At 47.4% G+C, this 72089-nt stretch overlaps 1 protein-coding gene across 1 annotated transcript; it reads right to left on the bottom strand.

Annotated features, from left to right (window-relative positions):
- Window positions 1-26442: 26442 nt before the first annotated feature.
- Window positions 26443-64598, bottom strand: LRRC38 (leucine rich repeat containing 38). The gene is made up of 2 exons (XM_065936905.1): window positions 63835-64598; window positions 26443-27949 (listed from the first exon to the last, which is right to left on the bottom strand). The coding sequence occupies exons 1-2, from the start codon at window positions 64478-64480 to the stop codon at window positions 27696-27698; spliced, it is 900 nt and encodes a 299-aa protein (XP_065792977.1). The 5' UTR covers window positions 64481-64598; the 3' UTR covers window positions 26443-27695.
- Window positions 64599-72089: the final 7491 nt, after the last annotated feature.

Below are 72089 nucleotides of genomic sequence, written 5' to 3'. Positions count from 1 at the left end.
GAGGGGACAGGAGGCTCTACTTGGATCCACCTCTCTGAGAAAGTGCTCCTCAAGCTGATTGATGAGAAACCAGCCCTCTCAACACCTGGGAAGAGCAGTCCAGGCTGGGGGAAGAGCTTGTATAGAAACCCTGGGGCAGGAAAGAGGCGGCATATTCCAGGACCTGGTAGAAAGTTGCGGGGGCAGCTCCTGGCAAGAGAGAGGTGAGCTGGAGAGACAGCAGACTCACCAGCCTTCAGAGGCCATGGGACAGTGTTCAAATTTGCTGTAAGACTAATGGGAAAGCTTTGAAAGGTTTTGAGGTTTCTAAGTAGAAAGCAATGTGATCCGATTATTAAAATGACTCTGGCGCCTGGGTGGAAGATGGATTCAGGGGGAGTACAGTTAGTCTGTTCTGGAAGGCCAAGAGATGATGTTGGCACAGTTTAGGATGGGAGATGTTCTGGCTGTGGTTGTGTAGCACAATGAAACTCAGTTGTAAAATCAACTGCCATTTTCTTGGTGCTCATGGTTCAGGAATTCAGATGAGTGGTCAGGAAACACTGTCTCTGCTTCCCCAGGTCTCATCTGGGGAGCTTTGACCAGCTTAGCTGGGCCCATGTGTGTGGCCTGGGATCTCCATGAGCTGTCCATGGTGCTGGAATGTCGAGGTGGCTCCTGTTCTCCCTGTCTGGATCCTTGGTTCTCCTGACCTTTTCTCTCTTTCCATGTGACATCCCCCTCATGATTGGGCTTCCCACCACTTGGTGGCCTCAGGGGAGTTGAACTTCTATATAATGTTAGCTTCGAAGTGGCTAGAAGCAGAGCCTGCCAAAGCAGTTAAGTTCCTCTCTGGGAACGAGCCCAGCAGGACCTCCCTACAATCTATTCCTCACAGTTCTCCCAAGATCCCTCATGTTCAGAACAGACCCCACCCTTTGATGGAGGCTTGACAAAGTCACATTGCAGATGGCCATATAGGGTGAGGGATTGATAAGAGTGGTTTCTAACAACTGGAATGGGGACCAGATGAAATGGATGTAACCTTGCAAAGTGTCACCAGTGATGCTCCTGCAGGAACCCTGCCTCATCACCAGCCATCACTGGTCAAACCCCATAGGGAATACAAGGGCAAGGCCACATGTGGAGCAAAATACCAATGATTAGAAACACTTATTAGGTTGGTCCAAATTAATTGTGGTTTTGCATTGCTGAACTTTGCTTTTTGATATTGGAATATATTCTAAAATAAATGTGGTTGCTATACATGATTTTAATGCACATCTCTCTCTCTCTCTCTCTTTTTTTTTTTTTTTTTTTGGCTAGTTACTTATTTCTTGCAGTTTACTTTATATTAAGGAAATGATATTAGACAAAAAGTAAACTCGAGCGATTTTCTTATTGGGGTTCAAAATGGGTTGCAAAGCAGCCGAGACAACTCACAACATCAACACCAAATTTGGCCCAAGAACTTCTAATGAACATACAGTGCAATGGTGATTCAAGAAGTTTTGCAAAGGAGAGGAGAGCCTTGAGAGATGAGGAGGGCACTGAATGGCCATCCGAAGTTGACAATGACCAATTGACTAACTACAAAAGTTATCAAAGACCTCAACATCGACCATTCTACGGTCATTCAGCAGTTGAAGCAAAATGGAAAGGTGAAAAAGCTTGATAAGTGGGTGCTTCATGAGCCGATAGAAAAAAAAATAGTCATTGTGAAGTGTTGCCTTCTCTTATTCTACACCACGACAATGAACTATTTCTTGATCAGATTGTGTTGTTCAATGAAAACTGAATTTTATGTGACAACCAGGGATGACCAGCTCAGTGGATGGTCCAAGAGGAAGCTCCAAAGCATTTCTGAAAGCCAAAATTGCACCAAAAAAAAAAAAAAAAAAAAAAAGATTATGGTCACTGTTTGTTGATCTGCTGCCCATCTGATCCACTACAGCTTTCTGAATCCTGATGAAACCATTACATCTGAGAAGTATGCTCAAGCACATCAATGAGATGCACCGAAAACTGCAATGCCTGTAGGCTGCATTGCTCAACAGAAAGAGCCCAGTTCTCCATTATATTGCCAGACCACACTTTGCACAACCAATGCTTAAAAAATTGAACGAATTGGGTTACAATGTTTTCCCTCATCCACCATATTCACCTGACCTCACACCAACCAACTACCATTTCTTCAAGCATCTTGACATTTTGCAGGGAAAATGCTTCCACAACCAGCAGGAGACAGAAAATGCTTTCCAAGAGTTCATCAAATTCCAAGGCATGGATTTTATTCTACAGGAATAAACAAACTGATTTTTCATTGGCAAGAATGTGTTGATAGCAATGGTTCCTATTTTGATTAATAAAGATGTGTTTGAACCTAATTATAATTATTTAAAATTCACAGTCTGAAACCACAACACTTTTTCTAGAATCATTCAAAGTTATCATTTTCTACCTGCTGGCTTTGAGCATCCCACAGTTATGTTCATTTTGCTTCTAACTCAATGTTTTTTCCCAGTATTCTTTTCTCCATGAAACAACAGAAGCTTTTTCTGACTCCACTGTCTGCTCTTTTTATGTTTTTACAAAGGTAAATGTCTTCCTCTTCTTTCTACAACGCCCAACTTGCGAAGGTACGTGCTGACCAGCATCTGGGGCTGAGGGTAGTTGGGGGTGGGGAGTGGGGGGCTTCCAGATGTTGGATTTGTGTAAAGATGAAGTATGGCAGTCTTCAGTGAGGCAGATGGAGGGCAAGGAGACAGAAGCAATCAATCCTTAGTTCAGTTCAGTTGCTCAGTCATGTCCAACTCTTTGCAATGCCACGGACTGCAGCATGCCATGCTTCCCTGTCCATCATCAACTTCCGGAGCCTACTCAGACTCATGCCCATTGAGTTGGTGATGCCATTCAACCATCTCACCCTCTGTCCATTTCTACTCCCACCTTCAATCCTTCCCAGCAGCAGGGTCTTTTACAATGAGTCAGTTCTTCACATCAGGGGGCCAAAGTACTGGAGTTTCAGCTTCAATATCAGTCCTTGCAGTGAACATTCAGGATTGATTTCTTTTAGGATTGACTGGTTGAATATTCAAGGTTGAATACCCTTGAATATCCAAGAGACTCTTTTAAGAGTTTTCTCCAACACCACAGCTCAAAAGCATCAATTCCTCAGCACTCAGCTTTCTTTATAGTCCAACTCTCACATGCATACATTACTACTGGAAAACCATAGCTTTGATTAGATGGATCTTTGTTGGCAAAGTAATGTCTCTACTTTTTAATGTAATGTCTAGGTTGGTCATAGCTTTTCTTCCAAGGAGCAAGCATCTTTTAATTTCATGGCTGCAATCACCATCTGCAGTGGTGCCCACTGATGGGAGCCCAAGAAAATAAAGTCTCTCACTTTTGCCATTGTTTCCCCATCTATTTGCCATGAAGTGATGGGGCTGGATGCCATGATGTTAGTTTTCTGAATGTTGAGTTTTAAGCTAAGTTTTTCACTCTCCTCCTTCACTTTCATCAAGAGGCTCTTTAGTTCTTTGCTTTCTGTCATAAGAGTGGTGTCATCTGCATATTGAGGTTATTGATATTTCTCCCAGCAATCTTGACCCCAGCTTGTGTTTCATCCAATCTGGAATTTTGCATGATGTACTCTGCATATAAGTTAAATAAGCAGGGTGACAATATACAGCCTTGATGTACTCCTTTCTCGATTTGAAACCACTCTGCTATTCCATGACTGTTCCTAACTGTTGCTTCTTGACCTGCATACAGATTTCTCAGGAGGCAAGTAGGGTGGTCTGCTCTTCCCATCTCTTTAAAAATTTTCCATAGTTTTTTGTGATCCATACAGTCAAAGATTTTGGCATAGTCAATAAAGCAGAAATAGACGTTTTTCTGGAACTCTCTTGCTTTTTCGATGATCCAACAGATATTGGCAATTTGATCTCTGGTTCCTCTGCCTTTTCTAAATCCAGCTTGAACATCTGGAAGTTCATGGTTCACATACTGTTGAGGCCTGGCTTGGAGAATTTTGAGTGTTACTTTGCTAGTGTGTGAGATGAGTGCAATTGTGTGGCAGTTTGAGAATTCTTTGGCATTCCCTTTCTTAGGGATTGGAATGAAAGCTGACCTTTTCCAGTCCTGTGGCCACTGCTGAGTTTTCCAAATTTGCTGGCATATTAAATACAGCACTTTCATAGCATCATCTTTTAGGATTTGAAATAACTCAACTGTAATTCCACCATCTCCACTAGCTTTGTTCATCGTGATGCTTCCTAAGGCCCACTTGACTTCACATTCAAGGATGTCTGGTTCTAGGTGAATCATCACATCATCATGATTATCTGGGTCCTGAAGATCTTTTTTGTATAGTTTTTCTGTGTATTCTTGCCACCTCTTCTTAATATCTTCTGCTTCTGTTAGGTTCATAACATTTCTGTCCTTTATTGTGTCTATCTTTGTATGAAATGTTCTCTTGGTATCTCTAATTTTCTTGAAGAGATCTCTAGTCTTTCCCATTTTATTGTTTTCCTCTATTTCTTTGCATTGATCACTGAGGAAGGGTTTCTTATCTCTCCTTGCTATTCTTTGGAACTCTGCATTCATATGGATATATCTCTCCTTTTTTACTTTGCCTTTCACTTCTCTTCTTTTCTCAGCTATTTGTAAGGCTTCGTCAGACAACCATTTTGCCTTTTTGCATTTCTTTTTCTTGGGGATGGTCTTGATCCCTGCCTCCTGTACAATGTCAGGCACCTCTGTCCATAGTTCTTCAGGCACTCTGTCTATCAGATCTAATCCCTTGAATCTATTTGTCACTTCCACTGTATAATTGTAAGGGATTTGATTTAGATCAAACCTGAATAGTTTAGTGGTTTTCCCTACTTTCTTCAATTTAAGTCTGAATTTGGCAATAAGGAGTTCGTTATCTAAGCCACAGTCACTCTCTCGGTCTTGTTTTTGCTGGCTCCATAGAGCTTCTCCATCTTCGGCCACAAAGAATGTAATAAATCTGATTTTGGATTTGACCATCTGGTGATGTTCATATGTAGAGTCTTGTGCTGTTGGAAGGGGGTGTTTGCTATGACCAGTGCATCCTCTTGGCAAAACTGTTAGCCTTTGACCTGCTTCATTTTGTACTCCAAGGCCAAAGTTGCCTGTTACTCCAGGTATCTCTTGACTTCCTACTTTTGCATTCCAGTCCCCTATAATGAAAAGGAAATCTTTTGGGGGTATTAGTTCTAGAAGGTCTTGTAAGTCTTCATAGAACTGTTCAACTTCATCTTCTTTGACATTATTGGTCAGAGCATATACTTGGATTACTGTGATATGGAATGGTTTGCCTTGGAAATGAACAGATCATTCTGTCATTTTTGAGACTGCATCCAAGTACTGCATTTTGGACTCTTTTGTTGACTGTGAAGGCTACTCCATTTCTTCTAAGGGATTCTTGCCCACAGTAGTAGATATAATGGTTATCTGAGTTAAATTCACCCATTCTAATTATATATCATTATAAATAACTGTCCAATGGCAGAGCCAGCCTCACGCCAAATGCCCACCCCACAGATCAGCCCTGGAGGCCCCAGGTAGCAGGTCTGCTCACTTTTTCTGAGGCAGTGTCAGCAGACTCAGTGGCCAGAGAGGGTGGGAGGGGGATCTCTGGGCTCCTCTGCTCACTGAAGCTGGGTGTGTGACCTCTCTGAGCCTAATTGTCCACCCTGCCACCTCCATCCTGGCTTTTGCCTTTACTCCAATCCTATCAATTTGCTTAGACAGGGCAAGAAGGAGACATAGGGTTGAACAGAGGTGAATTCAAACCCACTGCTGGCTGTGCAGCTTTGGAGGAGCCCTTTAACCTCCCTGAGCTGATCTTTCCATGTCAAATGAGCTTAATGATCCCTCCTTCATTTGAATGTTGTGAGGATTGAATGAGGTCTGTGTAGTTATTTTCTGAAATTAATGTTCCATACAGCCACCCAAACCATTACTGTCCAATACTGAACCACTGGTCATTCCAGGGGAAAGGCAGGGTTGGGATTCTTGAGCCTCGGGTCACATTTTTGTTAATCAATCGCTATAAAACCTTGTTTTATGTATGTTTCTGCCTAAAGACACTGTATTGGTTATGCATTGTTGATTCATTAACATTGGACTCATGGCCTCCAGAACTATTTCTCATGCTTGAGCAAAGCTAGTCAGCACTTACATTTTTCCTGTCAGGCACTTCACAGTCTTTTCATACTTGTGAACACCAGACAGACTTTCAGAACCACACTATTTGAACAACAAAATCACCACTTTTAAACGGTCACTTTAAACAACAAAATCACAAACACAATGTACAAAAATGCAAAAAAAAAAAAAAAGCGGCACTAAGAGGCCATGCAAACTTCGTGTGCAGCATGGAAGGCCAGGGTGTCACCTTGTTTGGCCACAGCTGGGAACACAAACATCTGACAACTCGAAGTGTGCTCCGACATGCAAGACATGCAAGACATGTCTGTGAATGACAGCAAAAGCAAGGATGTTAGGGTTACAAATACATTTTAGCATGTAGGTGGATTAGAAAATACAGAAGCTTTCTGAACACTTGCATTCCCTGGTGAGTCCCAGTCCCAAGTCACATCTGAGACTGAGGCTGGTGGGAGAGGTGGAGGGATTTTCCAGGTATATAGATACGTAAACCTATATAGATGTCATATATATATATATATATATATATATATGTATATATATATATATATATAACTTATGTAGACTTCCAGGTACCTCTCAATATCCATTCTCCCTTTTCCTTTACTAAGAATAAAGCATTTTACCTGGAATGACCAAATGGTTTTGTTTTCCTTTAAAGTAGTATGGCCTGGGGACCATTTTCAAGCCACTAAGAAATAAGCAAAAGTGTTGTGTGGAACTTCTGGAAAATCTCCTTAAGAAGAAGTGGAGCGACCATCCCCTCTGTTCCTCCCTTCTTGTTGGCTAGGATGCTGAAGTGATGGCTGGACCTCAAGCAACATTTTGAACCATGAGGTGGAAGCCAAGTACTGTGAATCACAGACTGTAATAAGAAGGAGTCTGGTTTCCTGGAATTGTGAAGTAGCCAGAAATTTCTCAACAGACCGCCTGATCTGAGAGAGAAATAAGCTGATATCTAGTTCAAGCCATTGTTATCTGACTGTTGTTGTTTGCTTGTCTATATATATAGCCAAACCCAATCCTAAGTGATACAGGAGGGTTCTAATTCTGCTTTGCCATTAACCAGTTCTATATCTTTACTGTGGTCATTTCACCTCCTCTTTGTTCCTCAATATTCACATCAGCAAATTGGCAGGGGAATATATTTGTAGAAATTAAGTTATATTCACATTCTAAAATTATCTGATTCTAATTAGTCTGAAACATAAGCCTTCCATACCCACTCCAGTGTTCTTGCCTGGAGAATCCCAGGAACGGGGGAGCCTTGTGGGCTGCCATATATGGGGTCGCACAGAGTCGGACACAATTGAAGTGACTTAGCAGCAGTAGCAGTAGCATAAGCCTTCCATAGAATGCATTCATAGGGTCATTTTCCTAAAGTAGGCAGAAGGTGAGATGCGGTTGTCTTAGAGATGCCTTTTTAATGCTACCCTGTGTCAATGTGCCACAGAGAAGGCACTCAATGCATTTGTCTTGAGCAATTGACCAAAGGAACCCATGATAGGAGGGAGTGCCAGATTGCAGTCAGAAAGTCCAATCCATCAGAATGATGGCAGGCTTTTCCTGGCTGAAGGAAGTCAGTCTCAGAAGCCAGAGATAGAAAAGAGCAAGTGTTGAAGCAAAGATTTTTTTTTTTTCCATTTATTTTTATTAGTTGGAGGCTAATTATTCTACAATATTGTAGTGGTTTTTGTCATACATTGACATGAATCAGCCATGGATTTACATGTATTCCCCATTCCGATCCCCCCTCCCACCTCCCTCTCTACCTGATCCGTCTGCATGAGACAAGTGCTCGGGCCTGGTGCACTGGGAAGACCCAGAGGGGTTGGGCAAAGGTTTCTTAAGCAAGAAAACCAGAGATGGCTCCAACTGGACCACAGAAAGAGATGTCCAGGTAGTCTGGGGTACCTGGAAAAATGGACCAGTCAACCATAAAAGAAATCAATCCTGAATGTTCACTGCAAGGACTGTTGCTGAAGCTGAAACCCCAATACTTTGCCCCCCTGATGTGAAGAACTGACTCATTGGAAAAGACCCTGCTGCTGGGAAAGACTGAAGATGGGAGTAGATATGGATGACAGAGGGTGAGATGGTTGAATGGCATCACCAACTCAATGGGCATGAGTCTGAGTAGGCTCCGGAAGTTGGTGATGGACAGGGAAGCCTGGCACACTGCAGTCCGTGGCGTCGCAAAGAGTTGGACATCACTGAGCAACTGAACTGAACTAAGGATTGATTGCTTCTGTCTCCTTGCCCTCCATCTGCCTCACTGAAGACTGCCATACTTCATCTTTACACAAATCCAACATCTGGAAGCCCCCCTCCCCCACCCCCAACTGCCCTCAGCCCCAGATGCTGGTCAGCACGTACCTTCGCAAGTTGGGTGCTGTAGAAAGAAGAGGAAGACATTTACCTGTTCCCTGTTTTTGTTTGTTTCCCTCTTTTTCTTTCCTTTTTTTTTTTTTTTTTTCCCAGCCATATTTCATTTCTTTTCTAGGGCAAGGGCTATATCCTGCTGCTTCTCTGCCCCCAGTCCTAACCACCCACTGCACTCTTTATATTCTTCATCCAGGATCCCAACAGAAAGGAGAACAGTGTGTGTGTGTATTGTCTGTGTGTGTGCCCGCGTCTGTGTGTGGGCTCAGTAGTTCAGTCATACCTGACTTTTTGCGGCCCCATGAACTATAGCCCACCAGGCTCCTCTGTGTGTGGAATTATCCAGGCAAGAATACTATAGTGGATTGCCATTTTCCTACTCCAAGAGATCTTCCTGACCCAGGAATCGAAACTGTCTCTTGCATCTCCTGCATTGGCAGGCATACCTTTACCACTAGCATCACCTGGGGTAGGGGAGGGGCTGATGACAAATTGACCCTTGGATTTCTATTGATCCTCTGTATTCTGCAGCAATGATGCTGAATTCTCTTTTCGGAGCCCATGTTCTCAGGGTGATCAGAATGCCAGCCAGTCCTCCAGCAAGGCCTGCCTTCTTGGAGATCACTCAACATCTCAGAGGCTCCCCAGAATCTTGGCATCCCAAAAGTTCTTTCACCCCACAATTTAAGAGCTAAGAGAGACATATTTCTCAGACTCAGAGGCAGTAGTCACACAGGAAGAAACCCCAGGCAGCTAGAACACAGAGGAGAAGTTACTGGAAAAAGATGTGCCATGTCCTGAATCCCAGAAGGCAAGAATGGAGTTAGCCATATAGTAGCTCCCAGGGGACCTGGTGTTTGCATGCTGAAGACGCTGAGGTCCTGAGGCACTGAGCAACCTGCTTAAGATCAAAGGACATTCAGGACAACTCAGCAATAAATGAAAAGAAAGATCTGCTGATACCTGCAACAACATGGATGAATCTCAAAATTGTGCTGAGTGAAAAAAGCCAGACCAAGGAGAACTCATACTCTATAGTTCCATTGATAAAACCTTTAGAAAATGAAAATTAATCTCTAGTGACAAGATGATCAGTTGTTGCCTAGGGAGAGGGAAGGGAAGGGAGAGGGATGGTGGAGGGGAGAGGAATGGCAAAGGGGAGGAGGAAACCTTTAGGTCGAAGGTCATGATTTCATGGGGATACATTGATAGATAACTGATAGATAGATACATAAATACATAGATAATGATAGACACATAGATGACAGGGGGGATTAAAAGGTAGAAAGATAAATAGATAAAAACTTGTGAAATAACATCCTTTAAATATATACAATTTATTGCATGTCAATTATATCTCACCAGTTCAGTTGCTCAGTCGTGTCCCATTCTTTGCAACCCCATGAACTGCAGCATGCCAAGCTTCCCTGCTCACCAATTTCCAGAGCTTGCTCAAATTCATGTCCATCAAGTTGGTGATGCTAACCAAACCATCTCATCCTCTGCCATCCCCTTCTTCTGCCTTCAATCCTTCCCAGCATCAGGGTCTTTTCAAAGGAGCAGTTCTTCACATCAGGTGGCCAAAGTATTGGAATTACAGCTTCAGCATCAGTCCTTCCAATGAATATTCAGGATTGATTTCATTTAGGATTGACTGGTTGAATCTCCTTCCAGTCCAAGGGATTCTCGAGAGTCTTCTCCAACACCACAGTTCAAAAGCATCAATTCTTCAGCACTCAGCTTTCTTAATAGTCCAACCCTCACATCCATACATGACTACTGGAAAAACCATAGTCTTGACTAGATGGGCATTTGTTGGCAAAGTAGTGTCTCTGCTTTTTAATATGCTGGCTAGGTTGGTCATAGCTTTTCTTCCAAGGAGCAAACACCTTTTAATTTCATGGCTGCAGTCACCATCTGCAGTGATTTTGGAGCCCAAGAAAATAAAGTCTGTCACTGTTTCCACTGTTTCCCCATCTATTTGCCATGAAGTATTCATGCCTGGAGAATACCAAGGACAGAGGAGCCTGGTAGACTACAGTCCATAGGGTCACAAAGAGTTTAACACTAAAGCAATTTAGCACACATACACATAAGAAGCCATACGTACATGACTGTTCATAGTAGCATTACTCACAGTAACTAAAAAGCAGAAATAACCCAGATGTCCATCAACAGATGAATAGATAAACAAAATTTGGTATGCTCACACAATGGAATGTTAGCCATTAAAAGGAAGTACTGATACTGATCCATGATACCACATGAATCAGGGGTCCCCAACCCCCAGGCCATGGACAAGTATGGGTTCATGGCCTGTTAGGAACCAAACTGCACAGCAGGAGATGAGCGGTGGGTGAAACCAAACCCACCCCCCAATTCCAGTCCGTGGAAAAATTGTCTTCCATTAAACTGGCCCCTGGTGCCAAAAAATGTTGGAGACCAGCAATATGGATGAAACTTGAAAGCATTTTGCTAAGTGAAAGAAGCCAGACACCAAAGATCACATGTTGTATGATTCTACATATATGAAGTGTCAGACAAGGCAATTCCTCAGACACAGAAAGCAGATTAAAGGTTGCAGGGGCCAGAGGAAGGGGAAATGGAAGTGACTGCTAACAGGTATGGGGTTTCTCTCCCTGATAATGAAATGTTCTGCCACTAGACAGTAGTGATGGCTGTGTGTCCATGCTCAGTTGCTTCACTGGTGTCTGACTCTTTGCGACCCTGTGGACTGTAACCCACCAGGCTCCTCAGTCCATGGGGATTCTCCAGACAAGAATACTGGAGTAGGTTGCCATGCCCTCCTCAAGGGGATCCTCCCAACCCAGGAATTGAACCTGAGTCTCTTGAATCTCCTGCATTGCAGGTGGATTCTTTACTGCTGAACCGCCAGGAAAATACCAGCTATGGTTGTACCACCTTGTAAATATACTAAAACCACTGTGCACTTTATAAACCTACACTTCATGGTATGTGAATTATATCTTGATTTTTTTCAAAGTTTTTTTAAAAAAATATTTATTCATTTGGCTGCACTGGGTCTTAGTTGCAGCACTTGAGATCTTCTATCTTTTTGGGCCATGCAGGATCTTTTACCACAGTTGGGGCATGTGAACTCTTAGTTGCAGCATGTGGGATTAAGTTCCCTGAACAGGGATCAAATGCGAGCCCCTGCTTTGGGAGCTGGAGTCTTAGCCACTGGACCACCAGAGAAGTCCCTCTTGATCTTTTTAATGGTGGGAAAAAAGAAGCCAAGAGGCAGCAGTATCCTCTCGGTCCCCAGAGAGGGCTGGGCAGCCCCGAACCAGCCCATCAGGGAGTTGACAGGGCAGGCTGAGTGCCAGCTCGGAAGAGCTGGCTGGGAAGAGGGAAGAAAGCTGAATGGATGTAGAAGAAACTTCAGCCAGTATCTGAGTCTCTCACCATGGATGGATGGCTAGGCTGAGCCCACAAAGGGCTTGGGTGGCTGTGTGCTGGCAAGAACCAAAGACCTCATGTCTCTTTCCACCTCCAGCCTCTCAATGTTCTTTTGGTTTCTCCCTTATTCTCTGCTTTATTCCTCCCCAACCCCCTACCTACCTCCTGGTCCCAGACCCACACACTTAGCCTGGCTAACTACTGCTCAACTTTCCAGCTTGAGAAAAAATGTCCCTCCAACAGTGTCAATGATAAACACATTGGCACTGGAAGTGGAAGTGAGTGAAAGTGGTGAAAACAGATTTTATTCAGTCACTACTGACAGTGAGCAAAGGGCAGAGCTCCATTTCCATTGTGCAGAGGTGGTGGGGCATGTTACAGGTGGATTGAAGGAGCAGCTGGGGGTGGGGTGGGTGGTGCAGGGACTCAGTACAGTCAGAGAAGCCAAGAGTCACAATGGGTCAGTGGGTTGGTCAGTGCCCATGCAGTTAAGGCAGCTGTGTCTACCAGCTGGGATGTGGAGGTCAGGGTTTCATCCTCCCACAGAGGCTGGGAGAGACGAGAAGGGAGAGGAGCCCTATCATTCTGATGATGACTTCTGGGAATGGTCCTCAGGCCCAAAGAAGCCACCCCTGAGATGTAGGAGATATGTATATATCTCAAGGGGACAGAGGAAGGATTCACAATGGTAAGTACTTTTTAATAGATCACTAAGAAACAGAAGTTTGGATCAATGTCAGGTGTTGGCGAGAACAGCAGTGAATTCTCTTGGCAGCCTGGAGGTGTCCAGGCAGGCATTTAATGGGGATTGAGATCTTCCTAAGGACAAGATCTTAAGCTCCTAGAAACCTGCTAGGGTTTGGTCCTCTCCCAGTTGCAGGGGTTTGGACAGAGTCTTTAGTTCTCACCAGGGCCTGTTGACTTTAAAAAAAAAAAAAGGTACATTGTGAAAGTTGCAAGATCAGTTTTATTTGGGGCAAAATGAGGACTGCAGCCTGGGAGACAGCACCTCAGATAGCTCTGAGAAACTGCTCCAAAGCGGGTGGTGGGGAGGTCAGTATATATGTGATTTTGATGAAAGGGGAATACATTAACTTGAGCGCACACATATTTTTTGCAAAAGGTTTTTGCTAGTCATGAGAAGGAGTGATCACCATGAAGGATTTCAGTGCTTTTCTAGATACGAGGAGATACAAGAATTGGGCTCATAAAGTCAGCTCCTGAAAATATCTAACTATCTGAAGACCCAGTCAGACCCAACCAGCACAGAATTTCTGCTCTCCACTCTGAATTCCTTTCAGAGAGGTTGAGAGTCAGAAGCTGCAGCAGCACATGATTTGATCTTTGTGAAGGTAAATAAAAAGTGAAAGTCACTCAGTCATGTTTGACTCTTTGTGGAGCCAGTCCATGGAATTCTCCAGGCCAGAACACTGGAATGGGTAGCCATTCCCTTCTCCAGGGGATCTTCCCAACCCAGGGATTGAACCCAGGTCTCCCACATTGCAGTCGAATTCTTTACCAGCTGAGCCACCAGGGAAGCCCATGGCAAGTGCCAATTTGTAGCTGACAGGACATTTTCCTGACTGCTCACCCTGAAATGGCCCTGCTCTGGGGCTCCCAGGCACCAGCATTCCCCAGCATAAGTCATCACATTATTGTGCATCACTTGTTTGACTTGTTTTCTCTGATGGAAAACTGCTGGTGATGAGAACCTGCTTGTCCTGTGTTATTATATGTGTGTGCCTGGCCCAGGGGATACATTTAACAAATGTTGAATAAATGAATGAGTGAGTGAATCTTAAGTAAGAAGCATCTAAGACAAGGAGGATTTGAGCAGAACAAATGGAGGGAAATGAGGGGAAAGTACAAAGCCAGGCAACCTGGGAGCTTGTTACACTCTCCCTAGAACTAATAGTGGGGATTGACAATGAGTCAGATGGTGGCTTGAGGGGCTTGGGAACTGCAGGTTTTTAATGCCCCACTTGGACTTCTGTCCCAACCTGGCCTTTCCCTGGTTGTGGGAGTAAGAATGGGGATCAGAAATCACTGAGCCAGTTAATTGCACATTGCATCAGCTCTCCCCTCCCTTCACACTTGTTTCCCTCCAACAAGCAATCAAGCACTTTAGAAGATGCAGGATTAGTGAGAGAAAAAGCTCTTAGAGGGAACTCTGATCAGAGTGACAGACTGACCTCCATTGACAGCAAATCTCCAGAAAATTAAATATCCTGAATGCCACATAGCCTCCTCCCTCTAGAGGCAGGTGGTGGACAAGGGCAGGTGAAGAGCATCCCCTTCTCCCTCCACCCCTGGGTTTAAGGCTTTTTTGCAGGGGAATCTGTCCAAGTAATTAATGGAAGTAATTAGGGTCAGATGGTCATGAAAGGAAATCTTTCTATACCAAGCTACCAATGTCAAGGCTAGTTATGCCAAGGAGAGGAGAACACGAGGGAGGGGGACCCAAAGTGAAAAAGAGTCAGTCGCTGCCCCCACCCACAGCACGTGGTGATCCAAAGAGGGCTTGTTCTGGCTCTCAGACGAAAGGCAGGGTGCAACGTCTAGGGGTTTGCGTCCGTAATCAGCAGCCCACAAAGAGCAGAGGGGAAGACTTCAAGCTGCGACAAAGATGGGCAACTGCTAAAGAAGGAAACACCACAAGTGGCTCCTGAGAGTACTGCAGCCCAAGGCTCAGAACTGTGCCCTCTGCAAGGTGAAAAAACACTTTCTTTTAATGTATTCAGTATATCTTACGAATCCTTCCTTGATTATATTCCTCACACGTTATGTGTGGCTTTCAAGTCTTTGAAAGGGCAGAAAATTTTCCATCCACTCATCTATCCATTCATCCATTCATCAATCCACCCACTCATCCAACCATCTGCTCACTTACTCACCCATCCATTCACCCACCCATTTATCTATCCATCCACCCACCCACCTTATCCATCTTCTTCGCAGATATTCATCAGATTTCTGCCAAGCCCTGGGCCTACAAGGCAAGCAAGGACCTTGCTCTTGCCATTAACAATTCGGGGAGGAGGAAGTGGTACACAAGTAAGCAAACAAAACCCGGGAAGCCCGCACATGAGTGCTGCGAAGAGAATGAAACAGGGTGTAGCCTTAAAAAATATTCACAACTTCAAAACTGAGAATTGTGTTTTATTTGCGGAGATCATTAGGACTTCAAGCCTGGGAAGCAGTCCATGTCCTATATGTAAAAAGCACTAAATTCCTTAACTTGAGATATCTGGTTTTCATTTACTTAGTAATCTTTTGATATTCAGACTACAGTTGTTGCAAAGCTTCTATAGAGCCTGGCTGTTCCCCTTGCCTCTTTGGAGTAATTCTCTCAGGGTTACTTGAGATGCAGCTTCCCAGGCTGGAGGTCCCAAAAATGGCCACCAAATAAAATGTAATTTTCAACTTTGAGGTTGTGCATATTTTTTAAGGCTATACCCTGTTTCATTCGCTTCACGGCAATCATGTGTGGGCTTATCAGTTTTGTTTGCTTGCTTGTGCACCCTTTCCTCCTCTCTGAATTGTTAATGGCAAGAGAAAGGTCCTTGCTTGCCTTGTAGGCCCAGGATTTGGCAGAATCTGATAAATATCTGTGAAGGACATGGATAAGTTGGGTGGGTGCGAAGAACTGACTCATTGGAAAAGACCCTGATGCTGGGAAAGATTGAAGGCAGGAGGAGAAGGGGATGACAGAGAATGAGATAGTTGGTTGGCATTACCGACTTAATGGACATGAGTTTGAGTAAACTCTGGGTGTTGGTGATGGACAGGGAAGCCTGGCTTGCTGCAGTCCATGGGGTCGCAAAGAATCAGACATGACTTAGTGACTAACTGCACTATGTATAGGAAGATGCAAGAGTCTAAACTCACTGAAACTGTTCCTTTGATATGCCCCACAGATATCTGGGACCTGTATCCTGCATTTCCACATCCTGAGTTTCCTCAGGGCTCACCTTAGGCTGCAGGGAATGACTGCAAGATGGCAAGCATTCTTTTCCTCCCCGAGTGTCCTCAGGGTTCACCAGTTCAACTGCTGATGATTTTGACATCTTTTATTTACTGATATAGCAGGAAATATTGCTTTTCTCAAGGGTGACAAGGCATCAGAGGGTGACAGGTAAGGTAGGCAAAAAAGACCTTTTTGAGATAGTGACCTTTGAGCTGAGGCTTAAATGCCAAGGAGAAACAGAGGTCTAGAGGAAGAGCATTCTGGGCTGCAGGGAGAGCCCTTGATTGAAGGAGTGCCCAGAGGCTGAAAGGAGTGAGTGATGAGGATGGGGGGGGGGGAGGGGGGGAGGGGAGTAGTCAGCAAAGTCCAGGACCACTCACTGCAGCATAATACAACAGCAGGTTACCCTCCCAGTACTCAGACAGAGTGTGAACACCCTGGTACTCATACACCAGTGTTTTATTACTCTGCTATTTCAGTGCTCCAACAATACTTCTTCCAAATACTCTGTTAGGACCATTTCAGTAGTTGTAGGTCAAGTGCAATAAGCTGGCATGAACCCCAGCCTGCTCCTGCCTACTCCCTCACTTGGACTCCCTTAAGGTAGACCACATGGTGTGACCCTCTTCAGATGGGCGAGCGTGCATTTTCTGCTGCTCATGTGACAACTGAGGTCTCCTGTCTGCCAAATTGGTCAAAGGCTGGTGCTTAGTGAAGGTGACCCACTGGCTCTGACTCTGTATGGAGCATCTCTGGGGACAGAGAATTCCATAGTGCCAACTCAGAGCCCCCTGGTAGGGATATCTTGTTCCTGTATTTCTTGCCTTCCCAAGCAGCTTTCAGGGTGTGGACAGTCCAGGACTCCCCTACCCCCACCCCTGCCCAGTCTCAGCAGAACCTGCAGCCTCCCTCATCAATTAGGAAGGATGTCTGTATCCATGTCCCACCTTAGCTACCTCTGGCTCAGAAGCTGGCTGATTGCCATGACTGCAAGTAGGGGCAGCCCTGCCCAGGGAATCTACTTGCTCTTGTTGATAAACTGGAGTGGAAACCTGAGGGAGGAAGCCAGAGAGATGGGGAAATTGGGAAGTTCTTAGGGGGTCTGGTTCTAAGCTTGGCCTAGGGTCTAATCTAACCTAACCTTATGGAGGGGGGTTGTCCCATCTGTGGGAAGCACCCCATGGATGTGAGTGAGGGAATGGTAGTCTGAGATCATACACCTGGACAGGGCAGGGATAGTGTAGGGAGATGAAAAGTGAAATATTTCCTGCCATATCAATAAACAAATGCCATATCACTAAATGACTATGACATCATCAGCTATCGAAGCCCTTCAGTGTGAGCCAGTGAGCCCTAGGGGCACTCAGAAAGAAGAAGAATGCCTGCAACCTAGCAAACATCAGATTACAGCCATTCCCTACTCTGAGCCCCAAGGGAGCTAAGGATGTGAAAAACACAGGATACTGTCCCCTTAGCTGAGATGCATATGAAGGGAATGATTTCAGTGAGCCCAGACTATTGCATCTTCCCATGCGTAGAAAAGCCTTAAACTCCTTAACTTGAGATATTTGATTTTCTTTAATTAGTAATCACCTTTTGATGTTCAATGGGCTTCCCTGATAGCTCAGTTGGTAAAGAATCTGTTTGCAATACAGAAGGCCCTGGTTCAATTCCTGGGTTGGGAAGATCCTTTGGAGAAGGAATAGGTTACCCACTCCAGTATTCTTGGGCTTCCTTTGTGGCTCAGTTAGAATCTGCCTGCAGTGTGGGAGGTTTTATCTCTATGTTGGGAAGATCCCCTGGAGAAGGAAAAGGCTACCCACTCCAGCATCCTAGCCTGGAGAATTTCATAGACTGTATGAATACAGTCCATGGAATCACAAAGAATCAGACATGACTGAGTGACTTTCCCTTCGATGTTCAGACTACCTCCCCTTTGTTGCAAAATTTCTATATAACCTGACTCCTCCCCTTACCTCTTTGGAGCAGTTCTCTCAGAGGTACTTGAGATGCTGCCTCCCAGACAAGAAGTCCTAAAAACTCCCACCAAATAAAGCATAACTCTTAAACTTTTAAGTTGTGACTATTTTTTAAGTCGACAGAGGGGTACCCCAAGGAGCCACAGTATGGCTGGTGGAGGCCATGCTGCCCAGGGCAAGTATGAACCCTCAGCAGAAATGATGGATGCTTGCTGGAAGCCAGTTCATGCTGGATTTCAAGCCTGAGAGAGACTCCCCATTCCCATAAATATGTAGTGTCTGTAGGGCGGGGGTGGGGTATTCTTGCTGACTTGCCATCAGGCAGGCAGGATCCACAAGGACAACACAGTCTGAGTATTGATGTGGCCTCATTTGTATTCCTGATGAGTGAACCCCAGGGAGATGCATGCAAAAGTGGCCTCTGACATTTATGCAGACTCGAGCCCCAGATGCAGCTGGGTTTGATGGGCCACTGGGAGCGGAACTGGGCACTGATTACAACATGTAGAAATGAGAACTGAGCTCCTATGATTACCCACTGGCGTTGTCAGACTGCTGGCTCTTGGGGCCTGTTATCTGATGCTGGGATGCAAGCTCTGGTCTTGATCTCTTGAAATGGCACCCTTTTCTTTGGATGCCCAAGGACTCTGGAGAAGGAGGGAAGGGACCACCTCTGGTTGGGGGGGCATCCCTCCCATTGTTTCATTGTGTTCTTTCTCATCAATTCTGCCAGGTCAGTGTTTCTCTGTTCACAGGGGAGGACTTGAGGTTCCCACAGGGTCCCTGGCACAGCCCAAGGCATGAGCTATGGGCACAGGCCTTCGCTCCACTGGAGGCTGACCCTCCACCCCTGAGGGGCTCCTTTTGAGGCCGATTGACATACGATTGCTTCATTCCGATTATAAATACATAATCAAAGGCTTGGATAGGGATGGTGGGTCTGTACTGGAAAAAATACTCCCAACTTAGGCACCAAAGGCTCTCCAGAGAGCAATTGAGCTCATGACTAACTGCCCTTTTGCATGGGTGTGAGGCTTCACCAGAAAAGCACATTGTATTTTTCCCAAGGCCAAAACATAATAACTCATGTACTCCCTGGAAAATTATGTTTTCAGAAAATGGATCACATTTGCAAACAGCAGAGAACCCTGTTTATTTTTATTTCTAAAAATTATTCAGTATGGAAAACAATGTAAAGTTTGGATGTGTGTTTATTAGTCTGGAGTCTTAAAGAATAAAGCTACCTTGTTGGTTGCCGAAAGATAAAATCCACAGACGTCTGCTTTGGGGCAATTTCAGTGAGAACAGACCACTTGCAAATAATAAATCATTAATCTTCAAGGCCACTAGAGATCACTTTAAAAAATTTAATGGCAGAGGTCCAAGGCTCAAGGTCTGAGGTTGGCTCAGTTGGTGGTGGTGGGATGTTAAGGAAACAGAGTCTTGATGTGTTCTGGGGTCCAGTTAAATGTAATAAAGGTGGAAAAACCACCTACCTCCAGTCACTGACATACCTAGAGTTTAGGTCTGTAACACTGGTGTGGGGAGGAGAAAGAAGAGGAGGAGGGGAAGTCAGAGGGGGAGGTTCAGGATGAAGAGGAAGAGGGGAAGCAAGGGAGAAGGGAAGGGAAAACATGAATACGCAACGCAAACCTCTGCATCACTGGTGATAGCAATCAGTGTGTGTGCCTTGTTTAGCCTTTCTGTATAAAGGCTCCTGTGGACCAGCCACATAAGGAAGCTGTGTGTGCTCACACACGTGTGCTGTGTGTGCTCCGTCACTCAGCTGTGTCCAACTCTTTGTGACCCCATGGACTCTAGCCTGCCAGGCTCCACTGTCCATGGCATTTTCCAGGCAAGAATACTGGAGTGGATTGCCATTTCCTACTCCAGGGGATCTTCCCAACTCAGGGATAGAACCCACATCTCTTGCATCTCCTGTATTGGCAGGCAGATTCTTTACCACTAATGCCACGTGGGAAGTCCTTGGGAAGAAGCGGTGTCCAGTCCTAGGGCCACGGCCAGGGTGCGTGTCTGTCCTTTTGTCTCTGCTGTGGTACCTCAGGCTTACCTGTAACATCTGTGAAGCCTGGACAAGAATACAAATATGCTCCACACACCCATACCTACACATTCATAAGTCATAAAGAAAGATAAACTGTTAAGGCAACATTCCACCCAACTATCTTGACAAAAATACCTTCTTAATGACTTGGAAGATGTTTAAATGATGATTCTTGAATTCTTGGAAATTTGGTCAGAGCACCTGTTGCCAAATCCTACTCCATCAGAATATGGGAATGTGGGGAGGGCTGAGCCATCTAAGACCTCTCCCTTTCTCTTTCCAGCCCCTACTCCATCCTGACCTCCTAGGGTCTTGTATACCTACACTGGATGCCCCAGTCTGCACATCCAGCCTCTGTTCACATGCCCTGCCAACATCCACTGCCTGGCCTTCAGTCCACCCTGTAGGAGGAATGCTTGGAAGCATCCACCGCCCCTTTCCCCCCACCCCTGCCCCTAAGCTTGGAGTTATTTGTCCAGGGAATTTTGGTGTCTTGAGAATGTGCTAGAAGAGGGCACTGATTCTGGGTGGATGTATGTATGCCCTTGGTCCTTCAGATTCTTTACCCTGGCTCCTCTGTCCATGGGATTTACCAGGCAAGAATACTGGAGTGGTTTTCATTTCCTTCTCCAGGGAATCTTCCCGATACAGGGATCAAAACTGCCTCTCCTGCATTGGTAGGTGGATTCAATACTGCTGAGTCACCAGGGAAGTCCTGTACTTGTGGTATCCACTATCTTTACAATAAGATGAAATCATTTGTGATTTGCTGGAATCCTCTGGGCAATAGATCATAAGGAGGGCAAGGTGGTAAGACAAGATATTTTGGTGGTTTTGACTCTCACAAATGGGTCTGAGATGTTGAATTTGAGGCTCAAAATAAACTCATCCTGGGTGCACCCAGCAAATGCAGGCTGCTTTTCCTGAAGCATAGCACACAGCCTCTAGAAATGCACCACTCTGTGCAGTCCCTGCCAGGCCAGCTCTTGCTAACCTGAGACAGGAATGCAGTTGGGTACGGGGAGTGTATGCCGTGGTCACAGGATCCTTTGCCAAATCCTACTCCATCACTTATCAGCTATGTCCAACTGGGTAATTTATTCACAGGACCAAATCCAATCTCTCAATGACCACATGGAGGCAATGAATCCACAAAGGAGAGATGACAACGGTACCTAACTTTGATGATTTATTTTATGTGTCAAGTTGGTTGGGCCCTGGTTTCCAGATGTGAGGTCAAACATTATTCTGGATGTTTCTATGAGAGTGTTTTTAGATGAAATTAACATTTCAATCAGCGGACTTTGAGGAAAGCAGATTGCCCACCATAATATGGGTGGGCCTCATCATATAAGTTGAAGGCCTTAATAGAACAAAAGAATGACCACCCCCAAGTAAGAGGGGATGTGCAGCAGATGACACCATACTTGGACTGATATACTAGCTCTTCCCTGGACCTTCGGCCTTCTGCAGATGTGAACTTCTTAGCCTCCACAATCACACAAGTTAATTCCTTAAAATAAATCTGTTCATATATGTGTGTGTGTGTGTATATATATATATATATATATATATATATATATATATATATATATATTCTATTGGTTCTGTTTCTCTGGAGAACCCTGATGAATATACTGCCTTACAGGGTTAAGTTGCACAAAGGTCTTGGTCCAACACCTAGCCCAGCTTTGGAGTCCAACAGCCACAAATCTGTCCTGGCTCTGTTGTGTCCTATAATCTAGCATCTTCTCTGAACCTCGGTTCCCTCATCTATGAAATTGAGAAATGGAATATTTCCTGCCATATCAGTAAACAAAGGATGTCACAGTCATCACTGGTTGCAGCCACAGCCAGTGGTGAGCTGGTGAGCCCCAAGAGAACTCATATCAAAGGAATGATTTCAGTGAGCCTAGACTCTTGTATCTTCCCATACACAGAAAAGTGCTAAACTCCTTAACTTGAGATACCTGACTTTCTTTAATTAAAATAATCATTTAATATTCAGACTACTTGCTCTATGTTACAAAACTCCTATATAATCTGGCTCACCCCCTTACTTCCTTGGAGCATTCTCAGGGTTACTTGAGATGCTGCCTCCCAAGCTTGAAGTCCTAAAAATCCCCACTGAGTAAAACATAACTCTCAATTTTTATAAGGCACATCTTTTTTCAATTAGTCTTGTACAGATGTGAGAGTTGGACCATAAAGAAAGCTGAGTGCTGAAGAACTGATGCTTTTGGATTCTGGTGCTAGAGAAGACTTTTGAGAGTCACTAGACTACAAGGAGGTCAAAACAGTCAATCTTAAAGGAAATCAATCCCGAATATTCATTGGAAGGACTGATGCTATAGCTGAAGCTCCAATACTTTGGCCACCTGATGTGAAGAGCCAACTCATTGGAATAGACCCTGATGCTGGGAAAGATTGAAGGGAGGAGGAGAAGCAGGCAGCAGAGGATGAGATGGCTAGACTGTGTCACCAACTCAGTGGACATGAATTTGAGCAAACTGTGGAAGCAGTGGAGGACAGAGGAGCCTGGCATGCTGCAGTCCATGAGATTGCAAAGAGTCGGACATGACTTAGCAACTGAACAACAACAAGCAACTCACTCCTGGAGTTGCAAGGTGTTTTAGTAGCACTCAAGTTTGTAAAGTTTATAGTTCATTTTTTGCACTTTCACCCCATATGCATATTGGTTGTGCCACTACTGTTCAAATGCTGGAGACACAAAGGGCCTGAGTTCCTGCCCTTGGGGTGTTCATGTTTTAGTCCAGAAAGGTAGACAATAAACATGTAAATAAATATGTAGGATAATTTCAGACCACAGTATGTGCTGTGCAAAAAATAATACAGGGTAATGTTGTCGACTTAAAAAAATGCACAACATGAAATTGTGAGTCAAGTTTTACTTGGGAGCAAAATGAGGACTATACGATAGCCCTGAGAAACTGCTCCTAAAATGTAGTGGGGAAGTCAGTATATACATGATTTTGGTGAAGAGGGAGTTCATGCAATGAAACATATATTTTTGCAGAAGTTTTCTTCTAGTCATGAGGAGCAGTCATCACCATGAGGAATTTTAGTGCTTTTCTACACATGAGGAGATACAATAACTGAGTTCATAAAATCAGCTCCTGAAAATATCTATCCAAAGAACTGTTCTGCCAGTTTTTCCCAGAGCATAGAGTGCCTCATTTCTGCTCTCCATCCTGAGCTCCTTTCAGGAGGTATTGAAAATCAGCAGCTGTGGTAGCACATGATTTAATCCTTATAGAGGTAGATGGCAAAGGCCACTTTGCAGTTGACAGTGTGTTGAAAGTGACTCTGAGGAGGTAGCATTTGAGACCCAAATGACACCTGTGGAAGAGGGACAGTCCTGGTGCAGAAGAGACCCTCAACTGGTATGCAGAATTATCACTATTGCTAATAATATCTTGAGGCACCACAGCAAGTCAGGGAGCACTAAATCATCACTTACTGTTTGCGCAATGTCACTTCTCAAAAGGTGTTTCCCTAGTTGAGATAAGCTCCTGGTCAGTGTATTTCCCTGGGTTTGACCACAGACATCCCTAGGTCCCCCACGGTGTCCCCAGTGCTTCAGGGGAACTTTATATCCAGGAGATGACTGTTTCAACAGGCAATACTGTAAAACTCTTCTTCCCTAGAATCATGTTCTTTCTAAAACTCTGGGTTGCAGCTGGCAGAAATGATGGTTGATGGGTACCCAGCAAGTCAGGGAGCCTCTCCCCCACTCACCTGTCCATTCAGTATATGACCCCTGGCTTCCGTACTCTGCAGGGCTTTTGTAGTTGAGCAAACAACTGAGTCTGCTGACCACAATGAACCACTGGAGGTGGAGTGAAGGAATGAAGTAGTAGACTCATTAAGAGGGAACTCATCTACCAGTACCTACTACAATGAGGGTGTAATGCTGTTTACACAGCTTACAGCTTGGGGGCACTCTCTCCCTAGGATTCTGGGAGAAACACACTGACTTTGGTAGAGGTCCAGTTGGATTGGGCTACTGAGATGGCACAGTGGTAAAGAATCCGACTGCCAATGCAGGAGATGCAGGTTCAATCCCTGGGTCAGGAAGATCCCCTGGAGAAGGAAATGGCAATCCACTCCAGTATTCTTGCCTGGGAAAAAAATCCCATGAACCAAGAAGCCTGGTGGGCTACCCCTCATGGGGCTGCAAAGAGTTGGACACAACAACTAAACAACAACAAAAATAACAGTTGGATCCAGGGTCTTCAGTTATGTCCCTGGTAGGATACTCTTGGGAGTGGGGATTAGAAACTGTGATGACAGAAGTCCAGTACCACCTAAGTCTCATCTGAGTCTGTGGCCAGGCTGGGGTGGTGCTGGTGTTAGACTGTTTTATGTCTCAAACTCCCATCCTCTGAGCCCTCAGCCCCCTCCTCCATGATCTTTTCTATTTCCCCTACAATGGCCAAACATCAGTGGAGTTCTCTCCCTTGATCAAAAACCATCTCCAGATACCTTCATTCACAGTAAGGTACAAATGATGGCTGGAGTCTTTCAACAAGAATTCAAGCAGCATCTTGTATGTTCAGGATGACCGTGTGTTTGCCTATATTGTTTCCCCAATGGAAGCATTACCTGCTCTGAGGGTGGAGCCCACAGGTGTTGCTATGAACCCTGGGAAGATGCTGGCACACTGCTCCACCTGTGCAGAGACTCTGAGTAGACAGCCCCTCTGAGCTGGGGGTCTCCTCTGCTGGTGTCAACAATGCTGGTGGCTGAAAGGGTGACCAGGAGTCTCCTCAAGGGTGAAGGAGAGAACGAAGAGTAGGGACAGAGAGTGAAAGAGAAGGAAAGCAGGGATGAAGTGAGAGAGGCAAGGAGGTGGGAAGAGGAGGCAGGATTTAGGCTCAAAGCAACCCAATCAGAGGTCCCCGGGTGATGGCTGATTTTATGCATCAATTTGTCTAGGTCATAAGGGACCCAGATATTTGATTAATCATTATTTCTGGATGTGTCTGTGAGGGTATTTCTGGATGCAATTAGTACTTTAATCTGCAGACTGAGTAAACAGATCACCCTCTCCAAAGTGGGTGGGTAGCATCCAATCCATCAAGGGCCTGAGTAGAACAAAAAGGTGGAGGAAAGAGGAATTTCTGTCTCTCTCTTTCTCTCCCTCTCTCTCTCTCTGCCTCTCTCCTTCTCCCTCACCCTCTGCCTGACCACTTGATCTGAGTTTTTTCCTGCCCTCAAACTAGAACTTAACCTTTGGCTCTCCTGGTTCTCAGGCCTTTGAATTCAGACTAGAATCAAATCACTAGCATTTTTCATGTTTCCAGCTGGCTGGCTGCAGACCATGGGCCTTCTTGGTTTCCATAACTGCCTGAGCCAATTCCTTATAATCCAGACAGATGGACAGACAGATGGATAGATGATTTCCTATTGGTGCTGTTCCCCTGGAGAGTCCTGGCTAATTCACCCAATCATCCACTCTCGACTGTCTCCAAGCAGTTACTCTGTCGCAAGACCTCATTTATTTCCTTCACAGCACTTATCACTACCTTAAATTACTGTTTTGTTTACTTGTTTGTTTTCTGTTTCACCCATAAGAATATGAGGCCCAAGCCAGCAAGGGCTCTGTCTTCATCATGAAAGGCACCCACAGCGCCTGGGCCAGAACACTTAGCAAGCACTCAGTAATTCTCTGTGGAGGCAAAGGCTTAAGGCAGCTTCCATATACATGCATTAACATGTGGTATTTGTTTTCCTCTTTCTGACTTACTTCACTCTGTATGACAGAGTTTACATTCATCTACATCACTACAAATGACCCAATGTTCCTTTTTATGACTGAGTAATATTCCATCATAAGTCCTGATGAGCCTATTTGCAAGGCAGGAATAGAGATGCAGAAGTAGAGCATGGACTTGTGGACACAGAGGGGAAAGGAGAGGGTGGGATGAACTGAGAGAGTAGCATCGACATATATACACTACCATGTGTGACATATATACACTACCATCATCAGGGCGGCTCTGTGATGACCTAGAGGGGTGGGATGGGGGTGCAGGTGGGAGGAAAGCTCAATAGGATGAGGAGATATGTATCAGTTAGTCAGTTCAGTCGTTTAGTTGTGTCCGATTCTTTGCGACCCCATAGACTACAGCACGCCAGGGGTCCCTGTCCATCACCAACTCCTAGAGCTTGCTCAAACTCATGTCCATCGAGCTGGTGATATGTATACACATAGCTGATTCATGTTGCTGTACATCAGAAAACTACACAACATTGTAAAGCAATTATACTCCAATTTTAAAAAAAATAAATGTCATTAAAAACTAAAAGTGAAAAAAAAATTCAAGGGGAGCAACAGAGAAAGAAACATTAGGAATATATTATAGGAAACAATGGAGAGATGATTCCCAGAAATATCCCAGGAGCTTCTCAGCAGTCCCCTGTCTAAGTGTCAGTCCCCAGCAAGGTCCGATGATGCTAACACCCATCACTTTGCATCAACCTGCCGGGCGTATGACATTGTTTCATACCATCTCTGAATCACAGCACTGCATTCCACATCCTGGAAAACACTGCCTGTCACAGCCTATGATCCCAAGAAATGTCACACACGCCCTAAGGCCACTGATGTAGGGTTTTCACAAGTCCCAGGGCTTTTTTTTTTTTTTTTTTTGGTGTTTTTTTTTTTTAACATTTTGTTGGTCCAAGGTAATCTGCTTTTTGGAATCCTGGCCTCCAGGAAACTTTATTTCAAGTTCTGGAGATGACAAGTCTGGAATGGTGCCGGCACAGAATGAACAGGTGATATTCAGCGGAGGTGGGACTCACGGTTGGGGGAGGTGTCAGGGCAAGTGGGAGCCACCCGGCTGTACTTTAGAGGGAAGACTCTGAGCAGAGGCCATCACAAAGGTATGGATCGGCTGTCCTTCCTTTATGAATCAGAGGAGGATATGACAACCCGCTCCAGTATTCTTCCCTAAGAAATCCCATAGACAGTGGAGGCTGGTGGGCTACAGTCCACAGGGACACAAAGAGTTGACACCACCAAGTGTCTAAACAACAACAGCAATCTCAGGATAACCGTGAGGGTTTGAGTTCTGTCGACAAAGTTTTCCTGACCCACTCAAAAAAACAGAATGACAAACACCCTTTGTCCAGGTCTTAGCTTTTTCCTCAGTGCCACTTTAGCCAGACATGGGTTGTTCTCTGTATAACATCTCAAGGTGGCTGAAGCCTATTTCAGGAACAGAAATCCTGCTCCCAGGACTTGAATTCCAGTCCCCACCATCTGGGCTGCTGCCTCTGGGGATGAAGGAGAGGCTGCCTGGTCTCCCAGTCCAAGTAGGAGAATTGGATAGGACAAAGTCATCTTTGCAGGTCAGGCCTTCCAGTCTTCACATCCCCTACGCGATTCTCAGCTGTCAGCTCCAAAGCTTGACTCAGCCGTCTTCGCCCGGCACACACATCTCAAGCCACGAGGCAGGCTCTTCTCTGGGAATCCTTCCTCGGCTCCTCCACTCTACGGATCTAAACTCCGAGATCGGAGGTCTCACCAGATGCACCCAGGGGCCAGGCTCGGAGCATGCACTCCTCTGGTCACTGATGGTCAGTTCTCCTCCCTTTCAGCATTTCCCTCTCTTCTCGGAGGGGAGCCACCGGCTGGGGATCAGGAGAGTGAGGAAGGGTTGGGGGTGGCTCAGTCATCCTCATCCTCGTCTTCGTCCTCGGTGTCCTTGTTGGGGGCACACCTCTGGAAGCACTGCACCACGGTGGCCAGAAAGAAGCTGGAGATGATGGCAGCAATGGACACGGCCACGCCGGAGAAGATGATGACAAATAGGTCTGTGAGCGAGAGGCTGAACTTGCACTCGCTGAAGCTGGCCTCCGACAGCTCATGCAGGAATATCCTCCTGTTCTCCATGGGCAGGGAGCACTGGATTTCGTCCAGGCCTGTGAAAAAGGTAGGCAGAATGAGAGAGGTTTAGGCTGTGTTTCAGGATGGCCCAAAATTCAGCAAGGTGAGTGAGGACCAAGTGCAAAGGGCGCATTACCCAAACACAAAAGGGGGACAAAGTGGACTTGAATGCAATTTAGACTGTTTCAAAAGGCCTCACAGTCATCACATGGTAGAATCCAGAATGTGCTGGTCTCCCCTGACCCACTTCGAGACAGGGGTCCCCAACATCCAGGTCACGGACATGTACCTCCTATCAGATCAGCAGCAACATCGGATTAGAAGTGAAGTGCACAATGAATATAATGCACTTGAATCATGCTCAAACCATCCATTCATCCCTCTGCCCACCCCCTTCATCAGCCCATGGAAAAATTAGTCTTCCATGAAGTCAGGCCCTAGTGCCAAAAGGTTGGGAACCACTGCTTTAAGGCATGGCACTCTTGATTTTGAATCACTACGAGTGGTTGATGGAAGGGAATATCACCTTTTTAGGGTTTAGAAGCTCAGTAGACCCTAATCCAGACCTGATAATACCCAGCCTTGCGAGGGCAGAGGGTGGAGCAGAGGTGGTGGGATGTATAGGGCCAGTACCAACCAATGATGGCACACTTCAGCTTGTAGAGTAGCTTTCCAAGAGGGGTGCCAGCCTCCTTTTCACTGCTACCCAGGCAAAACTGAACAAAGAATCAGTGTAGCATCATAGAGACTCCACTCACTACCCTAGAAAAGTAGTGGGGAAAATAAGCCTACACCCAAAGGTGACCTTCAGTATATAGTTAGGAAGCTGGCATGAAGCTCCTGTGTGCTTCAGAAGCACCTGAAGACTATACTGAAATTCAGATTCTCAGGCTCCACCTCTTGGAGAATCCAATTCAGCAGGTTTGGAGTGGGACCCTAGGCTCTGCATTTTTAATAATCATGAGATTCTGATGCTGCTGATCCCCAAGGCACACTTGAGAAGCATTATCTTCTAGTTGATGAGGAAGAGTGTGAGGGGTTTTGAGACAGAGTTCCTGGGACACCAACCCCACTACAACCAGAGAAGTCCTTGCAATTTCTGTTTCATATATTGGGGTTTCCTTTAAGATCTCACTTGAAAAGTATCTTGCTAATTTAAAAAGAAGTTTCAAACCCACAGTCCCCCCAAAATATTACACCTGGATATGTGCTAAGAAAATGCTTCATCAGTTCAGTCTCTCAGTCGTGTCTGACTCTTTGAGACCCCATGAACCGCAGCACACCAGGCCTCCCTGTCCATCACCAACTCCCGGAGTTTTCTCAAACTCATGTCCATTGAGTCAGTGATGCCATCCAGCCATCTCATCCTCTGTTGTCCCTTTCTCCTCCCACCTTCAATCTTTCCCAGCATCAGGGTGTTTTCAAATGAATCAGTTCTTCACATCAGGTGGCCAAAGTATTGGAGTTTCAGCTTCAACATCAGTCCTCCCAATGAATATTCAGGACTGATTTCCTTTAGGATGGACTGCAGAGCAGCGACAATAAATGCAGTCTAGAGCTTACCATGGGCTTCCCTGGTGGCTTAGACAGTAGAGAATCTGCCTGCAATGTGGGAGACCCAGGTTCTATCCCTGGGTTGGGAAGGTTCCCTGGAGAAGGAAATGGCAAGCCATTCCACTATTATTGCCAAGAGAATTCCATGGACAGAGGAGCGTGGTGAGTTACAGTCCATGGGGTCACAAACAGCTGGACATGCCTGAGTGACTAACACACACACACACACACACACACACACACAAAGCTTACCATAGACCAGGTACTGTTCTAAGCACCTCACACATAACATATCATTTAATACTCACAACTCCATGAGAAAGGTCCTGCTATCATCCCCATTTTAAAGATGAGGAAACAGGTTCAGAAAGGTAAAGTAACTTGTCGAAAGCAGCACAGCTAGTAAGCGGCCTAGCTTTAACTCTAACTCAAATAATCTGCCTCCAGTAAACCTGGCCTATAGCCACCGTGCCTCCAAAAGGAACAGAAAGGGATGCAGGGCTGGAAAGGATAGGTAAGAAGACAGGGGCCAGGGGGCACAGGAAGCCGATGCTGTCTTCCCATGACGGCCACCAAGAGGAATGGTAGTAACAGAAGTTGTCGGTCACCTGGGGGTGAGGGACACGTTCCTAGTGTAATGGGTTTATGACATTTTAGATACTTCTGGAGGACTGCTCCCTCATCAGTAAACTGTTCCTCTTGGGGTACTCCATCGGCCATCAAGCAAAGTGGAAGGAGAGCTAGAGAACTACAGGTTGGTGAATTTTACCCTTTCCACTTACTTGTAGGAGCCTAAAGCTGAGACTTGTCTGGGACAAAGGACCATCTTTAGAAGGGGTTGTCAGTTAAGGTCTAAAGGATGAGAAGGAAGCAGCCATGGAAGAAGAGTCCAGACAGAGAAGAAGAAAGTTGGTAAAGAACTCAGGATATGGGAAAAAGTTCACCTGGGCCTGCAGAGTGAGCCAAGAGGAATTTAGCAAGAGCTGGGGTAAGAAAGATGGACATGGGCTGAGCCCCTGAGAACCCAGGTCTCCAAATAAATACTATGAACAGAGGCCCACCTCCACCAGCAATCCTGTTATGGACTGGACTAAACTTCCCCACACCCCAAATTTATGTGTTGAAGCCCTAACATGACTATATTGGGATAGCAGGCCCTTTAAGGTCTTTATGAAGGTAATTAAGGCTAAACGGGGTCATAAGGGTGGGTCTCTGATCAGTAGGACTGGTGTCCTTAAAAGAAGAGACAGCAGAGAGCTCTCTTTCTGCACGTGCAAAGTCCATGTGAAGATAGAGTGAGAAGGTGGCCACCTGCACGTCAGGAAGAAAGACCTCAGCAGAAACCAACTCTACCCACGCCTTGATCTGGACTCCTAGTCTCTGGAACTGTGATAAAATAAATTTCTATTGTTCAAGCCCCCCAATCTGTGGTATTTTGTTATGGCAACCCTAGTAGACTAATAAAAATCCTCACCGCACACAAATAAAAGATATAGACTTGTGTTAGTATTAAACAATAAAAATTGTTCATTACCAAGCATAATCTACACATCCTGATGGATATACAATATGAACAATATATTAATACTAAGTCAAATTATTGCCATAATTTCACAAACTTCAAATATAAGAAAATGCATAATAGTAAAATGCATGATATTAAATGAATAAAAGGGTCAGCTGTGTCTCTGATCTGGAAGAGGAGAGAAAAACAAAGTTGTAGTAACTAACATTCATACTGCACTTACTATACGCAAACACTATTTTAAGTACTATATGCATATTAACTCTTAATTCTCACAACAATTATTACTATACTCATTTTACGGATGAGAAAACCGAAGCACAGAGAATCCATATAGCTTGCCTTCAGCAACACAGTTTCAAAGAGATGTGAAGACACTGTTTTCACATTAAGCTCACCTGCCTGCAATTTCTGTTTACCTTTGACTTCCTCTCCGTTCTCAGGAAACCTTCCATTGTTCTCTTTTTCAGTGCTTCCTGGTTTCAGAAAGCTGCCTTCAATCCATCTCCATGGGGTACTTCCTCACACCTCACTAATTAGCTGGTCTTTATTGTGTAACTTTCCTTCTCCCTCAGAAATGGAAGATGGAGGCAGACTGGCTGAGCTTCCGCCTTCCTTCTGTCTGCACCCACCTTTTATGTAGTCTATAGCCAACCCACTGATGTTCTCCTTCCCATGGGAACCATTGCCTCGCTACCAGATTCACGTTCCCTCCTCTCCCTGAATCTGTGCCTACCTTAGATATCCAAAGAATTGCCTGAAGCAGAGCTCTGCAGGTTTCTCCAATTTATACTTGACAATGTTTCTGCCTATTTCTTTTCTTAAGCCAAGCTTTTGCTTACCTCTAAGCCTTTAAAATGCAGTTAAACAGAACCTGAGAGTTTTAAAAGAGAGTTTTAGTGAGGTTCCCTTGCAGACACTGTTTTCTTCAACAGAAAATCGAGAAAATCAATTGATCTGCCTCTTCTTAGCATCCACCCACCCTTCCCCAAAGATATTACAAAGGAAACAAGATGGACACCGATGGACTGCATGAAGCCCAGGCAGTTTCTAAAACCGAGGTAATATTTGCAATTTTCAAGGTCATAATAGGTCATTATGACCCAGAGAAAAGGTCCAGAAGTCCTTTTTTCAATGAGCTGTATTAACTGGCAAACAACTACCCCCCAAAAACAACACAAGTCCACAAAGCCTGCCATTTAAATCTACCTTTGCCGGTCATGACTCCTCAAGTCGATTCTGATTTCTATAAGTTCTTTGTGCCTTGAGATTAGGCTTGGCATTTTTACAAAGAGACACTTTTAGAAAATGTCATCTCCGATTTCTCTGTGGCTAGAGAAAACAGGCTTGCTTGAAAAACACCACACACAAGCCCACCAGGAGTGGGAGACTCTGGACGCACGCTTGATGGAGCCATCACGATAAGACATACTGACTTAATGGGTTTTTGTATTTCACAAAGGGCAGAGAAATGAGAGTCAGCAGGGCCCAGAGGAGGGGGGCAGGGCACTGCTGTCAGGCCGTCTAAGGACACATTCAAGGCTGGCTGCAGAACTCAGGAATTGGAGTCATATTTCTCTGGGGTCACCTCTCCTCTCCTGCAGGAGTTACTCAACCAGGGTTTCTCAACCTCAGTACTACTGACATTCGGGCCTGGATAACTCTTTGGTGTAGGGGGCTGTCTTACACACTGCAAGATGTTTATCATTGTCCCTGCCCTCTGCCTGCTAGATGCCAGCATCCTTACCCAGTGTGACAATCAATAATGTCTCCAGACAGTGCTACATGTCCCCAAGAGGAGGGCAGGGAAGGAAACAGAATCCTGGTTGAGAACTGCTGCTTTCAACTGAAATGCTCAGCTAAATAGATAACTTTCTAAGGCAGGGCTACTGTTAGCTACTAGGCACACATTTAGTTGTTAAATGGCTTTTTAATTCATGCATCAAACAAAACTGATAAGGCTTTATGCTAGATACAGAAAAAAATAAGAAAGGAGAAAAAGGCAGGAAGGAAGAAAAAGGAAGGAGTGCCATATTGCAAATGACTGGTCCCAACTGAGTCAAAACTGGGTGGAAAGTGGAACTAAGAAAGCCCAGGGGAGACCCAGAGGCACCCTGGGTAGATTTCTGAAAACAAAGACATACACATCTCCCAATCCAGTGAGCCCTCATTCATTTCCCAGACTGGGAAGAATGTATGTGCAGGGGGTAGATAGTATTTATTAAGCACCTACTATGTTCTGATGCAGTGCATACCCCTTAACACATGACACTTATAACTGACCTCCCTTGGGGAGGTGAGTGGCATTATCATCAATTCATAGGCGAGGAAGCAGGCCTCAGAAATCTTGGCAAGTCATGTACTATTAAATAAGGAAAGCCCGAATTCAACTTATCCTCTCAGCTCTGTTTTAGTCTAAAGCCTGTGTTTTTCCTGCAACCCTCTGTTGCCTGTAATGCTGAAGAAAGGGACACATTCGGCCTCAGGCAGCTTATAATCTGGCGTGCCTGTGTGTTCCGTCGTTCAGTTGTATCCTACTCTTGGTGACCCCATGGACTGTAGCCCTCCAGGCTCCTCTGTTCATGAGATTCCCCAGGCAAGAATACTGGAGTAGGTTGCCATTTCCTCCTCCAGGGGATCTTCCCAACCCAGGGATCAAACCCACGCCTCCTTCGTCTCCTGCATTGACAGGTGGAGTCTTTACCACTAGGCCACCTGGGAAGCTATGGTCTGACAGAGGAGCCTAAACTTAAAAACAGCAAGCAGTGGAGAAGATGATGCATCATTGAGAATCGAGTATGGGCTTTACAAATTCAGAGAAAAAAGAGCTGAATGTCTGGAAGATATGGTAAGTATTCATCCATATTCATGGAATGAACGAGTTCTCTTTGAGTTAGGGGGATCATTGGAGAGGAATGAGAAATGTACTGCAGGTAAGAGGCCTGAGTAGAATCTGGACATGTGGGTGAGAAACTACATGAGATATGTCCTCCTGGGCTACTATGGGCATTCTTAGTCGCTCAGTCGTGTCCGAATCTAAAACCCCATGGACTGTATCCCTCCAGGCTCCTCTGTCCATGGGGATTCTCCAGGCAAGAATACTGAAGTGGGTTGCCATGCCCTCCTCCAGGAGATCTTCCCAACCCAGGGATGGAACCCAGGTCTCTCACATTGCAAGCAGATTCATTACCGTCTGAGCCAGGAGGAAGTCCACTACTGGAGTGGGTTGCTGTGCCCTCCTTCAGGGGATCTTCCCGACCCAGGGATCGAACCTGTGTCTCTTAGGTTTCCTGCATTGGCAGGCAGGTTCTTTACCACTAGCACCACCTGGGACATCTGGGCTAGAATAGCACCCCCTAAATACAACATTTTCTCAAATGACTGTTACTGGTTGGTGTCCAGTGGCTGCATGTGGAGTCATAGAAGCATCACTGCAAGGAATTGAGAATCTGGATTAAGAGATTAAAGGAAGGCAGCCCTGAGCCAGGATCAGGCTACAATAGCTTTTTAAGCTTTTTTTTTTTTCTTTTTTTTAATCAGCTCAACAATTGTTGTTGTTGTTTAGTCGCTATATCATGTTGGACTCTTTTATGACACCATGGACTGTAGCCCTCCAGGTTCCTCTGTCCATGGGATTTCCCAGGCAAGTGTATTGGGATGGGTTGCCATTCTCTTCTCCAGGGGATCGTTCCAACCCGGGGATCAATCCTGTCTCCTGCATTGGCAGGTGGATCCTTTACCACTGAGCCATGTGGGAAACTCCAATTCAACAACAGGGGTCTTTTATTTTAAGCAGCTTAAGAAAACATTCAAATCAGGAGATAAGGCAATGCTGTCACACAGAGAAAATTGTCAGGCTTCCCTAATGAGACAGGACACTTGGCATGAGCCTGCTCATTCGTTCATGTCACCTGATGGCCCCTGGGCAGGCATGTGAGCTTGTAACCCCCTGGGAAGTGGGTTTCTGCATGTCCTGCATCCCAGAGGCAGCCAGAAAGTATAAAGCATGGGCAGAAGTTGAGGGTAAAACCATCAGCCCATGACTAAGATTGCTTGGAAGCCTAGAGTCCAGAGCTATGGTCCTCAGGCTTCTGGAATTTTATGTAGTAGTATAAAAATTTAAAGTAAGAAATAGATGAGACTGACAGAGGACTGCAGCTGATAATTCTGCTCAGTTAGGACACCGAGCACACACACACAATCATCATTTTATAAAAGATAAAATTTGTACATCTGTACACCGTTAAAGTAGGGACATCATTTTGCTGACAAAGGTCCATATAGTCAAAGCTATGGTTTTTCTAGTAGTCAGGTATGGATGTGAGAGCTGGACCATAAGTAAGGCTGAGTGCTGAAGAATTGATGCTTTTGAATTGCAGTACTGGAGAGAAGACTCTTGAGGGTCCCTTGGACTGCAAGGAGATCAAACCAGTCAACCCTAAAGGAAATCAACCCTGAATATTCATCAGAATGACTGATTCTAAAGCTGAAGTTCCAATACTTTGGTCACGTGATGCGGAGAACCAACTCATTGGAAAAGACCCTGATGCTGGGTAAGACCAAAGGCAGGAGAAGAAGGGGGTGACAGGTTGAGATAGTCGGATGGTATCACCAACTCGATGGACATGAGTTTGAGCAAACTCTGGGAGACAGTGAAGGACATGGAAGTCTGGCATGCTACAATCCATGGGGTTGCCAAGACAGGGAAGTCTGGCGTGCTGCAGTCCAAGGGGTTGCCAAGAATCGAGCATGACTTAGCAACTAAAAAACAACAACATGAATAAAGACAGGATTGGAGAGCATGGCTTACCTTTGTGGCCACAGGAGTTCCTAAACCATCTCCCCAAGGGGACCAACTGTCCCACCTAATGGCCAATGGTGCTGGATAAGCACAGGTCCCTCCTTTGCAGGACAGAAGTCCTTTTCCCTAAACTCATCATCAGATACTTCGCAGCTGCCTGGAAAGAGGAAGAAGTTTCTCCCATGCTTTTCCCTCTTGGAAGGTGGAAACATTCACTGCTCTTTGGAAACAGGTGGAACAGAACAGAGCACCCACAGAAAGTGAGGCCAACCAGCTCACCCCTGCAGCCTTACGGGATAGTCTACCAAGCGCTGCATTGTCTGTGGGGGTACGTGTGTGCTCACTCACTCAGTCGTGTTCGACTCTCTGTGGCCCCATGGACGGCAGCCCTCCAGGCTCCTCTGTCCATGGGATTCTCCAGGCAAGAATACTGGAGTAGGTTGTCATTTCCTTCTCCAGGGGACCTTCCAAACCCAGGGATCGAACCTGCATCTGCTTCCTCTCCTGCATTGGCAGGCGGATTCTTTACCACTGACCCACCTGGGAAGCCCCTATTGCATTACCTATGCTCCTGTAATCTATAAAACAACCTCCATGGCTAGTACTGTAGTGACTCTGGTTTGCAGACAAATAAACAGAATACTATTTATGTTACCTGCTTCCGATTCCCCAGAAGAGAAATGATGGAGCCTGGAATTGGAGTCATTACCCTCCCCTATTGCCTTACAAATGCTTGAGCAAGTTTTTGTGGGGATACTGAGACTCAGTAGGTCACAGGCTTTAGCCAAAGCTGCACAGGAATCTTATACACTCAGTCTAGAATCCTCACTACCTCCAATGGAGGCCCAAGCCTGGAGTCCTCAGTGGGGAGAGGTCATTTCTTAAGGGTTTGGGTGTTGTCCTAACTTCCTAGGGCTGCCATAAAAATCATCACAAACTGGATGGCTTAAAACAAATTCATCTTCTCATAGCTGAGGCCAGAAGCCCAAAATTAAAGTGCCAGTAGGGCCAGGCTCCCACTGAGGGTTCTAGGGGAAAATTCTTCCTGGTCTTTTCCAGCTTCTGGTGACTCGTGGTATTCCGTGGCTTGTGACAGCATCACTCCAGTCGCCACCTCTATCTTCACAAGACTTTCTGCTCTGTATCTCTTTCTGCCTTTCTGCTCTGTATTTGACTGACCAAACCAGTCAATCCCAAAAGAAATTATCCCTGAATATTCATTGGAAGGACTGATCCTGAATCTGAAGCTCCAATACTTTGGTCACCTGATTTGAAGAACTGACTTATTGGATAAGACACTGATGCTGGGAAAGATTGAGGGCAGGAGAAGTAGGCAACAGAGGATGTGATGGTTGGATGGCATCACTGACTCAATGGACATGAGTGTGAGGATAATTTATGAAGGACAGAGAAGCCTGACTTGCTGCAGTCCACGGGGTTGCAAAGAGTCGGACACAACTTAGGGACTGAATAACAACAGTTTCTTTCACATCACTCTCTTTCTCTTACGAGGATGCTTGTCATTGGATTTAGGGCCCAACCTAAATCCAGGATGATCTCATCTTGAGATCCTTAACTTAACTATATCTGCAAAGATTTTTTCCAAATAAGGTCACCTTCACAGGCTCCGGGTATTTGGGCTTAGACATATCCCTCTAGGGGATACAATTCACCCAGTCGAGATGTCTAGCATGTAACAGTCATCCTTCAGCTTTATACACTCCATCTCTACTCATATGGAGTCTGCTTTCAGATTTCATTTTGGGCAATCACCTCTCACCCCCTGGGTATGTCTTGTCCAACTTTCTTTCTTTCTTCATTTATTTTTTGGCCACACTGCACAGCATGTGGGATCTTAGTACCCTGAACAGGGACTGAACATGCAACCCCTGCAGAGGTCATGTGGAGTCTTATCAACCAGATTACCGGGACAGTCCTTTGATGTGACTTTTTTTAAATTCATGACCCCTCGCCCAAATCTCTCTGTCCCAGCACACTGATTCTTGTGTGGACTGACCAAAAGCATGGCCGGAGCCCACTCAATCCAGCAGCCCCACCCTGCAGAACTCATCAACTGGTCTCTGCTTTCCAGACTCCTAGCGCGGCCCCATTCTCTCCTGAGTCTGCTTCCCAAGCCTTCTCTTCAGCCCTGTGAATTACCTGACATCCATGCACTTTCCTTGGGTACATTAGCCAGGATTGGCTTTTGTTGTTTACACTTCAGAGGCCAAATTAACCAACAGATTATAGGAAAACTGAGTTCAAGGATGAGCCGGACACCTGTTATACTGTCACAGATCATCTCACTCTACCCAGCTGTCCCACCAAACCACATGCTGTGGCTCCAGACTCTTGGGGGAGCAGGGATAACTCTGTGCAGCTCATCTCCTGGCCTAGGGAGACAACTCAGGGAACAGGCACAACTGATGAGAATCTGAGTTTCTACCTTCTGTCTTCTTCCTCTAACCCAGACCCACCTTCCACTGAAACAAGGTGGGTGCCGGCTCATCCGGGCCCAGGCAGAATGCAGCCCACTGCTCCTTCACTTCAGAACCACCTCCTCCCGCTCTGCCAGGCACGTTCCAAAGAGATGGGCCAGTCCTCATGCAGGGCAGTTTGGCTCCCTGCCTGCTGCCACCCCTCCAGGCCCTCTCCTCTGACTGATGACTTCTCCCCAGCAGCTGACACCTGAGCCGGAGAGGGTGAAGAGCTGCCACACTCCTGAAATAGATGGTGACACAGCGGAAGGCAGATTGAGATTAATCTCTCGTCCCTTTGCCAACAAACAGGCCTGCAGCCAGCCAGAGGCTCGCATGGGGCCCTTCCCCTGATCTGGCTTCTCTCAGGACCTGCCTAATGCCAGGCTCTGCTAAGTGCCTTTTGTCATTAAAAATATATTTTTGTCTTCCTAATTCCACTTATTATGTAAAGCCTGTGTATCCACCAAAACAACAGAAATAAAAAGAAGGTGGATAAAAGAACCCTTAAATACATGTTTAATACATTGGCTTACACCTGTCAAGAATTTTTTTCTTCTCTGTGTTCAGTTCAGTTCAATCATTCAGTCATGTCTGACTCTTTGCAACCCCATGGAATGCAGCACACCAGGCTTCCCTGTCCATCACCAACTCCCAGAGCTTGCTCAAACTCATGTCCATTGAGTTGGTGATGCCATTCAACCATCTCATCCTCTGTCATCCCCTTCTCCTCCTGCCTTCAATCTTTCCCAGCATCAGGAAAAGTTGGCTTTTTGCATTAGGTGCCCAAAGTACTGGAGCTTCAGCTTCAGCATCACTCCTTCCAATGAATATTCAGGATTGATTTCCTTTAGGATGGACTGGTTGAATCTCCTTGCAGTTCAAGGGACTCTCAAGAGTCTTCTCCAACACCACAGTTCAAAAGCATCAATTCTTTAGCACTCAGCTTTCTTTATGGTCCAATTCTCACATCCAAACAAGATTACTGAAAAAACCATAGCTTTAGCTAGATGGACATTTGTCGACAAAGTAATATCTTTGCTTTTTAATATGCTGTCTAGGTTTGTCACAGCTTTTCTTCCATGGAGCTAGCATCTTTTAATTCCATGGCTGCAGTCACCATATGCAGTGATTTCAGAGCCCAAGAAAATAAAATCTGTCACTATTTCAATTGTTTCCCCATCTATTTGCCATGAGATAATGGGACCGGATGCCATGATCTTCGTTCTTTTAATATTTTAAGCCAGCTTTTTCACTCTCCTCTTTCACCTTCATCAAGATACTCTTTAGTTCCTCTTTGCTTTCTGCAAATAAGGGTAGTGTCATCTGCATATCTGAGGTTATTGATATTTCTCCCAGCAATCTTGTTCCAGTTTGTGCTTCATCCAGCCCAGCATTTCTCATGATGTACTCTCCTTTGTGCTTGGACACTTTTTTTTTAGTGAGATCCAACATTCTCCTGTCAATGGTTGTTCAGCAGCAAGTTGCAATTTTGGAGTTCTTGCAAGAGAAGATGAGCGCACGTTCTTCTCTGTGGGCATGCACATAAATCCCCAGAGTAGATCTACATTCCACCACTCTGGTTGATTGATAAACATTCTAGGGACATCCTTCACTCCACCAACATAATCATCAAATATCACTTGAAATGGTTACATCCTTGGAATAAAAGCTATGACCAATCTAGACAGCATATTAAAAAGCAGAGACATCACCTTGTCGACAAAGGTCCATATAGTCAAAGCTATGGCTTTTTCAGTAGTCAGGTGTGGATGTGAGAGTTGGGCCAGAAAGAGGGCTGAATGCTAAAGAATTGATCCTTTTGAACTGCGGTGCTGGAGAAGACTCATGAGAGTCCCTTGGACAGCAAGGAGATCAAACCAATAAATCCTCAAGGAAATCAGTTCTGAATATTCAATGGAGGGACTGATGCTGAAGCTGAAGCTTTAATACTTTGGCCGCCTGAAGTGAAGAATCAACTGACTGGAAAAGACCCTGATGTTGGGAAAGATTGAAGGCAGGAGGAGAAGGCGAGGACAGAGGAGGAGATGGTTAGATAGCACCACTGATTCAATGGACTGAGCAAACTCTGGGAGATAGTGCAGGACAGGGAAGCCTGGCATGCTGTAGTCCATAGGGTCACAAAGAGGCAGATGCGACTTAGCAACTGAACAACATGACTTACTTGCCCAATCCCAGAATGCTTCCATTTTTTTTTTTTTTTTTTTAGTTCCCAAAGCAAAGCTACTATGAGCACCATGTTGTTGCTGTTGTTTAGTCGCTCAATCATGTCTGACTCTTTGTGACCCCATGTACCCCATGGACTGTAGCCTGCCAAGCTCCTCTGTCCATGGGATTTCCCAGGCAAGAACACTTGGAGTGGGTTGCCATTTCCTTTTCCAATGAGCAACATGTATCAGTTCAGTTCAGTTGCTCAGTCATGTCTGATTCTTTGCAACCCTATGGACTGCAGCACACCAGGCTTCCCTGTCCATCACCAACTCCCGGAGCTTACTCATACTCATGTCCACCGAGCCAGTGATGCCATCCAACTATCTCATCCTCTGTCGTCCCCTTCTCCTCCCACCTTCAATCTTTCCCAGCACCATGTGTATACATCCTTAATTATTTCCACAAGACACATCCCCCCCAAGTTGAAGATTGTGTGAGAGTCCCTGAATTAATGACAACAATGGATTTTGTCACCTTTTCATCTTTGCCAACCTGACAGGCCATAAAAGTGAACACTGGTAATTGAATTTACATTTCTCTGATGACCAATAGAGCTAAATAAACAATGTATGGTGTGCTCACCAGTCACTGGGAGTTGTTTTTCTGTAAAGTGCCTGCCTGAGACCTATATGCTAAGACATTCACAGGTCCTACCCAGGATGAGAAGGACCTGTGATGAGGAGCAGTGGGGAGAAAGTCAGGCTAAACTCCTCCACCCAACCCACTCTGGAGCAACAACTCCCAAGGAAGGGGGTTCCCTGCCCCATACCCAGGAGGAAGGACATTCTCCAGGACCACTGGGTGTTGGTCTCGCTGCTCTTGGCCACAGGTCATCACTGCTGTCACTCTCCTCTCCTGCTCATTGGAGTAAGAGGGCTTAGCCCGGGCCAGTCAAACACCCTCCATACCAGCCTCCTGGCACCCCAACCCAAAAGACCAGGAAGAAGAAGCAGCTGTGGTTCCTTCACACACATGGCCAGACTTTTGGCCTCCTGATTTCACAGCATCACAGAAGGTTAAACCCAAAGGCACCTTTGACATCTAGTATCCCTCCCCATCCTCTTCCCTTTATTTTACAGCTGAGAGACCCAGAAAAGTGAGGCAACTTGCCTGAGGTCACACAGAGTCTGGATGGAACCCAGGTCTTCTGACTGCTCATTTAGTGCTCTTTTGGGGCATCAGGTTCTTAGTTCACTACAAACACCTGGAGTTGCATGTACATGGCCCCTCCTGCAGCTACTTTGTGCTACAAAGGCACAGGCAGGGCCTACTCCTGCTTCTGGGGAGCGGACACTGGGGAACACCAGCTCTCTTTTACAGTGCTGACCTTTGCTCCCCATCACTACTTTCATTGAATATCACCACATGGGGGAAGTTCCCAGTTGCCTTCACCATCTCAGCCAGGAGACACTCCATCTGATTAAGTAATCAGCTGGTCTCTCCCCAAGGAAGATGCATCGGTGGCAGCAGGTCAAGGGCTCCTGCTTGGTCCTGGTTCCACAGAGCACATCCTATAGAAAGGGTGGATCCTGCAACAGGGCTGTGACTTGTGTCTACTGCCCTCCACTCCAGCCTGACTCCCACCCCAAACCGCCGGACACCGACCTCAGTCACACACATAAACATGGAAAACTGACTGCCTCCCAATGTGGTTTTCCTGACCTGTCTTCCCCCTGGTAAGAAATGACAGAGATGATCACTGATGGCTTGCAATTTTATTCTCTGGGAAGCATGCAAGCATTTCCGCTACCACCACCACTGCCGTCATCTTGACCCATCGCCAGCATTGCTACACCCACCATCTCCACCCTGATGGCCATCTCCCCCATGTCCACCATCTCCACCCTCACATCCACCTCTCCTGTGTCCACCTCCCCATGACCACCTCTCCCATGTCCACCTGCCCTATGACCACCATCTCCACCTTGATGCCCACCTCCACTGTTTCTACCACCACCACTGCTGCTGCCACCTCCACTATCAATAACAGACATTTGCTACAAGTTGGACCGTGGGCTGAGTTCTGAGGTCACCAACCTGTGTCTACTTATAACTGATGAACTAGTTAGATCTTTCTGGCAAGACCAGCATGAAGAAATCTAAAACTGGCCCCAAGAGGCTGGTACCTCCCACCACCCATGGTGACGATGCTCCATGCTCCTCAGAGACACTAGCTGCAACTCCCTTCCTGGACCTGCCCCTCTGAGCACCCAGTGTCCCTGGTTAACATCTGCTGTTGGGCTCACTGGCCAGTTGGAAGAAGCGATGCGTTGAGTGTTCTGAGGGTGATGAGAAGTGTGTGCATTAAATGGGTACCTCAGATTACTTCTATGGGGAAGTAACATTTATTGAAACTCTTACCATTTACCAGAAATTATGATAAGTACTGCATCACTACCATGTCCTTTAATCCTCTTCTCAACAGCCCTTTAGAAAAGTGATTCTCATCTGGGGATGATTTTGCCCCTCAGCAGGCATCTGACAATGGCTGGAGATTTTTTGGTCCTCGAAACTGGGTAGGGTGCTATTGACATCTAGTGGGTAGACGGTAGGGCTCCTGCTAAACACTCAGTGCCCATGACAACCTCCGTGATGCCAGCATTGCGTGCATGTGTACTAAGTCACTTCAGTCATGTCCAACTCTTTGCAGCCCCAAGGACTGCAGCTGGCCAGGCTCCTCTGTCCATGAGATTCTCCAGGCAAAAATAATGGAGTCTGTTGCCATGCCTTCCTCCAGGGGATCTTCTGGACCCAGGGATTGAACCTTGTCTGTTACATCTTCTGCATTGACAGGTGGGTTCTTTCCCATAATGCCAACAGGAGGGGCTTTCCTGATGGCTAAAGAATCCTGATGGTAAAGAATCCACCTGCAATGTAGGAGACACAGAAGACACAGGCTCAATCCCTGGATCAGAAAGACCCCCTGGAGGAGGAAATGGCAACACACTTCAGTATTTTTGCCTGGGAAATCCCATGGACAGAGGAGCCTGGCCGGCTACAGTCCAAGGGGTCGCAAAGAGCCGGACACAACTGAGCACGCATGGATGCTGTGCCAGGAGGATCGAGGCTGCAATGCCTGCTTTGGGGCATTTTTTTCCTGTCCCACTTTTTAATTTAAATTTTGTGGTAAAACATACATAATATGAAATGTACCATCTTAACATGTTTAAGTGTACAGTTCAGTGGCATACAGTACATTCACAATGTTGTACAACCCTCCCCACCATTCACCTCCAGAGTGCTTTCATCTTGCAAAACCAAATCCCTCTTCCTATCAAGCACAAGCCCTCCATCCCTCCCTCCTCTTAGCCCTTGGCAACCACCCTTTTGTGTCTATGAAACTGACTATTCTAAGGTGCCTCAAGTAAGTAAATGATACAGTATTTGTCCTTTTATGACTGGCCCCTTCCACCGAGCATCTCGTCCTCAAGGTTCATCCATGTTGCAGCATGTGGCAAATTTTCCTTCTGTTTTTTTAAAGATTTTTTTTTAATGTGGACCATTTTTTATTGAGTTTGTTACAATATTGCTTCTGTTGTGCTTGTTCTGGCTTTTAGGCCAGTAAGGCATATAGGATCTTAGCTCCCTGGCTAAGGATCAAACCTGCACCCTCTGCATTGGACGATAAAGTCTTAACCACTGGACCACCAAGGAAGTCCCATGAATTTCCATCTTTGTGGTCCACTGTATGGATGGACCACTTCCTGTTTATCCATTCATCCATCAATGGACAACTGTGTCACTCCCACCTTTCAGTCATTTGAGTAATGCTGCTACAAACATGGGTACAAATATGGGGTAGGTTCTACATGCAGCGATAGGGGCTCCAAGAAGCTGTATGACTTGCCTGAAGTCATACAACTCATCTGTGAGGGTCTGGACTTAAGGGCACGCCTGGTCGTCACCAAAGCCCATCTTCTTTCCATGATACCGCGGCAGACTCAGTCTTGACTGGCCTCGCTCACATACGCATCACTGGTTGGACTTCACTTGCCTGTACCTCTCTGGAGTGACTTGGTGGTCATCCCCATCTATGCAGCGTGAGACACCCACTCCAGGACATCTCCCCATGAGTGCTGGCACTTCCCTTTCAGGCCATAACATTCTTTCTATGCCCAAATGGCTCAATTTACCAACAATTTACCAACACAATTTACCAACAATTTACCAACACAGCAACTCTGATTTTCTAGTAAGTCGTGAACCAGACTGTTTTTGTTGTTGTTGTTAGATTTATGTTTCCTCTGACAGCAGAGGAAGGCTTCCCAGGTGGCTCAGATGGTAAAGCGTCTGCCTGCAATGCAGGAAACCTGGGTTCGATCCCTGTATCAGGAAGATCCCCTGGAGAAGGAAATGGCAACCCACTCCATTACTCTTGCCTGGAAAATTCCATGGATGGAGGAGCCTGGTGGCTACAGTCCATGGGGTTGCAATACAGTCCATGGGGTCGCAAAGAGTCAGACACGACTGAGTGACTTCGCTTTCACTTTCCTCTGACAGCAGGGGCCACAGGCAACCCCGGGATCCAGCACCTGCAGTGATAGCCATGTCTGTGGCTCAGGGTGTCTCTGGAACTGCGTTCTTATGGTGGTAACACAGGCCTTCATCTACAGTTGATAATAGTAACTGCATGTATGAACAGCTTTCTGTTTGCGAGGCCCTGTGCTAAGCTTGTCACAGGGGTTATTTGACCCATATGCTTTGACCTATATGACAGACTCGTGAATACTAGCTCAGCTGGTAAAGAATCCACCTGCAATGCAGGACACTCCGGTTTGATTCCTGGGTTGAGAAGATCCCCTGGGAAAGGGATAGGCTACCCACTCCAGAGTTCTTGAGCTTCCCTGATGGCTCAGACAGTAAAGAATCCGCCTGCAATGCAGGAGACCTGGGTTTGATCCCTGGGTTGGGAAGGTCCCCTGGAGGAGGGCATGGCGAACCCACTCCAGTATTCTTGCCTGGAGAACACCACGGACAGCGGAGCCTGGCAGGCTACAGTCCATGGGGTCACAAAGAGTCGGACACGACTGAGCGACTAAGCACATATTTCACACATGAGAAAGCTGAAGCACAAGAAGGTTAAGCAATCTGCCCAGGCTCACAAAGCTAGTAAATAAAGGATCAGGGTTCCAACCACAGAGGATCTAAATCCAAAACCCCCTCGAGTGCCTGCCCTACAAGGTGAGGGGATCACACAGCCCAGGAAACAGGGGCTTTGGCACTTGTCTTGCCTTTTCACTAGTTTAATGTGTGACTTTGGGCAAGTCTCTCAGTGTCGCTGAGCCACAGTTTCCTATCTGAAAGTAAAGAAAAGTAGACAAGATAACCCTGTTATCTAAGCTTTTCTGAGTCTTCTGGAATGTTCACTCCAAGAGGTCAAAGCCCTTGTTAGGTGCGCTATTATGGCTTCGAGACTGGGAGCTGAATTTGTCCTCACAATGTTTAGTTTGCTTTGGTTTCCACTAAGCTGTTCAAGTCATCATTGGTTTAAACCCTCCAAGACCAGGTTCTGGATCAGGGAAGCTCACTGACTAATCTAGAGGCTCTGGACCTAACAGGATAGGCTTCTAACTAAGAGCCCTCGGTTTCTGATATGAGATTTTGGAAGGCATGTGATGGTTAGTGACAGAGCTCCTGGAGCCGGGCTCTCTGGAGCACAGAGCTGAAGGATGACAAATATTCACAGGGGACTGAAGGGAAGAATCTGGTGACATATACGGGGGCTTTCCTGCTGTGTCTGAAAGCTTGAATTATGTGGGCTTGGGGGAGAGCCCAAGAAGACCAGTATCCTGGTTCAAGGGGAGCTGAACGTGAACTGACATGGTGTTGTTGCTGCTGTTTCGTCACTAATTCATGTCCAACTCTTTGTGACCCCGTGGACTGTAGCCCTGCCAGGCTGCTCTGTCCATGGGATTTTCCAGGCAAGAATATTGCAGTGGGTTGCCATTTCCTTCTTCAGGAGATCTCCCTGACCCAGGGATCAAACCCATGTTTCCTGCATTGGCAGGTGGATTCTTTACCACTGAGCCACCTGAACTGGACACACATAATACATTTAGAAACCAGTTCTGAACAACACAATAATAGTGGGAGACTTTAATACCCCACTCACACCTATGGACAGATCAACTAAACAGAAAATTAACAAGGAAACACAAACTTTAAATGACACAATGGTCCAGCTAGACCTAATTGATATCTATAGGACATTTCACCCCAAAACAATCAATTTCACCTTTTTCTCAAGTGCACACGGAACCTTCTCCAGAATAGATTACATCCTGGGCCATAAATCTAGCCTTGGTAAACTAAAAAAAATTGAAATCATCCCAGTCATTTTTTCTGACCACAATGCAGTAAGATTAGATCTCAATTACAGGAAAAAAGCTATTAAAAATTCCAACATATGGAGGCTAAATAACACGCTTCTGAATAACGTACAAATCATAGAAGAAATCAAAATATGCATAGACACGAATGAAAATAAAAGCACAACAACCCAAAACCTATGGGACACTGTAAAAGCAGTGCTAAGGGGAAGGTTCATAGCATTACAGACTTACCTCAAGAAACAAGAAAAAAGTCAAACAAATAACCTAACTCTACACCTAAAGCAACTAGAGAAGGAAGAAATGAAGAACCCCAGGGTTAGTAGAAGGAGATAAATCTTAAAAATTAGGGCAGAAATAAATGCAAAAGAAACTAAAGAGACCATAACAAAAATCAACAAAGCTAAAAGTTGGTTTTTTGAAAAGGTAAATAAAATTGACAAACCATTAGCCAGACTCATCAAGAAACAAAGGGAGTACAACCAAATGAACAAAATTAGAAATGATAATGGAGAGATCACAACAGACAACTCTGAAATACAAAGGATCATAAGAGACTACCACCAGCAGCTCTATGCCAATAAAATGGACAACTTGGAAGAAATGGACAAATTCTTAGAAAAGTATAACTTTCCAAAACTGAACCAGGAAGAAATAGAAGATCTTGACAGACCCATCACAAGCACAGAAATCGGAACTGTAATCAGAAATCTTCCAGCAAACAAAAGCCCAGGACCAGATGGCTTCACAGCTGAATTCTACCAAAAATTTAGAGAAGAGCTAACACCTATCTTACTCAAACTCTTCCAGAAAATTGCAGGAGAAGGCAAACTTCCAAACTCATTCTATGAGGCCACCATCACCCTAATACCAAAACCAGACAAGGATGCCACAAAAAAAAGAAAACTACAGGCCAATATCACTGATGAACATAGATGCAAAAATCCTTAACAAAATTCTAGCCAGCAGAACCCAACAACATATTAAAAAGATCATACATCATGACCAAGTGGGCTTTACCCCAGGAATGCAAGGATTCCTTAATATCCGCAAATCAATCAATGCAATACACCACATTAACAAATTGAAAGATAAAAACCATATGATTATCTCAATAGATGCAGTAAAAGCCTTTGACAAAATTCAACATCCATTTATGATAAAAACTCTCCAGAAAGCAGGCATAGAAGGAACATACCTCAACATAATAAAAGCTATATATGACAAACCCACAGCAAACATTATCCTCAATGGTGAAAAATTGAAAGCATTTCCCTTAAAGTCAGGAACAAGACAAGGGTGTCCACTCTCACCACTACTATTCAACATAGTTTTGGAAGTGTTGGCCACAGCAATCAGAGCAGAAAAAGAAATAAAAGGAATCCAGACAGGAAAAGAAGAAGTAAAACTTGCACTGTTTGCAGATGACATGATCCTCTATATAGAAAACCCTAAAGACTCTACCAGAAAATTACTAGAGCTAATCAATGAATACAGTAATGTTGCAGGATATAAAATTAACACACAGAAATCTCTTACATTCCTATACGCTAACAATGAGAAAACAGAAAGAGAAATTAAGGAAACAATACCATTCACCATTGCAACAAAAAGAACAAAATACTTAGGAGTATATCTACCTAAAGAAACGAAAGACCTATATACAGAAAACTATGAAACACTGATGAAAGAAATCAAAGAGGACACAAATAGATGGAGAAACATACCGTGTTCATGGTTTGGAAAACTCAATATTGTGAAAATGGCTATACTACCCAAAGCAATCTATAGATTCAATCCAATCCCTATCAAGCTACCAACAGTATTTTTCACAGAACTAGAATAAATAATTTCACAATTTGTATGGAAATACAAAAAAACTCGAATAGTCAAAGCAATCTTGAGAAAGAAGAATGGAACTGGAGGAATCAACCTGCCTGACTTCAGGCTCTACTACAAAGCCACAGTCATCAAGACAGCATCGTACTGGCACAAAGACAGAAATATAGATAAATGGAACAGAATTGAAAGCCCAGAGATAAATCCACAAACCTATGGACACCTTATCTTCGACAAAGGAGGCAAGGATATACGATGGAAAAAAGACAATCTCTTTAACAAGTGGTGCTGGGAAAACTGGTCAACCACTTGTAAGAGAATGAAACTAGAATACTTTCTAACATCATACACAAAAATAAACTCAAAATGGATTAAAGATCTAAATGTAAGACCAGAAACTATAAAACTTCTAGCGGAGAACATAGGCAAAACACTCTCCAACATAAATCACAGCAGGATCCTCTATGACCTACCTCCCAGAATATTGGAAATAAAAGCAAAAATAAACAAATGGGACCTAATGAAACTTAAAAGCTTTTGCAAAACAAAGGAAACTATAAGTAAGGTGAAAAGACAGCCCTCAGATTGGGAGAAAATAATAGCAAACAAAGCAACAGACAAAGGATTAATCTCAAAAATATATAAGCAGCTCCTGCAGCTCAATTCCAGAAAAATAAATGACCCAATCAAAAAATGGGCCAAAGAACGAAACAGACATTTCTCCAAAGAAGACATACAGATGGCTAACAAACACATGAAAAGATGCTCAACGTCACTCATTATCAGAGAAATGCAAATCAAAACCAAAATGAGGTACCATTACACGCCAGTCAGGATGGCTGCTATCCAAAAGTCAACAAGCAATAAATGCTGGAGAGGGTGTGGAGAAAAGGGAACCCTCTTACACTGTTGGTGGGAATGCAAACTAGTACAGCCATTATGGAGAACAGTGTGGAGATTCCTTAAAATACTGGAAATAGAACTGCCATATGACCCAGCCATCCCACTTCTGGGCATACACACCCAGGAAACTAGATCTGAAAGAGACACGTGTACCCCAATGTTCATTGCAGCACTGTTTATAATAGCCAAGACATGGAAACAACCTAGATGCCCATCAGCAGACGAATGGATAAGGAAGTTATGGTACATATACACCATGGACTATTACTCAGCCTTTAAAAAGAATTCATTTGAATCAGTTCTAATGAGATGGATGAAACTGGAGCCCATTATACAGAGTGAAGTAAGCCGGAAAGATAAAGACCAATACAGTATACTAATGCATATATGGAATTAAAAAGATGGTAATGATAACCCAATATGCAAAACAGAAAAAGAGACACAGATGTACAGAAGAGACTTTGGGACCCTGTGGGAGAAGGCGAGGGTGGGATGTTCTGAGAGAATAGCATTGAAACAAGTATACTCTCAAAGGTGAAACAGACCACCAGCCCAGGTTGGATGCATGAGACAAGTGCTCAGGGCTGGTGCACTGGGAAGACCCAGAGGAATCGGATGAGGAGGGAGGCAGGAGGGGGGATCGGGATGGGGAATACATGTAAATCCATGGTTGATTCATGTCAATGTATGGCAAAAACCACTACAATATTGTAAAGTAATTAGCCTCCAACTAATAAAAATAAATGAAAAAAAAATTAAAAAAAAAAAAAAGAAACCAGTTCTGATAGTTGGCAAGTGATGTGGTTTCCTACAGTGACTGGCAGGAGCAGAGCAACAAGCAAGGGGCTAGGACTCTGACTTTCTCTCCAGCTGCATGACTTAAAAACTTTGTCTATTCAGGTTCAGAAAGAAGCATGGGTGAAGAAGGGAAAGGCAGAAAGGTGGAGCGACTGCTCCAGGCATCAAGACAGACACAGTCACTGCATTTCCAGTACGCTAGAGCTTCCTTCAAGACATGCTTCTCTGGCCAGAGAAACAGGAGAAAATGAAAATAATCCCAGAAAGCTAGATTCAGAGGACTGAAGCACCGTGGCAGAAGCACCCATTCCTTAATGCTCCCTTTAGCACCACAGACAAGTGGTCATTTGGTCTCTGCTTGAATGCCTCTAAGGATGGCAACTTCACTATCTACCCAGGCAGCCCATTGGCAGAGCCCTAACAGCTAGCTGTTCCTCCTTACAGTGCATCAAAATCAGTCTCCTAGTAGTTCGCAGACACAGGTCCATCTTCTGAGGCCAAAACAAGTCTCCTACATTCCGTGACAGCTCCTCAAACCTCTGACAGGGATTATGTCCTTACACATCTCTCCTTAGTTAAATATCCATTTTCCTATGTCAACATGGTCTTACTGTCCAAATACAAAGAGTATCTAGCATCTTTTAAGAGATAGGAAACCCAGGTAACTGCCTAGAAGCTGTAATTTGATGAGGCCTGGGGCTCTGACCTTCCCTCCAGGCCTCCTCCATCTTACATTCCCGTGTCTGAAATTCTATGCAGACTGTGCCTCTCTGGTAAGCAGAGATCCCTTCCTTCTGCTTTTACTGTGTCTATTCCTGGTTAAGCCTCAAGTCACTAACACATTGATGAGAATCAGTTTACCAAACTAGTTCCTCTAAACAAGAGGGTGGTCCTGGAGACTGCCTCCTCTCTGCTCTTCTCCCCTTTGCCTGGTGTTAGCATCCATCACTGAGCCATTCATTCATTCAGCAAATGCATATTGAAGGGGAATTCCCTGGCAATCCAGTGGTTATGACTCCACACTCCCAATGCAGAAGGCACAAATTCAATCCCTGGTCAGGGGACTAAGATCCCACATGTCGCGCAGCACAGCCAAAAAAATAAAAAACATATTGAGTACCTAATACATGCCAGCCCTGGAGTAAAAACAGCGAAAAAATAATTTGTGACTACGATTTAGTGAGGGGAAATGGACAGACCACGAGTCAATCAGTAAGATGTATTATGCAGCAGGCGGTGACAGGTGTGATGAAGCAAAAGCAAAGTGGGGAGGGAAGGATAGCTGGAGGTGGCAGGTCCCAGAGCTCACTGGGGCTGGGAGGAAAGGCTCCAAGAGAAGGTAGCATTTGAAAGCAGCTAAAAGGAGCCAGGGGGCACGTCATGTGGACATCAGGACAAGGGCGGTCCAGGTGGAGGGAACAGCAAGGCTTTGAGGTAGGAATATGCCTGTGACGTTAGGGAAACAACACGGGGCCTGGGTGCCTGCACCAGAGTGAATGAAAGGAGAGTAGTCGGAAATGAGGCCAGAAAGAAAGGAGGTCAGATTGCAGAGAGGGTGGGGAAGCCCTTGGAAGAAACTTGGCTTCTAACCTCAGCAACACGGGAGTTACTGGAGAGTTCTGAGCGGAGGAAAGAAACAACTTGATATCTGTCTGGCAAGCAGGGAGGAGTCATTGTTCCAGATAAAGTCTCAGAAGAGCCTAAAGTAGGAGGTGAACTTGCTTTCTCAATAGGTCTACTCTGATTTCCACTAATACATTTAAGTCACCTTTGATTCAGCCAAGTCAAGGTTCTGAGTTAGCAAGACTCAAGTAAGTTTGGTTCTAAGCCTAAAGCAGGAGCTATGAACGAGAGAGCGGGTTTGTGGCTAAGGGACCTGGTTCTGACATGAGATTTGAGAAGTCATGCAATATTTAGTGACAAAGACCCCAGCTCATCTCTCCCTCTGTCACTTCTTGGCTGGTGACCTTGGCCAAGTTGCATTAACCCGTCTGTGCCTTGATGTTCTCACCTGTAAAATGGGGTAAGTCTGGTGCTGACCTCTTTGGAAAACACTAGTAGACTTAGAGCTATACTGTCCATTACAATAGCCACCAGTCACATGTTGAGAAATTGATCACAGCCAGTCTGGACTGAGATGTGTTGTAAGTATAAAACACACCCAGATTTTGAAGACTTTGTATGAAATAAAGAATGGAAAAATAGCTCATGAGTGAGTTTTCTTTTGATTACAAGTTGAAAGCATAACATTTTGGATATGTTAGATTAAATAAAATGCCACTCAATTATATCTGCAGTGACCCTTGTATTCATCATGATTTTTACATTCTATATTTTATTTAGCTTTGGCATCTCGGGGCCTTGACACTTGGGGAAGGATGGTCCCTCCCACTGCTGGCCAGTTCCTAAATCCATGCCAATGAGCTCACCCTTGATATGCAAACTTACCAACCCTACTTGGTACCCCACCCACCTCCTTTGATCAGGTTCTTGCAATCCCAGACTCTTATCTTCCTACCCTAAAACACTGCAGGGCCAGGTACTAGATAGCTAGGGATCACCCTTTTAATGAGAGCTTCCTGAAATTACTCAAACTAGCCAACCTTAAACCTGCCTCCTCTGCTTACCCCGCCTCACCCATTCCTTCCTGAAAAAACCACAATAAAGACCCTCATCTGTTTTTCTTTTTACTTCATCTGCCTCCTGACCATCCTTGCTGCTCCCCCGTGTGGCCCTGCATGGCTTCCATTTGTCCTGTTTCTAGACATCTGTGAGTATAAAACTTCATCCTTAGAGACAGTCATTTCAGGGGTCTTTCATGGCAGTGCAGTGGTTAAGATTCTGTTCTTCCAATGCCGGGAGTACAGGTTCAATCCCTGGATAGGGAAGTAATATTCCACATTCTGCATAGACAAAGTAAATAAATACACCTAATTCTGGTTTTAAGACTCAAAAAAAAAAAAATCTAAATAGCTTTCCATGAGTAATTTTAAGACTATACATAATATAACACAGGAAAAAAGCAAAGTTAAAAAAAAAAAGACAATCATATACATGTCTGCACACTCCCATTTTTTCCTAAAGCCCTTTTATATTAGGATTTCCCTGATGTTCCCGACAAACCTCAAGGTTACAGATGAAGGAACCACATACCAGACAAGTCAGGTGACCTGCCCAGGTCAAGGATGTGGCAGCAGGTGTCCTGATCTTCAGCTCTAAGTCCTCAGGCCCTGAACAGGACCATGTGACATCTTCGTTTCTGATGCAGATAATCATTCATGATACTCTGTGCTTAGTCGCTCAGTCGTGCCCAACTCTTTGCAACCCCACAGACTGTAGCCCACCAGGCTCCTCTGTCCATGGGGATTCTCCAGGCAAGAATACTGGAGTGGGTTGCTACACCCTTCTCCAGGGGATCCCGACCCAGGGATCGAACCCAGGGCTCCCTCATTGCAGGTGGAATCTTTACCATCTGAGCCACCAGGGAAGCTTATGTTAAAAAGAGGTATCATCCCCTTGGTGTTTTGTGAAAAAGTAATGCCATTCTTTCTAATAATGTGGTGGGGGCGGGAGAAGAGACAATCATACTCTTGTACCTGCTGATTTGAAGGAGAGCTGCCAGGGTGGTGGAGCCAGTGTCAAGGAAGCCCGCCCAGGAGACCTTTGCTCGGAGCTGGGGACAAGGGACTGTTGGACCCTCTCATTCCATGACCTGGAGGAGGCTGGCTAGGGAGGGTGCAGAGCCAGCCAGAATCAGAGCTAGAAGAGGCCTTCCAGGTCATCCAGCCCCCGGGTCTGCAGCTGACAGAAGAACTCAGACACCACTACGTTCTGGGGAGTCTAGTCAGCACAGAGCTCCAAGTCCTTTCTCATGTGCCTGTGGTTCTCCTTCTGCCCTACCTCCTCTGAGGACTCCCACCTACAGCCCCTGGGGGCATCTGGGGCAACTGAGAAAGAGGACATGACTCAGGTCAACCGCTGGCCAACAGAGAAGTAGGGACAGGAACCCAATTCCTATATCTCTGGACTGGGTTCATGTCTGAGAAGGTGTCCCTTAATCCTGAGTGGCCCGAAGCTCCTTTGAGATCCTGACTCCTGCCTCTGGCATTTATCCCCATGGGCAGCCTGGAAGATGGAGGAGATAGGGCACTAGGGGCTCTTTGATGGGCAGCTTCTGAAGCAGAGGGGCCAGGCTCAGAGCCCCTGGGAGGACGTGCTGTGAACACACAGCTAATGCCCATCTGCATGCATTGTGGACATCTGGGATTTAGCAGGCAATGCTTAAATCCAGAGGGATTTGTAAGCCTGTTTGTCCACATTTCTATGAATTGGATAAAGAAGAAAACAACAGCTTCTATGTGCGGTGTTGGAGGAAACTGTACTCTGAGCATCTTCGTATGATGTCACTCCAGGTCAAAGGGCAGATGCTGTCACCTGCATTTGACAGAGGGGACACCAGGGCCCAGGATCAGCTCACGGGAAGCCGGACCAGAGTCATGCACGCCTAGTGGGTGGTCTGCCCAGTCCCCACCCCTAAGCTCCGCCCCCCAGAGCCTCCTCTCGGATCTGGAAATTGGAACCAGGACAGCACAGTCTCGCCCAGCCTCAGCTGGTCCCATGAATGGAGCAGCATATTATTTTGTCACATGGACAGAAAAAATTGAGAAAGCCTATCAAATATGAAGAGGAGAAAAAAAGACGATGTGCGCACAGGGACCTCAGCTCCGTGTTAAGTGCCTGTCTGGGTGGGAGGGGAGTCTGGGGAAGAATGGATACATGTATATGTATGGCTGAGTCTCTTTGCTGTCCACCTGAAATTATCACAACATGGTTAATCGGCCATGTGTGCGTGTGTGCTAAGTCACTTCAATTGTGTCCAACTCTTTGAGACCCTATGAACTGTAACACACCAGGCTCTTCTGTCCATAAGATTCTCCAGGCAAGAATACTGGAGTGGGTTGCCATGCCCTCCCCCAGGGGATCTTCCCAGCCCAGGGATCAAACCTGCAACTCCTGCATTGCAGGCAGATTCTTTACCTCTGAGCCACCAGGGAAGCCCTTAATCGGCTACACAGCACTCTAAAATAAAAAATTAAAGAGAGATGGTGTGAGAAGTAGAGAGTGAAAGAGGGAGGTGCTGTGTTCCCTGCAGCCTCCCAGGTCTCACCCCGAGCTCCCTGGGCCTGACTGTTGAGGACTTGGGCTCCTGGCGACACCCACGTCCTTACAAGACACCTTTCTGTTTGCTTACGCCAGATGAAGCAGGTTTCTGATTCAGCGGGGTAAACAGATCTGTGGTCTCCGTGTCCCGAACCCTCTCCCCCAGCCACTCACACTGCAGCTCGCAGGGCAGAGGCTCACAGACTCCTGGGACGAAGGCGGCCCCACTGTCTTGCCAGCACTGCTCTCACAGATGGGGTAGGTGCAGCTGGCCCCCTCCCTCCTTCACAGCGACTGCCTGAAGGTATGAGCAGGAGCTGCTAATGGAGCCAAGAACCCCCACTCCAGGCCTCTGCCTCTGCCGAAAGGTGATCTGGGTGTCTCTGGCTGACCACAGTCGAGCAGGGGTCACTTGGTGGGGCAGTGATGTTGGCCTGTCCCCTGATGGCCCTTGCGACAGAGGCCCCGGGAGTGTGCATTTGTCCACTCATACATGCCCACGGCCCCTTGGAGCCCCTTCTACGCTGGGCACGGCCCAGTCACTGGGGACACTGCAGGGAGCGTGTGGCTCTGGAACTCATGCTTCTAGAGCGACAAGATTTGTGACCAAGATAATGTGGACTCTACAAGCACGATGCCACGGACACAACAGGGAGATACGACAACAATGAGCGGGGTGGGGATGCGACTGCTTGGGTGGGGTGGTCAGGGAAGGCCTCTCTGAAAAGGGGACATTTCATGGGGACCTGATGATAGGGAGACACAGCCATGGGAAGGTGGGACCGTTTCAGCAGAAGAGAAAAACCATAACTTAGGAGGTCCTGGTTGGTCACCAGCACCTGGCGTGTTCCCAGGACAGAGGAAGGCTGGTGTGGCTGGGGTGTGGATGGACTCTTTCAGGACACAGGAGGGAGTTGGTTTGTTCCAAGCGCAATGCAAGCCATCAGAAGGTTTCCAAACATGTAACTTACTGCACCAACTGTGGGGGTTCAAGGAGAAAAAGACACACTTTGTGCCTCAAAACAGGCCAGACTCGCAAACTGGCAGGTTGAGCAATGATCACAGAGGTAATACAGCATCCAATGAGGCTGCACAGGCCAGCCTCCCAATGCAGCCTCGAGGCCCAGAGGGTTGGAGGCTGGAAGGTTAAGTAGGAACCAGAAGGGCAGAAAAGTAGAAATGAGGATGGGAAGGTGGGGGGCGGCAGGGGGTGGGGGAAGTGAAGAACTGGGGAAGCGGCTGGCACGGCTTGGGTGAAGACTTGAGGGGAGGCGCCCAGGACAGTCCCAGGACTGGAGAGACACACTCTGCTGTGATCTTACAGTGACGGCGTATGGTTCAGGATATGGTTTGACTCAAGTAACCACGAATGCATCTGATTCAGGTCTTCATGACAACCAGCCTACGTGGAGGTCCTTCTGGACCACCATTACACCATTACACCCCACCACCAGCCGGGGGGTGAGAAGGCCGGCCAAGCACCTCATCCTCAGCTACATCAGGAACCACAGGATTCTGGGACAGTGGGCAACGGACAGCCACTTGGCTGAAAGGCCTAAATTTTGGGGGACCTAAGTCAGCTGGCAGCTGGTCAGCTTCAGGTAACAATGCCACTGGCTTCTCCAGAGCAAACTGCCAATTGCTCCCCCAGGACTGTCTGAGCGAGGCAGAGAGGCAGGTCCCCTGACCCACTGGCCCGGCAATGAGGCCGCCCTTTGAGTTAATTGATAGAGCACCCCAACTTCCCAGGTGGCTCAGTGGCAAAGAATCAGCCTGTCATGCAGGAGACGCGGGGTTAATCCCTGGGGCAGGAAGATTCCCCAGGGAAGGGAATGGCAACCCACTCCAGTATTCTTGCCTGGAGAATCCCATGGACAGAGGAGCCTGGCGGGCTGCAGTCCATGGGGTCGCAAAGAATCTAACATGACTCAGTGACTAAACAACAGCAGCAGCAAGACGAAGGTGCCATTTCCAGAAAGATCCAGCATTTGGGACAGAGTAGCAGGAACGGGTGGGGCGCTCCAGCGAGAAAAGAGACAAGGGGTTGTCTTGGGTCACGTCTGCAGCCGACTCTCCCCGGGACTCCAGAGCACGGTGCCCGTAAAAGTTGACACCCAGCCAGGTCACTAGGGATGCTGAAAAGTGACACTGAGGAGTTGACTCTAATTAAGAGACAAGTTAGCAACACAAGCGCCTGTAGCACCAGGACATGTACAAACCTGTCAACAGCGGGAGGCAGGCCACTTGAAAGAGCGAGTGAGACCTCAATCTACCTCTGCCAGGAACGTGGTTCTCTTAGGTGTGCAAGCACAAGGAAAATGTACACTCTGTGCGTGCCTGCTAAGTAGCTTCAGTCACATACGACTCTGCCACCCCATGGGCTATAGCCCGCCAGGCGCCTCTGTCCATGGGATTCTCCAGAGTGGGTTGCCATGCCCTCCTCCAGGGGAACTTCCCAACCCAGGGATCGAACCTGCATCTCTTATGTCTCCTGCATCGGCAGGCAGGTTCTTTTCCACTAGTGTCACTCGGGAAGCCCAGTAAGATGTACGTGTATGTGTGCTTAGTTTCTCGGTTGTGTCCGACTCTTTGCGACCCCACGGACTGTAGCCCACTCTGTCCATGGGGCTTCCCAGGTAAGATTATTGGAGTGGGTTGCCTTTCCTTCTCCAGGGGATCTTCCCAACCCAGGGATCAAACCTTCACCTCCCGAGTTTCCTGCATTGGCAGGCAGGTTCTTTACCACTGAGCCACGATTCCTCAAATCCAGTGGCCTTTCCTGCCCAAGGCTCCAGGAGCAAGGCTGGGTCATGTGGGATGAACTGTGAGCCCAGAACCCCGGGCTTCCTGGGTGTGCTTACCCCTCCCTATCGCAGAGACTGCGGCCCCTGGATTCCAGCAGTGGGGTCTCTGGAGGGGTCTGGTCTCCCCAGGCCTCAGCTTCCTAACCTTTACGACACAGACCATCTTCCCTTCCCTTGAAACCACAGAATTTTAGAGTTGGAAGGAACCTTAAAATCCTCCCACTCACATGCCTTTGTTATAGCAGAAAAATCTGAGGCAGAGAGACAGGAAAGTCCCACAATGTCACACAGCATTTCCACAGCTGCCGCAAAAAACCTGCCCCCTCCAGCAGCAGTTTTCAAGCTTAGAGTGTATGCACTGCAAGCCCCTTTCAGGGAATGTTGTTGTTTAGTCAGTAAGTCGTGTTCAGTTCTTCGGCAACCCCGTGGACTGTAGCCTGCCAAGCTTCTCTGTCCATGGGGATTGTCCAAGCAAGAATACTGGAGTGGGTTGCATTTCCTTCTCCAGGGGATCGTCCTGACCCTGTGATCAAACCCAGTTCTCCCACATCGCAGGCTGATTCTTTACCACTGAGTCACCTGGGAAGCCCTTCAGGAGGTGGAGGCATTTAAAATGCAGATCCCCAGGCCTCACCCAGCAGGCCAACATTCAGTGGGTCTGGGGGCCCAGGAATCTGCAAGTCAAACAAACTCCCCAGGGATCAGCGCACAGAGGCTGCTCACCACCTGTGTGTTTTCATTTCCAACACACCTCGTTGGGCTGCTGTGAACAGAAGACAATGGGAGGGACTGGAGGGCTTTAAAGATCACCCTCTGCCAAGAAGGGTGCTGATCTGCCACTTCCCTGTCTCCCAGACCCCCCACCTTCTCTCCCTCTCTACCCCACTGTCGCCTGAGCGAGTTCCCATGTCTGTATCTTCCAGGCCTGAAGCTACTTCTACTTGAAGAAGGATGGTCACTGTTCCCTTGAGGGCACAGTGTCCTACCTGGCCCAGAACCTGGCTCCTGGGAGAACCACCAGACCAGGAGCAGAATCTGGGGCTAGAAGGGCAGCCAGCTGTCCCCCAGGGGAGTCAGGGATGGTAGAACAGAGCAGGGGCTATTCTCGCCCTCCTGTTCTAGGCCATCACAAAGAATTAGGAGTGGAGTCAGACACTCCTGAGTGCATGCTCATCTCAGCCACTAACAACATGAACTTGTGCAAACCACTTCTTTTCTCTGCACCTCACACCCAGTAACCAGTTGTGGGTAAAGGTAACTTGCCAGGCACGGGTTTTTTTTTAAAAAAAGACGGCCCTGGTAAACCACAACTGCCACCAGAAGGTAGTGAAAGTGAAAGTTGCTCAGTCACGTCTGTCTCTTTGCCACCCCACAGACTATACAGCCCATGTAATTCTCCAGGCCAGAAAACTGGAGTGGGTAGCCTTTCCCTTCTCCAGGGGATCTTCCTAACCCGGGGAGCAAACCCAGGTCTCCCTCATTGCAGGTGGATTTTTTACCAGCTGAGTTATCAGGGAAGCCACTGGATAAAACACAGGATGGCCAGTGATGTGAATTTCAAAAAACAACAAATAATTCTGTGCGTGCAAATATCCCAAACATTGCACAGGACTTACTTATACTAAAATGTTATGCATTGTTTACCTGAAATTCAGAGTGAATTAGCATCCTGGGATTTTGTTTGTTTTCTTGCTTGGGGTTTGTTTGCTTGCTTGTTGTTGCCAAGTTGGCCGGTGAGCCTTCCTTCAGATCCAGCCCCAGCAGGCCGGCTCCCCCAGACCCCTCTGCCCCCGAAAGCAGAGCCCTGAAGGAGTCTGCACGGCGGGGACCGGCCGACCCCGCGGTGTTCCACCAGTGGCCAAGCGCTCCCATCAGCGCAGACGCTCACCTGGCAGGCATCATGCTTTTGTGCTGTCAGAGCTTGTCAAGGTCACTGGTTCAGCCTGATTTGCTTCTCTGGGGAGGAAGAGGCAGGAGAGATGACAGAAGGCTTTGTTGCAGGGCCGGGGCGGGGGGAGGTCTCTGCTCTTCCCTCTGAATTCCCCACCTTGGGCCCTGCCTAGAAAGGCCTAGAGCCTAAGCCCCAAGGTGCTGAGTTTCCTTGGCAGGAAGTGGATGGTCAACCGGTTAGAGGCCAGGAGCCAGGAGGTCCTGATGCGCCTCCCCCTCCATCTGTATTTAACTCTCTGTATGACCTTGGGCAAGTCACCCCCATCAGCTCTCCAGGCCTTCTGGACAAAACAGGGTAATAACAGCACTATTGCCTATTGGTAGTTCCGGTGTGTGAACACTGTTCTAAGTACCTTATAGATCCGTGGTTCCCAACATTTTTGACACCAGGGACTGGTTTCATGGAAGACAATTTTTCCACAGGCCAGGGGGCAGGGGATGGAATGGTTTGGGGATGATTCAAGCGCATTTACATTTACTGTGCACCTTATTTCTATTATTATAACATCAGTTCCACCTCAGATCATCAGGCATTAGATCCCGGAGGCTGGGGACCCTGTTACAAAGGCTACCCTTCTAATCCTCCCAACAGCCCTGTGAGGTGGGTACTAGCATGATTCCCATTTTAGAGGAGAGGAAACTGGAAGGCAGAAGTGCACACAACTAGTAAGAGGGAGAGGCAGCATCTGAACCAAGCAGATCTGAGCTGGAGTCTGCACTCTCAGCCCCTCACCAGATGCCTCTGTGAAAATGTGAGAGGCCCGAATGCATGAGGAGAAGGAAAAGGAGTGATTAATGCCTGACCATCACCTACTCCTTGCTAAAATCACTGTGCCCTTGACAGAGAGGACCTCATACAACCTTCGCCGCAAACCTGCTATCGGATTCTGTTCTTCAGTCTGAAGTTAGGGCAGGGAAACTGAGGCACAGAGAGGCCTGGGACTTGCCTCGGGTCACAATCTGAGTCTACATCAGAACCCAGCTCTCTCACCTCAAGGCCTAGACTAGGTGCTCCCCACTCACCCACCCCACCCCACCCCACCCCCTGCCCTGTTCTGCTTCACAGAGCTTAAGACCTTGCTCTGGCCGCAGGCCACTGGCAGTGAGGTCACAGATGTTCTCGGTCCTTCACCACATGAGACTCCGGGAGCCCCCAAGCTGTCCTCCTGCTGCCTCCATCTTCCCTCTCTGAATGAGACCAACCCTCCACCAGGGCCTGGACCTGTCCTGGACTTACTCTGGACCTGTCCATCCTTACCCCCCACATCTCCATCTGGTGGCTCTTTGCTCTCCTGTATTATGGACAAGAGGAAGAATAACGTTTTCTATTCTTGCGTGCTCATGGGTGCTCAGTTGCCTCATCGTGTCTGAATCTGTGCAACCCCATGGACTTCAGCCCTCCAAGCTCCTCTGTCCATGGAATTTTCCAGGCAAGAATACTAGAGTAGGTTGCCATTTCCTACTCCAGGGGATCTTCCTGACTCAGGGATCGTACCCACTTCTCCCATGTAGCCTGCATTGGCAAGCAGATTCTTTACCTCTGAGCCACCTGGGAAGCCCTTTCTATTTTTACTGCTCATTCATTTACCCACATTCAACGACTCTGATACTGACAATCACCAGTCAGACATATTGGTCAGCATTCCAGTGTCCCAATTTCACCAGAAGAAAGAGGAGGCTCAAAGAACTCAAGTGACCTGCCCAGAGTCACTCAATTTTTAATCCAGAACTCCAATCTAAGCCTTCCAAATCTGGGGCTCTATAGAGACCTCAGAGGTCAATTAAAGTACTTTAGAAGTGAAAAAACTGAGACCCAGACAGGATACATGTCCTGGTCAAGGTCACAGCCATCCATGGCAGAACTGAGACTGAAATTCACGGCTCCTGACCCAAAACACCAAGTCCTCACGTGAATAACAGTGAGAACCAATTATACTCCCTCAACTGACAATGGGGGTTCATGATGCCAACACCACCGAGAAGCAAAGGCAGAAGCTATCAAAACCAGGGTGAACCCCCATTCCACAATGAGGTCTGCACCTGGACCTTCCTGTCTCCAGGACAGTCTTCTGGTGGGGAGGGTCTGGGGAGCCAGACAGCAAGTGAAGGCAAAGTGTAAAGCTGGGGGACTCTGCACCTTGCACATCAGGTCTTTTTAGAACTTGCTGGTGTGGGAGAGCCAGCCTGGGCTGAAAGTGTCAGCTCGGGAGAGAAATGATTGCCTGGGATGTGTGCTTCGTGACAGTACGGAATGAATAAGTGAGCACGGGAATTCAGGACATAGACGAGCAGCATCCTTGAATTCTCAATAAATGGAAATATATATATATATATATTTCTCAAAGATAAATCCACATCAATGTCACCTTTTTTTACTGTGGGTCTCACTGCTCTGCTTCCTATTCTGCCAAGCCCCCAAGGGCAAGGGGGGAGGTGGAGTCTGACTCTGAAGGCTCGCTGCTGGGACCAGGCTCACAGGCTCACCAGTGGAAGCCTGGAATCCACTGAAGGTAAGGACAGTTCACCTGCTCAGGGCTCATCCTTACGGATGCTGGGGTCCCCTCTTCTCAGCTCTGCCTTTGCCTCCTTCCTCCTGGCCTTCACAGGGCCCCTTACCTACTGTGCCCTGATGTTCCTGTCTGCCAGGTGGGCACGTATGTCTATGTCACCAACAGAAAAAGTGCACCAGGCAAGCAAAAGGTGTCCCAGCTCAGGGGATTTTTGTTCAGCAATTTCACATCTGGGCTGAAAAGCTACTGCAAGTCTTTACTGCATCACTGGCTCTTTGCAGGCTGCCGTTATTCCTCACCAGGAATATTCCTTACCCCTTTTAGACTGAAGAGTAAATTGGCAGCTGAGAAATCAAAGCCAGCTCAGGCTCCAGAAGCTATTAGAGAGCTCTTAGAACTGGTGCGCTCTCTCTCCATCTTCAGGGTACTGAGAAGAATGCTGAGTTGCTGCTCACACAGTAGGGAGTTTTCTACTTAGGAGGGGCCCAGAAATAAGGCACATTCACCATTGATACTGTTGTTGTTTGGTCCTGTCCAACTCTTTTGCGACCCCACGGACTCCTCTGTTCATGGGCTTTCCCAGGAAAGAATACTGGAGTAGGTTGCCATTTTCTTCTCCAGGGGATCTTTCCCACCCAGAGATCAAACTCGGATTCTTTACCGCTGAGCCACCTAGGAAGCCCTAGGTGCTAGGAGCATCCACCGGTGCTAGGAGCCAAAGCCCCATGAGACGATCTGGGAAACCCAGGTTCCAAACCTTGTTGGAGGTAAACAAGGGGAAAAGCACAGCAACAAGGCCCAGAAATTCTCCAAATGTGTCCCTCCCCACTCTCCTTCCCGAGGAGAGTCCCAGGAAAAGTTCAGGCTGGGAACGTGCGAGGATTACACCTGGAGCAACTCTCATTCAGGGCAGTGGCCATGAGCGACCAGGGCTCTCCTTCCGGGCTCTGCCCCAGACGGCGGCCCCGAGGCTGTCCGGCTGCCGCAGCCTCTCCCTGCGCGGTCCCTCCGTCCCCCGGCGCCCCCGCGCAGACTCACCTTTGGGCAGCTTGGACACGTTCTCCTGGAGCCAGGAGAAGAGGTGGGCGAAGTCGCAGTCGCAGAGCCAGGGGTTCCCGTCCAGGCGCAGGGTGCGCAGCGCGGGGAGCGCGGCCAGGGCGGCCACGCTGAGGCTGCGCAGGTTGTTGTCGTTGAGCTCCAGCACCTGCAGCGACTCCAGGGTCTCGAAGGCGGCCTCGTGCACACCCGCCAGGTTGTTGTTGGCCAGGCTCAGCTTGACCAGCCTCCCGGCCGAGCGGAAGGCGCCGGCGCCCAGCTGGGTCAGGTTGTTGTAGCTGAGGTCGAGGAAGGCGAGCTTGGCCGAGCCGCTGAACGTACCCTCCTCCAGCGAGCGCAGCGAGTTGTTCCTGAAGTCCAGATAGACCAGGTCGCCGTAGAAGATGAAAAAGTCCTCGGGGATGTGCTGGATGCGGTTACCAGCCACCAGCAGTTTGCGCACGTCCAGGGGGAAGGGATCCGGCACGCTGGGCAGTCCGCGGTCGCGGCAGTCCACGGTGTGCGGGTCGGTGCAGGCGCAGCCCGCGGGGCACGCGTGTCCGGGCCGGAGCAGCAGCAGGAAGCTAAAGAGCCCCAGCGCCGCGGCGGCGGCGCCGGTGGGAGCGCGGGGGGCGGCGCGGGGGCGCATGGCCTGGACCCGCGCGAACGGCGGCGACGCGGACGCGACTCTGGGGCTGAGCCCTGGCGCTGGGCGGCGCGCGGGACCCCGGAGGCCGGGCGCGGGGAGAGCGTGCGCCCGGGAGCGCGGGGGCGATGGAGCGCAGCGCGGACCGACCCGGGGAGCCCGAGAGGCCGGGGCGGAGGTGGGGGAGCGGGGGACCAGGGAGGGAGGGGCGACGGACTCGCGAAGGATTTACCCGAACAGGAAATTAACCCGCTGGAAAATCCCGGAGGAGAGGCGGGAGCGGTAAGGGTAGCGGAGTGACCGTCGCCAAACGCGGCCCCGCCCGGGCAGCTTTTTTCCGTCACCGGGCGATAGGACCTGTCGCGCAGACTTGGCGCGGGACACTCGACGACGAAGTTCAGTTCCCACGCGCCCCCAACCCCAGTGGATTTCTGAGGGCGTGTCGGGGGCGTGCGCCCCCACCCCCACCCACGCGCCCGCCAGGTGCCAAAGCGCGCTCCCCGCGCGCCACCCCTGCTGCAAACGGGAGCGCGACCTGGGTCCCTCTGGCTCTGCGCCCGGTGCAATCCTGGCAGGCTCTCGGGGGGCAGTGCCCGGGTCTGCCGAGCCGGCATTGGGCGGGGCTCCAGGGAGCTTCAGGGTGGCTGACCTTCCTACCTCGTTTCCTCCGCCGGCACTTAACCCCTATCACGGAGGCTGGCGGGGTCAACCGAGGTGGTCGCTGCCAGGGCTCCCGCTGTGGCCCGAAGAAAAGCCAGGGCCAGTCAGCAGTTTCCACGCTGGCCTGAGTGTGTCGGGGACCTGGCAGCCACGGGGCGCGGATCTTCTGTTGGTCTAACCAAGGCCTCACTGAGAGGCCGCCGGGCCTGGGCTCAGAGGCCCGGGTTTCCAGTTTTTTTGTGTGTGTGGCCCCAGTACCTGTGTTTCTTCCTCTCTGGACCCCGTGCACCCCGTCTGTCAAACGGTAGTATGTATGACTCCAGTATGTATGACTCCAGCTTGGGGGGAGGAAGACAGAGTCAAGAGAAAGAGTTTAAGGATGACCTTTTCCCTCTTTATTTCTACCCTCTCCACAGCAAAACCCCAACTTTGGTCCCCAAGGAAGGTGGTCAGGGAGGACAGCAAGTAGTATGTGAGTTTAGCCCTTGTCACTTCACCCACCCCTCAAATCAAACTCCCTCCCCTCTCCAGCCCCATTTTAGAAACTTTTCTAAGGAGAAGTCCCCACAGAGCCACCAAGAGATGGTTCGGCTGTTGGCTATTTTGGTCCAAATGTCCTGGAATTGATAAGCTCCCACTGGACCAAAATAACCTAGCAACAGCTGTTGGGCAGCAGGCTCCCAATACCCTGCCCCGGCCCCTGGCCCCTGGCCCCACGCAGATTGGTGGAGGCTTGAATTCTGAAGCCGCAAAGCTAAGCCCTCGGCCTTTTTCCAAAGGTATGTGAGGCCCAATGCTTTCCGATGGATCAAAACCCTGAGCCTCTGGGATGAGCCAAGCGCTCAACAGAGAATGAGTGTTTGCAGGAGCCCTGGTAAAGGAGGGGTACAGAGCCCTGGGGGAAGCTTTGAGGCACTTGGGGTCCTGTTTATACCCCCAGCCTCCACACCAGACCTCTTGAGTTTCCTGTCTGTCCCCACTCTCTTGGGGCCCCCAGTTTGTCTTTGTCATCCCCAGCTGCAAGAACTCAGCCCCCACTCTGGTCCCTGGCTGCATTAATGATGCATTATTGCAGTGTCAAAGCAAAGGCCAGTGACAGAACAAACAAGTCCCCCCATTGCAACTATCCAGAAGCACTCTGGAAGCATCTGCTACACCCTTCACTCCTCGAACCTCAGGCTCAGCTCTGATTCCTCACTCCAGTATAGAGGGGAACCTGTTTCTTACTGGTTTGAGCCCCTAGCATCACGGCTACTGGGCACCTGCGTTTGACTGAGCTGCCATTTTGCATGCATGCACCCATGTGCCTGGGTATCTGAGTGTGTATCAACCTTCCCTGCCAATTGATCTGGTTGTCTGAAGCCCTGGCCTGAGTGTCAAGTTCCTGGACTTGGTCCTGGCCCCACTACTGGCTATAGAACTTTCCACCCAGGCTGCTCGATCTCTCTGGGGAAATAATCCTCAGCCTGGGATCCCTGAAGATCAACTCTGCAGAATTTCAATAACTGGTGAAAATTGAGCCTTTATCTATGAGGAGGTCACCCAGAGCAAATGCCACAGTTCTTGGCAATGAAGTCAGTGATAGCCTGAGTTCTTTTGCACTGAACCGAAACCGGTGACTTTGATTAATGGAAACAGATGAATTTTTACCTAATAAGTGCAGAGCCTTTAGCAAGGGCCTGCAAAATGGGGATGTGCGGTGGTAAGATAATAAAAGGGTCCTTGGTAAGGAGAATGTTGAGAAGTGACTCTCTTGGCCTTGACTGCCTCCTCTTGAAACTAGAGAGAAAATACCTTCCCTCTCCCCTTCCACAGCTAATGTGGAGGCCATGTGGGGAAATATTGGTTTGGAACGTGAGCTGGAAAGTGTTTGGAGAGACAGTGCATATAAAAATGGCCATAAGTATTGCTGTGGCAGGAACGCCTTGCTTCTTGCTTTGAGTGTCCCCCAAGGTGCCTTGAATTTTAATCAAAAGCCATTTTTCATGAGTAACACCAGGAACAGACATGACTAGGGTTCGTGGGGGTGTAGGGAGCCCCCTCCCCACATTCCAGGACTCTCATTCCTTGGGAAAACGCAAGGTTTGCCACCTCTGATGTTCTCCCAGCAAGGAAAACATAGCCGTGACCTCAGCAAGGTCACACGGTGAGTCAGTGATAGCTGCTGGAAATAGAACACAGGCAACCGACTCCCCAGCTCCCTCCCCTTGAAGGGGGCCTCTTACAACCCCAGGAGAAAACACTGCAAGTGATGTGGACAGACCTTCAGAGACTCGGTTTATCAACTCCCTTTATGTATTTATTCCCAGAATAAATCCCAGGAATCACACACTTTGTGATTCCTGATCAAGAGGGTTCAAAACGGGGGTCAAATATCCAAGGCGTCTCATGTTTTCAAAACCTGATGTCACACGTTCCCCAAGTCACCAAGCAGAAACCCTGGCTCCTCTTCTGAGCTCCCCAAGCTACGGAGCACTTCCTGTAAGTGGCCCCTGGTCTGACTCCCCCTGAGACTGGGCCTTGGGAGCTATGTAGGTAGGCTTTCCTGGTGGCTCAGGCAGTAAAGAATCTGCCTGCAATGCCGGAGACCTAGGTTCAGTCCCTGGGTTGGGAAGATAGCATGGAGAAGGAAATGGCAACCCACTCCAGTATTCTTGCCTGGAGAATTCCATGGACAGAGAAGCCTGGCAGGCTACAGTTCATGGGGCCACAAAAGAGTCAGACACAACTGAGCAACTATAATGTGGGGGGGTCCCCAGGAAACCCCCCATGTGGTAACTTGTCCCTAAGCAAAAACCATCTGGTTGTGAGATCAGCCCTCTTGGTTGCCAGACTGACCCCTACATTAGTCCAAATCCTAGGCCCTAAATTGTAAACAAGATGATCCCAGTATGGTACGCGCTGGAGTCTGAATTTGGGTACAGGCACTAGGTTTGAATGATAAGAACGTGGCTGCTGTTTGGTGATGTCATTTGGGTTACTGGCATGCATCACCTCTGATGAACGCCTGGCTGACCTGGCACCCCATGGACCCCAAGAACGGAGATATGCCCTGGCCCCCTTTGCCTGGGGGCAGGCTGGCTCCAGTGAACTGGCTCTCAGCCCCAGGACATTGCTCTGTATCTGTGCCCCCATTAACTGTCTAACACCAGACTCTTCTTTGTTCCCACCTGCTGCTCTTCCCAGCTACCACCACCAGGGGGCACCATCCGCCGCTTGTATAGGTGAGAACTGACCCCTTCCTCTCTCAAGGCACCAGCTGTGTCCTCCGTTAGGTTGGGGTGGGAGAGGAACAGTAAAACTTGCTTTTGTTTTGCTCCTCTCTGGCAAGGCTGGACCCACTTTTTGGAAGAAAAGCTCTTGCCCCTGTTTCACCCCTGGAACTGGGAAACGGATCCTTAACCAGTCGCAGTGGGAGGCAGATGGTGTTTGTGGTGGTTGTTATTTAGCCGCTAAGTTGAGTCCAACTCTTTGCAATCCCTGGGTCTGGAAGATCCCCAGGAAGAGGAAATGGCAACCCACTCCAGTCTTCTCGCCTGAGAAATCCCGCAAACAGGGATGGTTGCAGTTAAGAACATGGATTTGGAGTCACACAGTCGGGTCAAACTTGGCTCTCTTGTTCCCTGGCTCGGTCACCTCTGGCAAGTTGCCTCATTTCTCTAAGCCTCAGTTTTCCCATCAATGAAATGGGATAACACTAGTGCCTACTTCACTGGGTTGTTATGAGGACTAAATGGCACATCTGTGGAGTGCTTAGCAGTGAGTTTGACATCATAAATGGCCACTTAATTATCTATTTATTTTTTCACCGATAGCCCATAAATATTTAATGGAGGTGGCATTCTTTAGTTAAAGAATAGAAGTGTTTATCTGAAATATATTTGCCTCTGTGTGTGTGTGTGTGTGTGTGTGTGTGTGTGTGTGTGTGTGCGCGCGCGCGCACGTTCAGTTGTGGCCAACTCTTGGCAACCCCATGGACTGTAGCCTGCCAGACTCCTCTGTCCATGAGATTCTCCAGGCAAGAATACTGGAGTGGGTTACCCTTTCCTCCTCCAAGGGATCTTCCCGACCCAGGTATCGAACCTGCATCTCTTGAGTCTCCTGCATTGGCAGGCGAGTTCTTTACCACTGACCCACTTGGGAAACTCATATTTGCTGCGGATATATATGTATATTTGACCTAACATTCTAGAATCAGTTTTAATAACTCTCCCTGCCCTGAACCTTATTCCAAATGTAGCATCTCTCAGACAGACAGACACACACACATGCATACACACACACACCTTTAGCCCTCCCCAGCTCTGGCTGACTTTGTGAGCACAGTTGTAGGTGAGCAGCTTTCAGCGTCCTGGCTTGGTTGGCCTGAGCGTGGGCAGACTAATGAGACCAAGGACATGGGGTCAGTCCCGCAGCCCGGCACAAGGAGACATCTGTTCTCTGCTCACGGCCGGTGCTCCAAGTGCTGGCCAGCCATCCAGCAAATGTGTGACCTTGGTTAAGGAGGATGGAGGTGGTGCCACCCTGTCTCCCCCAGGAGGAAAACACGGAGCACACATCCCACGAGTCAAGGGCACCATCACCCCACAGGCAGGAGGCTCAGGTCACAGCAAGCTCAGGACTCATCCCAGCTTCCTCTCCCCTCACACCCACCTCCTGTCCACTGACAAGGCCCCTTGGTGCTATGTCTCTTCCTCCGCTGGGACCTCCTTCTCCCAGACAAGCATCGTCTTTTACAGAAGCCCCAGTGGCTTTCCTGCTTCCAGCCTTCCCCAATCCCCACTGACTCTCCCACCACTCAAGAAAACCAAAGTAAGCCTTTGAAAATATACTCTGGACCACATCACCTTCTTGTCCAGATACCCCCATGGCTTCCTGTGAGTGGTAGGCAGACTTCTAAGAGAACCCCCAGTGATCCCCACTGATCCCTGAATGAGGGCATGACCTGTAACTTGCTTCTTTTTTTTAACTTTTTATTTTATATTGGAAAATAGCCCATTAAGGGCTTCCCTTGTGGCTCAGCTGGTAAAGAATCTGCCTGCAATGAGGGAGGCCTGGGTTCGATCCCTGGGTTGGGAAGATCCCCTGGAGAAGGGAAAGGCTACCCACTTCAGTATTCTGGCCTGGAGAATTCCATGGACGGTATAGTCCATGGGGTTGCAAAGAGTCGGACACAACTCTTTCATTTTCACATGGACGGTTAACAATGGTGTGATAGTCTCAGAAGGACAGCAAGGGGACTCAGCCATACATTCACGTGTATCCATTCTCCCCCAGGCTCCTCTCCCACCCAGGCTGCCACATAACATCGAGCAGAGTTCCCTGTGCTCTATAGCAGGTCCTTCTTTGTTATCCACTTTAAATAGAGCAGTGTGTGCATGTCCGTCCCAAACTCCCTAACTCTCCCCCCACCCCCATAACTTGCTCCTGACATGTTTGGCCAAGGTGAGGGCGGCCACTTCTGTGACTTGATCACGAGAGACGGTGACTTCCACCTTGCCATCAGATCCTCTCTGCCGTCACTTTGGCTCGTGTGCTCTGATGATGCGAGCTGCCGTGTTGGTGTATCCGGCACAGCGAGCACCTAAAGATGGCTCAGGTCTACCAGCCCACGAGGAACTGAGTCCTGCCAACAACCACATAAGCCCAGCAAACATTTTCACTGCAGCCTGTCAACGAGACTAAGCAGAGGACCCAGCAAAGGCCTGTCAGACTCCTGACCCACAGAAACCATCATATTAAAACATTTGGGGGATCTTTTTGTTTTGGCCTCATCATGCAGTGTGTGTGATCTTAGTTCTCTGACCAGGGATTGAACCCACACCCTCTACTTTGGAACCATGGAGTCTTAACCACTGGATTGTCAGGGAAGTCCCTGTTTTTGTTTTATTTTTTAATTTTATTTGTCTTTGGCCGTGCTGGGTCTTTGTTGCTGGACAGACTTTTTTCTCTAGTTGTGGAGTTGGGAGGCTACTCTCTAGCTGCAGTGCCTGGGCTTCTCATTGCAGTGGCTTCCCTCGCTGGAGAGCACGGGCTTTAGCGTGCTTGGGCTTCAGTAGCTGCAACTCCCAGGCTCTAGAGCACAGCCTCATAGTTGTGACTCATCGGCTTAGTTGCTTCACAGGATGTGGGATCTTCCCACATCAGGGATCGAACCCATGTCTCCTGCATTGGCAGACAGATTCTTTACCACTGAGACACCAAGGAAGCCCTGGTTTGTTTTTGTTTGTTTGTTTGTTTGTTTGTTTTAAATTGCTAAATTTCTGGGGCATTTGTTACACAGCAATAGCTAGCTAATACACCTTGGCACTTGGAATAAAACTCTACCAGACCCTGCATGCTCTGGCCCCACGTGCCTCTCTCACCCATTTTGGACCCCTATCCCCTTGGCTCATCACCTTCTAGCCACTCTAGTCTTTTTGTGCATCTAATTTATCATGTTTGTTCCAACCCCAGGACCTCTGCATGTGCTGTGCCCTCTGGCTGGAACACGTCCTGCCCGACTCCACCCCCAGCTTTTGGCATGGTTGGTGCCATTTGGTCATTCAGATTTTCTCAGCCCAAACATCACCTCCTCTAGCTGGCCTCCACTGAGCTCCTTCTCCCCATACACCACTTCTGTGCTACCACCTCATTTTGTTTTCTTCAGAGCATTCCTTACCACCTGATATTACCTAGCCTGCTAGATGATTTATTTATTCACTTTACCTCCTGCCACTGAAATAAAACCTCTAAGAGGACATTTTGTTGTCGTTGTTCAGTTGCTAAGTCATGCCCAACTCTTTGTGACTCCATGGACTGCAGCACCCCAGGCTCCTCTGTCCTCCACTATCTTCCAGAGTTTCTCAAATTCATGTCCTTTGAGTTGGTGATGCCATCCAACCATCTTATCCTCTGCCTCCCTCTTCTCCTCCTGACCTCAGTCTTTCCCAGCATCAGGGTCTTTTCCAGA

This window comes from Muntiacus reevesi, chromosome 5 (assembly GCF_963930625.1).
Source record: "Muntiacus reevesi chromosome 5, mMunRee1.1, whole genome shotgun sequence".
NCBI lineage: Eukaryota > Metazoa > Chordata > Mammalia > Artiodactyla > Cervidae > Muntiacus > Muntiacus reevesi.
This window is presented reverse-complemented; position numbering and strand designations above follow the sequence as displayed.

What these genes read in the sequence shown, in the direction of transcription:
- LRRC38 (XM_065936905.1), bottom strand. Translation starts at nt 64,480, where the DNA reads ATGCGCCCCCGCGCCGCCCCCCGCGCTCCCACCGGCGCCGCCGCCGCG. An exon ending in CGTGTCCAAGCTGCCCAAAG is followed by an intron (nt 27,950 to 63,834) that starts GTGAGTCTGCGC and finishes CCTTTTTCACAG; the next exon opens with GCCTGGACGAAATCCAGTGC.